The sequence below is a fragment of the Furipterus horrens genome, unplaced genomic scaffold (genome assembly GCF_987537825.1).
Source record: "Furipterus horrens unplaced genomic scaffold, mFurHor1.1.pri manual_scaffold_4, whole genome shotgun sequence".
In the NCBI taxonomy this organism is placed as follows: domain Eukaryota; kingdom Metazoa; phylum Chordata; class Mammalia; order Chiroptera; family Furipteridae; genus Furipterus; species Furipterus horrens.
Window position 1 is genome coordinate 106341359 of NW_028327174.1, and position 72089 is coordinate 106413447.

At 36.3% G+C, this 72089-nt stretch overlaps 2 protein-coding genes and 1 pseudogene across 2 annotated transcripts; 2 read left to right on the forward strand and 1 right to left on the reverse strand.

Moving 5' to 3' along the window:
- The first annotated feature begins 14973 nt into the window (after positions 1-14973).
- Positions 14974-58998, forward strand: EPYC (epiphycan). The gene is made up of 7 exons (XM_090275743.1): positions 14974-15031; positions 17302-17479; positions 36890-37058; positions 42301-42459; positions 43304-43506; positions 44771-44866; positions 58708-58998. Exons 2-7 carry the CDS (start codon positions 17315-17317, stop codon positions 58876-58878), a joined length of 963 nt encoding a protein of 320 aa, XP_090131869.1. The 5' UTR covers positions 14974-15031; positions 17302-17314; the 3' UTR covers positions 58879-58998.
- A 6097-nt stretch (positions 58999-65095) lies between these two features.
- LOC150012616 (heterogeneous nuclear ribonucleoprotein A1-like) lies at positions 65096-66267 on the reverse strand (annotated as a pseudogene).
- Positions 66268-69072: 2805 nt separating this feature from the next.
- On the forward strand, positions 69073-70231 carry CCER1 (coiled-coil glutamate rich protein 1). The gene is given in 2 exon segments (XM_090275177.1): positions 69073-70199; positions 70201-70231. Coding segments are annotated over 2 exon segments (1158 nt in total).
- The last annotated feature ends 1858 nt before the right edge of the window (positions 70232-72089 follow it).

Below are 72089 nucleotides of genomic sequence, written 5' to 3' on the forward strand. Positions count from 1 at the left end.
GAAGAGAGGGGGGATCTGCTGCATGGGCAACAGCAGACCCTCCATATCACCCTGCCCAGGCTCTGTAGATTCAACACGGGAGGAGACAGATACCGTGTCACTCCCGAGTCGGACTGCACAGCCATTCTCGGCGGTGCAGATAGACTCTTAAGAAGCTACACCATCGTCTCTCGAGACGGACGGCTGCCGACGACGAGAACGACGACGACGACGGCCGACGACTTAATTCAAAGTACAAGAAAGAGTCTCTGCTTTGTTGCAGATAACAAAGTTATCAGAGAATATTTTTAATAGCAACTATATAAAATGATTCACTGTAAATACTTTTAAAAATTCAGATTCAGTCCATTAAGTAGAAATATAAAACTCTGTAATCCTTTAAATGGAAAAGTTTCCTGGTTGTCATGAATAGCTCTTCTATGCTTTCTCATGCACAAGAGAAATCTGAGTCTCTGAGATATTTACTTGGTGTTTTAAATTGTAATAAAAAGACTAAATAGAGTTAAATCTCTAGGTTTGGTGTCCATAATACCCAATATATCATATAGTTGTTCTTACAAATAGTTCAGCAATTATTAATAAACTTACTAAAATTTCATTTTAACTCTCTTTCTTCAGCATATTTGTTTTCCTTTTTATTATCTATTTGTTAATAATTCTGGCAATTATATACTTAAAAACTGAAGTCTAAAAAACGAATACAAATGGTAAGGAGAGAAAAGCTTAGCAGCAACTTATAAAAGCCTTACTAAATGCTGTGTCAAGCAGCAAACTCCAGAATAAAATGAAGAGGTGAGGAATAGCAAGAGTGAAGGTTGGATGATATTTTGGGATCAGTATCAAGCTTAGAGCAAAAAGCTATTCACCTACACCAACTGTGAAAGCCAATATGAAAAACACACCATCTTGTAAACAAGTACATGAATTAACTTATTCAGCTCAGAACAAGTGATTTAACCAAGTTAGACAACATAAAGTAACTTCAGCCAAGAGAAGACTAGATATTAATTGTAGCAGAGCCAACAAACATCAGTTAGAAAACTTGTGAGCAACGTATTAAGACTGCTAGCATTTACGTGCATGTGTAGACTATAAAATTAGAAGTCAGAAAAGGTTCTGTACTGTAAACACTTAGATGCACTGTGTGATAGAGTTCCTGCTCTGATAAAAGCTTCTTTTGATTTCAGATGTTTTCCTTTAGCAAATATTTTTTAAAATTGCTCAAATGTGTATATTATATCCACAGTGTGTGGGTTACCCCTGAAGATGAGTGCAGAAGCTCCTCCATGCCTGGAGGTAGTAACTGCAGCACTAGTAACACCCATAATAATAGTTATAATTTTAAAATGGTCTATTCTTAATCTAGTATGATATTGTATGTTCTCTGGGTTTTCACTCAATCAGAACAATTCCACAAATGTTTATGCCCCAAGTACAGTGCTTGGGGTACATTAGGTCCATTTTAAAAATAGTTAAATTGGCAAGTCAATAAATACATAACCTTTCTATTAGTGTGAGTGAAAAGACTGAATATTATTTTTTAGAACAGTTTTAGATTTACAGAAAAATTGGGCAGGTAGTACAGAGATTCCCATATTACCCTCTTCCCTCCTTGGACATATTTTATTTCTTAATATCTTGTATTAGTGTGGAACATTTGTTCTAATTAATGCACTAATGTAAATGCATTATTGTTAATTAAAATCTACAATTCACGTTAAAATTTACTATCTGTGTTGTTCATTCTATGAGTTTTGACAAACACATAATGGCTTATATCTGTCATTACAGTGTCATGTGTAGTCTTCCTGTCCCAAATGTCCCTTATGCTCCACCTACGGACTCTTACCAACCCCTTCTAAACACCTGACAATCACTTATCTTTTTACTGTCCCCATAGTGTTGTCTTTTCCAGAATGTCATGTGGTTGGAATCATATAATGTATGGACTTTTAAGATTGTCTTCTTTTGTTTAGCAATATATATTCAGTTGTTCTTCAAGTCTTTTTATGGCTTAAAAGCTTAGTTTTTTAAATTTATGAATATACCATTGTATGAATATACCTCTGTATGCTTATCAGTTCACCTTGAAGAATATCTTGATTGCTTCCAGGTTTTGGTCATTATGAATAAAACTATTCATAATCAGAGAATATTCCCAAACCCTCCCTCTCATTCCTTATTGGATTGCTGTCATTCATTTTTCTTGTCCATGTGTTATATTAGGTAATGTGAATACCTAAAACATTATTGCTATTATCATTTTGAACAAGCTATTATCTATTAAATAAATTAAGAATAAGATAAATATATTTTATCTTCATTTATTCCTTTTTTTTTGCTTTCCCTTTCTTTATGTAGATTCAAGTTTCTGACCTATTTCAATAATTTTCCTTCTCTCTAAAGAATTTATTTTAACATATCTACAAGACATATCTACTGGTCACAAATTTTCCTAGTTTGTCTGAAAGCCTTTATTTCTTCTTCATTTTAACAGACGTCTTCAATGGATACATGATTCTAGGATTTGTTTTTCCCCCCCATACTTTAAGTATTTTACTCTACTTTTTTGTTGCTTGCATGGTTGTTTTCTTATTCCTTTAAAGGGAAGTTTCATCTATCCTGTAAGGGTTCTTTCAAGATTTTTGTCTTTGCCTTTGGTTTTCTGAAGTTTGCAAATGACATGTCTAAGGTAGATTTTTGGAGTCTAACTTGCCTGGTGTTCTCTAATTTTCCTGGATGTATAATTTGGTATCTATCAATGATTTTGGAAAATTCTGTTATTATTACTTCAAACATTATTCTGTTCCTTTCTGCCTTTATTTTCCATCTAGTGTCTCCATTACACTATAATGTACCTCACAATTCTTGAATATTCTATTTCTTTAAACATGTTTTTTATTCCACATTCCACATGTGGACGTTTATACTAATATATCTTCAGACTCACTGATTCTTTTCTTGGCTATGGCCAGTCTACTGATGAGCCCATCTAAAGTGCTCTTCATTTCTATTATGGTGTCTTTGATTTCTATAAAATTATTTTGATTCCTTTTTAGAGTTTCTATATCTTTGGCTATATTGCCTATCTCTTCTTGCAAGCTGTTTCCTTTTTCATTATCATCCTTACCATATTAATCATAATTGTTTTAAATTATCTATCTTATGATTCCAAAATGTGTCTTATCTGAGTCATGATCTGATGCTTGCTTTGTCTTTTTAGACTGTGTTTTTCTTGACTTTCAGCATACCTTCTAATTTTTAATTGAAATATGGGCATAATGGAGTTGGAAACAGAGACTAAGATAGTTAGTTTTTTAGTGTGAGGTTTTATGTTAATCTGCCTAGGAGTAGGGTGGGTGTAATATTTACCAAAGCTGTAGGTGCCATATACTTCAGTTTTCTCTAGTTTTCTTTTTTTTTTTTTTTCAGATTTAATGTGTTTTATTGATTAAATTATTACATTTGTGCCAATTTCCCTTCCCTCTGCTCCCCTCCACCCAGTGGCCCCCCCTCCCTCCAGTTGTCCCCCCCTTTTAGATTATGTCCATTAGTTGTGCATACAGTTCCTCCCAACCTCTCTTCGTCTATTCCATTCCCTCCTACCTTGATCCCCAATTCCTATATCATCTCCCTCCCTCTCCCCACTCCCCCTCCCTGTTGACCTCCCCCCAATATGCTTCCCGTACCCACAGTTCCTTTTCCACTCTCGTTGCCTGTTTAGTTTGCCTTTGTTTCATCTCCCTAGCTTCTGTTTTTTAAACCAGTCCCTTTAACATCTCATATAACAGTGGTTTGGATCTAATGAACTCTTTCAGTTTTATTTTGTCCTGGAAACACTTTCTCTGTCCTTCTATTCTGAATGACAGTTTCGCTGGATAGAGTATTCGTGGTTGTAGGTTTTGGATTTTCATTACTTTGAATATTTCTTGCCAGTCCCTTCTTGTCTGTAGGGTCTCCCTTGAGAAGTCAGCTGATAGTCTAATTGGGACCCCTTTGTACATAATTCTTTTCTTCTCTCTTGCTGCTTTTAAGATTCTCTCTTTATCTTTAATTTTTGACATTTTGATTATAATGTGTCTTGGAGTGGTTCTCCCTGGGTCCAGTCTCTTGGGAACTCTCCTTGCTTCCTGGACCTGCAAGTCTATTCCCTTCCTCAAGTCTGGGAAGTTCTCCTTTATTATATTTTCACTCAATTTTTCAAGTTCTAGTTCATCTTCCTCACTCTCTGGCAAACCAATGATTCTTATGTTGGGCCTTTTATAGCTGTCCCAGAGGTTTCTGATCCTCTCATTGTTGCTTCCCATTTCCTCTCGCTGCATTGGTTGACTGCTTGTTCCTTCTCCATATTCCAGTTTGTTGAAATGAACTCTGGATTTTATTTCCTTTCCTTCTGTCTCGTATGCGGTTTTGTTCCTTTCGTTATGAAAGTTTTTCGCTTCTTTCTTATCTTTTTCCTGCTCTTTTGTGAATTCTGTAAGCCACCTGATAACAATGGCCCAGAACTGAGCCTCTGACAGGTTTCTTATCTGTTCATCTGTCAGGTTCTCTATCTGCTGCCTGGTGAGCTGTGCCACCGGGATTTCTATAGTTGTCTGCCTCATTTTGACAGTTGCATTTTGTTTTCTTGGGCCGGCCGTAGGGGGCAGTGCCTGTGTACGTGTCACAAATCAGCGACCGGCGCCTGTCTGCGACCTATTTCGCAGCCCTGTGGTGCTTTCTTTCTTTGGGGGCGGGGGTCCAAGATGGATTCACACAGTTATTCAGCTAGGAGACCGGGATCCGTCCTCCCGCCCCCCTGGGCCTCACTGTTCAAGGCGATGCGGTGGCTGCTCCCCAGCGCCGGGGTCACGCACCGCCAGGGGCTTGACTGCAGCCGGAATTTTTCACCGCCCCGCCGCTGTCCAGGTGCGACTGCAAACAGCACTGCCCTCTTTAACTCTTACCTGCCCAAATGGCACCGCTGGTTTATAACTTCATATGTTGGGCTTCCGTGTAGCTTTATTTTCTGGAATTTCTAGTTATCCTTTGTTTTGAAGTAGTTGTATTCCTCTCTAGTTGTAGAGGGAGACCTAGCGTGTCCGTCTAAGCCTCCATCTTGGCCGGAAGTCTCTAGTTTTCTTGTTAGAACTCTTACTTCATGTTGTCTTTGGATTTCCCTCAGAAATTCTTTTTAAGTAGAGTCTGTGTCTTGAAGCTCTCTCAGTTGTAACCTGTTGTTTTTAAATTGAAGTCCTGTTGGTGTGGTGCTAAGGTGCTGAAGAGGGTAAGCATTCTATAGTCTTGTGATTAAATCTTAGATTTTTAGTAGACTCAAGTTCCTGGGAGGTGATCTTCAGAAGCATTTCTTAGCCTCCCCCCTCCCTTGTTTTAAATCTCCTTTTTGTGAGGCAGAAAGGCTAAAGGGGGCTGGAATTGTTTCATTGCCCTTCCTTTAGGTCAGATAAGGCTCTTGTACACTAGCTTCCCATGGACAGCAGAATTTTGTTAATTTTCCTTTGGACGTTTTTAAAAATTTTAATTAAAAACAGAAGAGCTGGAATTAAGAAAATAATAAAATAAATAAAATAAAATAGTAAAATTAACTACAAAAGATTTGTGCTGAAATTAAGAATAGCAATTAACCTGTAAGTAAAAATGTACCTTCTTCTCTAGGAAAGATTGATGCAGAACCATAAAGGCCAAGTTATCATTTTGTGATGTTACCAATATTCAAGGTCTAGAAAGGAAAAGCAGATGACCTAAATGGTGGAAAACAATCAGACATTTCCACTGTAACCTTCAGTGCCAAGAAAAAATGAAGCAATGTCTCAATGTTGTAAGAAAAATGTGACCTAAGAATATCCTACCAAACTCTTTGTCCTTAGAGGAAAAAGTTCACAGACATTTTTGAACATGCAAAGACTCAGGAATATAACACATATATGATTTGGGGGGCAGGAATGAGCAATCAGTATAGATAAAAAAGAGAGTTGGACCAAAACTGTATATTCAAAAAAATGAGGCAGATGTAGGAAAAGGAATAGATCATTAGTATTAAATACCATTGTGTGTTTATCTAAGGTCAAACATCAGTAGCAACATAAGTGTGTAATGGAACAAAGAGAATGGTCTGGATCCAAACTTTTATGTTATAATTTCAGTTCTGATACTTTTCAGTTGTATAATCTTAGTAAAATTAATAATAATTGTGTTGGCCAAAAGTTTTTTGTTATTTTTTTTTTCGTGTAAGATGGCTCTATTAGCAATTAATTGTCTTTAACTTAATTTGAAAAATTTTTTTTACATTGTATTGTGACGGCTGTCATATCGGCATGCATTTTAAAAAAACTTACCAAATTTGTGTATTTTTGTGTAGCCATTTTAATACTGAAGATGAAAGAAAATGTACAACATTTTTGGCATATTGTGCTTTATTATTTCACGAAAGGTAAAAACGCAACTGAAATGTTAAAAATAAATTTTTTTTTTTGTGCGGTGTATAGAGAGGTGCTGTACTGATCAAATGAGTCAAAAGTGGTTTGCAAAGTTCTGTGCTAGAGATTTCTTACTGTATGATGCACCTTGGTTGGGAAAACCAGTTGAGGTTGATAGCGATAAAATCAAAATATTAACTGAGAACAATCAACCTTATATCATGCAGGAGATAGCATACACAAAATATGCAAATCAATAGTTATTGGTAAAAATGAAAATTGTGTCTTTTATTTTATGGAAAAAAATCATACAGACTTTTTGGCCAACCCAATAGTGACTACTTCATAAGGTTATTGTGAACATTAAATGTATGATTATATGTAAATTAAACTGCACTGGACATTAGAACTCCTTAAATATGTTCCTAAAGTAAGCAAACTATACATTCAGATAAAAGAAAAAATTGTTAAACTCTACAAAGTAAAAAGATAATAAAAATTAAAAGTGTGGAGAAATGCAAATGTAAATAAGGACAGATAAATTTGAGATGTTTTAAGTTGATTTGACTTAATGTATCACAGTTATTAATCTTTAATTGGATATTTTGAACTAGTAGTTTTTGTGATGAAATATCTGACTTTCACCATTTCCTTCACCTAAAGTTCAGTAAATTTTTCTCATATTAAATATAAGTAGAGTTAAATATCATAAATAAAATATATCATATTTTATAATATTATTTACATTTATCTATTTCATCTCTTTTTTATGTCTAGATATGCAGGACCATTTTGGGTGGTAAGCATTTGGGTGATTATTTTTTTCTCAAAACAATTGTAGTCCTTGAATTTTTGCAAAGGTAAACAAGTATAATTTCTACCAATATAATAAGCTTTTTAAAAAAATGCAACATGCCTTGGCCAATGTGACTCAATTTGTTTGAGGGTCACCCTATTAACCAAAAGGTCACAGGATCAATTCCCAGACGGGGCACATACCTAGTTTGTGAGTTCTATCCCTGGTCACAGAAAATATGAGAGAAAATTGATCAATGTTCCTCTTTCAGATAAATGTTTCTCTCCTTCTCTTTTCCTCCCTTCCCCCATCTCTAAAATCAGTAAGCATGGCCTTTAATGAGAACAAAAAACGAGAATTAAAAAAATAAAAACTGCAACATAAGCCCTGGCCAGGTTGCTTACTTGCTTGGAGTATCATCCTATATACCAAAATGTTATGGGTTTGATCCCTGGTCAGGGCATAAACCTAGGTTGTGGGTTCAAGTCCCAGTTGGGCCACACGTGGGAGACAACCCATCCATGCTTCACTCTCACGTCAATGTTTCTCTATCTTTCTTTTTCTCTTCCTCCCTTTCTCTCTCTCTAAAATCAATAAATAAATCTTCTGGTAAAGATTTTTAAAATGCAACATAAAGAAGGTCATATAAAAATGTAACAATTCAGGGTACAAATTACACTGATAAAGTAAGCACCAATGGTGTCTATAATTGTTATTTTAATTATTATTGCTTGATCATGGATAATGTGAAAATGATATGGAAAACTAAGTATACCAATAAGCTATACCTGAAGCAGAAATTTAATGATTCTACCATGACATGTTGTTTATCAATTATTTGTTGATAGCTTACATTCAATTTATTTGGAAGATAGCTATGAATCTGAAACTCAACAAAAGAAACTTTAGCTTAGCAAAAATAGTTTTCAGAAAGTCCACATACTAAAGTCAAGGACTTTAGCTGCCCATGATCATTGTTACTTGACTAGCCTCTGCTACGAGCCACTCGCCGCTGCTTTTCAGTCAAAGGTGTAAGTCTGTTCATTAATTTATTCAACAAAGATTTGTCAGATGCTTACAATGTGCTAAGGACTAAAAAAATGCATTAGTAAACCAAACAGATAAACCATATTTTCATGGAGATAATGTTTTGGTAGAGGAGATAAATAGACTGAAAATGTACACAGTCTTGTCATATGTTATAAGTATTATGAAGAAGCTAGCCTGTTTTTAGATGGAGTTGTCAGAAAAAGAACAATTGAAGAGGTAGCATTTGAGCATCTTTGCATGAATGAGATGAGGATTCAGCCAAATAGACACTAAATTTTCCCAACTCCATTTTCTTTTTTGAGCGCTGAACATGTGCTTTGATCAGAATTAATGACATAAAGGGAAATATTTTCTTATATTCCCATAAGGCAGAATCACCCTCTAGATTTTAAAGTGAACATATGTTAGCTATGCAACAAAGGTCGCCACCCTGTCTTTGTGGAGGCCCACTGAGAATGGCATCCCCCAAAAGGAAGTTCTCTGGAAAGAAGGAAATGTGTACGTTTGGGTTACTTGGGCCAATTAATTCCTTTTTTTCTAAGTCAGTTTGACATTTGTTTTTCTATGCATCCATCTGGAATAGAGAAGTCATAAATGGTATGAAATTCTCAGATTCTCATCCAAGTCCATATCTATCATTCTAAATAACACAAGAAAGCCTTAGCAACAAATGAACGTAAAACCTTGCTGTGAGAGGCCCATGGGCAATGGCTTGAAAAATGTCACTGGATGGATTGGCAGTAGCTAAGACAGAAAAAAGTAATTGAAAAACAGAATTAACATAGCAGGTTAACCAAGAACCAAGTGCAAGTAATCCTATGTATCTTAGAATACCCCAAATAATAATTTATGAAGTAATTATAACTTTGAATTACTGTGCATTTAATTCATATAGTAAATCATTAACTGATTCATTCGTTCAAAAAATATTGCATGAATTGTGTGACAAGAACTATTTTATTTCATTCTTTTAAAATCCTCACCCAAAGATATTATCATTTATGTTAGACATAGAGGAAGGGAGAGAGACACTGATGTTGGGGGGAAACATCAATGGGTTGCTCCCTGGACACACACTGACCAGGGATCAAACCCCAGCCTAGGTATGTGCCCTGACCAGGAACTGATCCTGCCCTATTTTAGTGCATGAGACAATGCTCCAACCAACCGAGTCACCTGGCCAGGGCCCAAGGGCTCTTTTAGACACTGAAAATGCAACTGCAAATATGACCAGTAATGTTTATGCATCATGGAGTTTATATTCACCCAGGAGAGACATATATAAGAAGAAAAATATAACAACAGTTTATGGAAAGTTCTATGAAAAAAAAAATGTGGTGAGGCATTCAGTGCAATAAGAAGGAAGGGGGTTTAATTTGTTAGGGAGAGGGGAGGGAAAACCCTTTTGAGGTGATATGGATGCAAAAACTTAAACAGTTTAAAAAGTGAGCGAGCCATTCTAAATTGAGGGAGCAACAATATTAAGGGTAAGAGTTTGAAAACACAGTGATCTGGTGTGATTCAAAACCAGAAAGGTCATGCACATGATGGTAGCATAGTAACTGAGGGAGCGGAGCTTGATCCAAGATTGAATAAGTAGGCATGCTCTGGCTGATAGGCAGCTTTCTGGGACATGGCTTAGAAGTTTTAATTTTGTTCAAAGACAGATATGAAATTACTTGATGTTTTCAATGAAAAAATGTGGAGTTTTAGTATAAACATTTTAAATGACTTCTGGTGTTTGGAAAGTGACTAAAAGGGGCATTAAAGAGCCAGGAGATCCAGTAATATGCTATTTTTAGTAGTTCAAGTAGAGAGAATGGTGAGATAATATATATTTAAAGTAGAACTTGATTCTTTTGATAGATGGGATGGAAAAAAATTGGAGAAATGGAAAAAATTTCAATAATGTTAAGGCTTTGGGCTAGAGCCAACTAGAGAAATGAAAATGAAAAGAGTGGAAGAACAAAGTATAGGGTAGTCTCAAAGGCCATTATTTCAGGCATATTGTGATTTTCCCATTTAGATGTCCAAGTGAAGCTGTCAGGTTCTAAGTAGCTAATTGCATATAAGAATGAGCAGCTCAGAGTGAACCAAACCAACTGGAGAGGTAAAGCTGGAAGACAAACATGAGGTGGTAGTTTGGTGTTGGGGTTAAGAACTTGGGCTCTGCTACCAGATGGCTTCAACTCTGCTTTTGGCTCTGCCTCTAACTAGCTGAAGTCACTTAACCTCCCTAGACTTCAGTTTCCTTTCCCAAAATTGAGGGTAATAAACAATACTAGATACATAGCAAGCATTCAAAATATTAGTTATTATTAAAGTTATTCTTAATTTTATTGTAATTTTAGCCTTGAAAGAGATGAGATTACCAAAGCAGAAAGGATAGAGAAAAAATTAAAAATTAGACTAAAACCAAAGGCACTCCAGAATTTAGAGGCTGGGTGGAGGAAAAGGAGACTGACCAAAAACATTGAGAAGGCAGTAGCCAATGAGGTAGGAGAAAGAACACATTGAAACCAAGACAGGCTGCTAGGACAGCAATTAAGACAAAGCCAGAAGACTACCTATACATAGCCCAAACTTCAGAGAAATAAAGAGCAAATGGGAACAGAAGGAAAATGGCCAAGACATACCACTTGTTTGGAACTTTTTTCTGAAAAGGTGGATATAGAAATGAGATAGTAAAAGGATAAAAATGTGGAGTCCAAGGGTTATTAATTTTTAAAGATGAAACATAATATCAGAATCAAAATTGGAGGATTTAGGATGAAGCAAATCTTCAAATACGTTTTTGTACCTTCATAGATACTATGAAACTATCCTTTTTATTGACTTTCATTCAGTTCACTTATGTTATATAGAATGTCTATGTGACCTTTTTCCAGAACACATGTGTCTGTACATAGAATTGACCTAATTGAGAGATACTGAGAGGTAAAGAACTATAGGCCTTGAGAAGAGGAAAGGGAATATGATCCTACGCATCAGTTGGGAAATTTAAACTTCTTACATGGTCATAGAAGGAAAAACAAGAAGATGCATATAAGTGCAAGTGGATTTGATAGTGGACAGTTAATTGAATACTTTTCTGATGACTTCTACCATCACTCTGATGACTTTCAGTGGGGAGAAAAAGAATATAGGAGGTTTGAAAGCAGAGGAAATGTTTTACAATAGTCATCTTAGAGTGTTGGGGAGGGGGATTGACTTGAAAAATGTAGTATACCTGCTGGCTGGGGTTGAAACTCATCTTTAAGAATTTAAAGTGACACCGCTCATCATTGTGTATGATTTTACTAGTAATATACAGGCTGCTCAGGTGCAGGAGAAGAGAGGTAGAAGTTGAGTTAAATAAAAGCTGGGGTGTCTTCCAGGTATGATAGAAGGAAAAGAGAGCAGAAAGTGCTTGAAAAGAAATAACATGCTAAAGTTCTGTAAAATCCAAAGTTAAGGAAGGATTTGAAGATAGGAGATTTCATGAATAGTGAAAAAGTGATGGAGTCTATAAAATGAAGGTCTCATGAGATTTAAAAAATGATAACAATACCCCACTAGTGGGGTTGTTATACCTGCTAATGACAAACTAGTGGGTATGACAATAATGCTGAATGGGTATAAAGGTGGAACCTTTATATAAAAAATTAAGACAACTACCATGTCACCATGGCAGATGGATCATGTACATGGAGGATGGCACCATTGGAAATGGCGACTGGGGTATGAGCAGAGGGTATGAGTCGGCCAGAAGTAAAGGTCCCCAACAACAGGAACCAGGCTATTGATGAGAGGGAAGAAGTTGTAGATAATTAAGTCATATGTGGTGAGTTTAAAGATGGATGAAGTTTTTGAAAGAGTAAATAGAAAAAATCATTTGGAAGAGAAAATGTAGAGCAAGAAAAATCCCTCCATCTTTGACTCATGTGAGGGAAGAAGGAAGAACAGACACTCCATGAAAAGACTGCAGTAAAAAATAACCTTTGTCAGGAGACAGCTGGATTCTTATAAAGTAAAGAAAGCAAAGGCAAATTTTCCAAAAGAAATTAAGGACAAAGGACAGAGTAGGCTTCAAAGATTCTGGAGGAAGAGATTGGATAAGACCAGAGGTTGTAGACCAGACAATGTGTGTGGGTTTAGGGTGATGCTGGAAGACCCAAGTTTTGGACTTTTGACAAGTAGGTTTCTGAGGCAACATGGGAATTCTTCATAGGAAGCCAGCTAATTATTTCAGGCAATAGTTTTGTTTCTTCTAATCAGTGGGGTGGATATCTATACCCTCCTGCAGCTCTTAGAAATATGGCCTTTGGGGCTGGGGACAAGGACAGACAGCAGGGACTGCTCCTCTCTGCTCACCACTGCTGCAAAACAGAAAAGACAATCATTAAAGATAAGACCACTTTAATTTAATATTAATTCTGTGGAAGCAAGCAGGATGGTATTTAGTTAATTTTGTAGTGAGTTACCAAAAAGATTTGTAAAATGTTTGGGGGCTTAAAGGGAGAAAGCCACAAAGCCTCATTTACTAAATAATGCAGCTAGTCTTAATAACTGATCCCCTGAGGGTGTCCAATAACCAAGTTCACTATTACGAAAATTATCATGAAACAAGGAGATATTTACCAAGGATAAGAAAGACTGAAACTGGTAACTAATCCTCCCTTACTGTTTACCAGAGATTAGGTCCTCTTGAGATTGTTAAAAATTTGAGCTTCCACATATCAAAATAGATTTTGAAATGTTGGAGAAGGTCCAAATAAGAACAAGAGAAATGACTTTTAAAATTTTCCATTGTTATAAAGAAATGTGAATGACTTATTTATTTGGAAGAAAACTCAGGAATAATAATTTCTGCTTTCAATCATCTATTAAGATAAATAATTTGGCTATTGAGTTGTCACAAAACAACTGCAGTAGTAGAGAGAGTTCTGAAGCTTATGGAAGACATCACTTAAACACCAATAGTTCCAAGGATAGTGTGAGAGTGTAACTTCAAGAAATATAGTCTTACAGGGTCAGTCAGGGTGTGAAAATGTTATTTCTGGATATAGAGTCTTATAGGTTCAGCCAGAACCCTCCCAAAAGACTAGGTAGATCCACCTCTCTGACAATGTGCAGAGTACTAGATTACATAACGCAGGGAGGGGAAGAAATGTTAGTTATTTTCATGGATATTCTATCCATCTATTTGTATTATAAGGCATCTGAAAGAGCCTAAAACTTAGTAACAGGTAAACAGTCTTAGAATCTAAGAAACTGATGGGTAGTATTGCTTTTTTATCTTCACCAGTAACCCTTAGATGGGCTCAGCAACATCTAGAAACTTGACCTGATTGGGTTTTCTCTTTGTGTCACATGTTGACATTGGGTAATTTTACATCTGAGTGTCAGTTTACCCATTTATGAATAGTGATAATAACTCTGATTGAAAATGTGATGAGAGAATTAACAATTATAAAATCATCTAACACATCGTGGGGGACATTGCTGCTAAACAGAGCCAGCAAAGGAACTCAGATTCATGTCCTTTTTCAGAAATGTTTCTGAAAGTGGCACCCCTGTATGATGAGGTGAGGTGCCAGGAAGAAGTCCCCAATACGGCTTCCCTTCTGTCTGAGAAGTCTTGGTAGACTTCGTATGTACCTAGTATCAGTGCTACTGTTACAGATAAAACCAGTCCCGAGAAACCTAAGGCACACTGAGAACAAGGCGTTTGGAAGCAGATATGGATGGTGGGGACAATGACTGAGAGAGCCCTGAACAGAGGGGCAAAGAAGTTTTGGGGAAGAAAAGACAGGAAGGAAACAGAAAGGAGAGTGAGTGTCCTCACTGGATCAATTTGTCCAGAACCAAAACTGCTTTCAAGTTTAATACAGTATTCACTTTTGCTCATAGAGGGGTACCTGCTACACAGACACCCAGATTTATGTAAAGCCTATGAGAATACAAAACCTAAGCTTCAATCTTCTCTAGAACATTTACAGTGTGAATGCAAGTGAAGAATGGGAATTTAATACAAATATATTTTATCTTTACACCTTTAATAAAATTTAGTTTCACAAATCATATCATGTTCCAAGAACCTAAAATAAATCTCATATTATGGAAGAATGTTTTTTAAATGTGGTTTGAAGGAGCCTTTTTCCCCCCAAAACATTCAGATTGTATTTATTTCTGGACATATGTTTTTGGAAAATATTCAGGCAAAAGTTTATTGTTTCTTTGCCCTCAAAGCATTCCAAGTAATCAAAATAATTTGGATATATACTTAACCAACATTAAACAGGTAAGGCTTTGCAAATTTACTGAATTTCAGTTAATATTAATAAAAAGTGAAGAAAGCAATTTAAAACATGCAAAGTTTAGGAAAATTATTTCTTATTAGAATATTTATGAAATATCCATGTATATTATCACTGCATTCATTTTTACTTCTTAATTGGTGAATCTGTTATAGATATGTTAAAACCAACTTTTTCATTTAAAATGTTTAAGGTCACATATTGGCGATTATAACTCCTTTAACATAATTTCAGTAGCTTTATGTATGATGTAATTTGTATTCTACTGCTCAATTTGAGTGACTGTAAAGTAGTTTGGGGTTTTTAAAGACTGAGAAGCATTTCTCAAGGTTAGCTTTTCCAAACAGAAAATTGAGTGTTACAAATTCCACCTCCCACAGACCAGAATTCACAACTATTGGTCAGGGGCAGATACCACTGGCTCTGTGTCCTCAGTCACTTCGTGCCATTTCACCAAGTAGGAGCCAAAGGTAAGTTTTTACACTTGTTTTCTTCTTGGGTTAGAGACCTTTCTTCTACTATAACAACCTTTAGAAAAATAATTCAACTCGCTTTAATATGATTTAATTTTTCTATATTTATATTTATATTATTCTTGGATAATCCAAAATTCTGAATTAGCTTAGGAATTAGTAACATACAACAAAATAGTTCATCTTAATAGTCATGATAAATGCCAATAAAATTATAGTAGTTTCCAATAGATTTCTTAAATGAAGTACCTGACAGACCACATTCTTTCCAAGTACAGACAGGAACTATTGATTATTATTGACTGAAATTTTATGCAAAAGAAGAAAATGAGATGTCAGGTGTTTAAAAATATACTGATTATACTAGAATTATGCATTTAAAATGTCTTTCTGAGCTATATATTTTAAATTTTTATATAAGCATGCATTTTCAAGATATCATGAAATGGAGTCAAGTGGACAACAATTTCAAAATTTCAACAAAGACATTACATTAAATACTAATAAAATTACTTGGAGGAAGGAACATATTTTTTAACTAAACATGGATATATGTTCTTCAGATTTATATGATTCACACAGTCTGCCTTACTGCCAGTATCTTTAGGGGATAAGCCAAGTGCAGGTAAACTCCAATATGCAGACATTTATAATCAAATACAGGGTACAAAGAGAAAAAGAACCAGCAAGCACATTTTTTTTAACAGAGCAAGTTGCTAGAAATGTACATGAAAAATATATTTATTTAGGTCAGGGGTGGCTGTTTTAAATGCTTCCCACTGGAATATAGGAGAATGGCTCCTGGAAGATTTGCAAATCACACTGTTTTATTAAGTCAGACTTTGTTAGTAATTGAATTAAACAGTTCCAAATCTGCAATCCTGCAAAGATCTCTTCAAAGGCAGGTAAAACAGAGCCTTAGTTTATCCAGTGTGAATAAAAAATTTATTTGAAGAAAGCATAGAAAGGGATAAAAAAAGAGCTCCTTGTACTGCTTCTTATTCTCAGAGGAATTTCATATCCTTCTGCCTAAACCTGCTTCATAAAGACTTTCTTTCAAGTAACTGAAGGTCGGTTTGTCTGCCAGTGCATTCAAGTTTATAAGCAATGTTTACCATGAATTCTCTTTTATATGAGTGCATACACACATACACCATATGCACTGTTTTTAAAGTAAACCCAAGAAGTGTATCCAAAACACAAAACCTTTAAAATTGGACATCTTTGACAAAAAGGTTTTACAAATAATTTGCTTCCTCAATAAATAATCACTGGGTAACATTTTTTATAGGCCCAACTTAAATGTTTGAAATGAAATATAATAGTTTTTTTTAATTAACTAAAATGTATTCAAAGGAGTACTTATAGAACTACAATAATTAAAATGTTAAGATCTTAATTAAATCCCCAAATGCATGATGTTATCATGGAAAAAAAGAACTGTGTTTATTAAATAATTACAAAACAAAAGAATTCTTTAGTGCTGTATATGTACAAATCCTACTCTAAAGGGTCTTGCCAAATAATGCCTTTCACACATGTATTCCCGTTGATTCTGAGTTTGAACCTTAAATAGCCATTAAGAATTGAAATATAACACTAAGGATGAAAGAAAAATAGCTTTCTATTTGCTCCATTTAGTTAAGAACAATTTTTGAAAAATATTGCATGAAATATTAATGCATGCATATATTAAATAATCTATATTTAATAATACCCAGAGGCAACAAAGAAGTAAAAAGAAAACAATCATTATTTTGTCTGAAAAGACTCTAAGCTTAAATGCACAAGAAATAGTTATGAGACCTAGTTGTATAAGCAGCCAACTCCGTCTTGTCTTCTCATCTGTAAAACAGTGTGACAGTCACAGTGATCATCATCATCGTCTTCATCATCCCTACATTCCAAAGCTGATGAAACAATCTTAATGCTTAGTAATGTCAAAGCCTTTGTGAACAACTATATCAGTCTTTCTGCATCCCATTTTCCCCATATTTTTCTATAAAATAAAATCAATTTCACTGTAATTACCTTATCTACTATAAAAACGTGGACAAGTTTGTGCATTAATTTGAACATCTGGTATCAACAGTTATCAGAAGCCATACAGTTTCTTGTATTATGTTTATAAATTATTTATGTAAAGAAAGCTACCAGCTTGAGTCCCTCAGTGTTAACATCGATTTATCTATCATTCTTATTTAGTGCCAACTATTCATATGTTGTTATCAATTAAATATTTATGCATTTTAATATTTTATGACCAGGAGAGTTTGAAAAATGAAAGCATTAGCAAGACTTGTTCTGGGACTTGTCATCTTTGATGCTGCTGTGACTGCTCCAACTTTAGAGCCCATCAACTATGACTCAGAAAATTATGATGCCACCTTGGAAGACCTGGATAATTTATACAGCTATGAAAACATACCTATTGGTCAAGCTGAGGTACTTTAAAAAGCATGGCATGAGGAATTATTGGGGATTGTTCTCTTCAAAATAGTTTTGCTTATTTATAAATTAAGATGTTCTTTCTCAATAATTTCACATGAACCTGTTCTCCAGAACATGTTCAATCTATTAGAGATGAACATTGAAACACTCTTGTCCTTTCTTACAGCTTGCTTTATTTCCTTTATATCTTCTCACAAAATTGGGGGAGAAAAAGAATTTTTATCGAGTTAGAACAGAGAAAGTTAGAGGAAAAAGCAGAAGCCAGTAAGGAAAAGTAAATATAATACATAAGCAATGATAAAGAACTTTGGGAAGTTTGAGGTACAGGAAAAAATTGTGAGATTATAATAAATTAGGAAATAAAAATAATATAGAGAAAAAAGTAAGGCTTTGATACACTCTGCATTCCAAGAGCAAATGTGCTTTCCTGAAGGACTGATTCTCTCTCAGCAGTAATATAGGCATTAGCAAGGTTACAGCCCACATTTGATAAATCTGATAAGAAAGTTCCTAATTAAATGTTAGGCTTTTTACATAACTAAAGCATACAGATTAATTTTTCTGAGTCAGAAAACAAACAGACCTTGAGATGCTGGAGTGTAATTAATGTACAACACTGACAAAAACTAACTAAGGGCAATAAAACAAAAGGGAAATTGCATCTTCTTTACAGGATCATAACACATTTTGGGCAGTCATTCAAGTGTAAGTTTTCTTAGAATAAATACTTTTGATAACTACAAAAATGAAATATTTAGACAAAAGCATATAGTTAAATTGTATAGAACTTAGATATATCTTTATTAAAATATAAACAGTCTTAATCTTATGTTGACTTATGAAATATAAGAATCAGAATTTCGGAACAGTTTTCACAAGTCTCCTCCCCTTACCATATTTTTCTCTCCCTATCTTTTTCTCTTTTGTCTTCATTTTTTTTTAATACCACTCCCACCCTCTCTCTCTCTCTGTGCCACTTTTGAGTGAGGTTTTAAGCTTGGTAGCAGATTACTTTTCTTCTGCACATTCAATGTGAGTCTATTTTCTAAGTCTCAATTGATATTTACTGTTTGATTCATTTCCCTATATGACTTTGTTATGTTAAGGAAATTTCTGTTGAGAATTTATGGTCCATTAGTAACCAATCTTGCTGTCCGTGATCTTTATATCTCCAACTTAATTCATTAATATGGAGTATAAGAAAATTGTCTAGGCTTAACTTATTTATTCTACTTCTTTTTCCATCTTGCATAAATATTTTTTAAAATTAGTGCATATCTGCAACTATCTACCAAATCAATATTTTAATGTAACTTACTTATCATCTATCCAGAAAGTATTTTATAAGACCAAAGAGATTTGGTGAGTACCATTGGTGAATCCTGTCTTCTGAGCAGGACCGGGGAGTGGAGTCAAGGGACAGCTTATTCCCTTCGGAAGACCAAATGCACAATAGAGAAAATACTGCTGGAAATCAACGCTGCCTTGGGCAAAATTGTGACATCAATGGGCTTTACCTGAAGCCTTCTTTATAGCCATTTCTTGCTGTCAGGATGCCTTTTGCTGCTCAGGATGCCCTAGAGATATTCTCATGAGATTTTGAAATTTTTCCTGCCACAAAAAAATTTAAGCTAATAAATATATTTATATAAAGATGATTTAGTATACAACCTTACCTCAATGTTCTTATATTCTGGAATAACAACCTTCCTTAAAGGTGCCAAATATGTGACATCATACCCTTATATATGCCAGTCTTGACCCCAGGCAGACATCCCTGATTTTCACACGGGCCCAGTTAAACTCAGGATTCTAACCACTGAGGGCTCCATGTGGTTGAAATATATAATCATCCCTGACTGAAAAATTCTTTGTGGTAAAGTCACATATTATAAAATATGTGGAATCTAATGAACAAACTGAACTAACAAGCAAAAAAGAGCCAGACTCATAGATGGAGAGCAGATGACAGCTGGGGAGGGGCGAGGAGGGGGTGGAGGGAGTGAACTAAAAGGAAAGAGGACTCGTGGACAACAGTGCGGTGATTGCGAGGAGGGAGGGGGTATGAGAGGGCTAAATGGTGATAGAAAAACATAATAAAGAAAAGAAAAAGTGCTACATGAATTTAAGTTTAAAATAAGAAAACCAACTTATAGATAGATGATATATATAGTTATACATAAACACATATACATGTGCTATGATAATGTAACACATTTGAAGATATAAACTATATATAATTTAATAACAGAAATACAAGGTTCCATCCAGTAGCAAAAATCAATCAACCTGTTCAGCTACTGCCTATAAAAAAATAAAAATCCAGAAACAATACAATAAATTAGATGACATGAGGAACAAAGTTCCAAAGAACTTTAGCTTAAATATTGACAAATTATGAATATAAATTGCTTTACAGACAAGGAACTGATATATAATGCCTTATGGGGAGATATAAAATAAAGCCAATAGCCCCAGTCATGTGAATGGGTTCTAAAATATAGTTACTCATGACATTAATTTCTTGAATGCAGTTTTGAAAGTTTATACTCTGGTGATTCCTAGTAATATTATTTATCCAATTTTTAAAATTAAAGGCAGTTGTTCCACAAGTTCTTTATCCTATGTGACCCTTTTTGAATGAACATTGGTAATACACCCATTTTGGACACAGCGGATGAAAATTTGATGGTAAATAAAGCACATGGAATATGGTGGGATCAGATGCTTCATTTTTTTGTCTTCGATGTCAAGACTATGATTCTTCCTGTAGAAAAGACAATTTCTATTCTAAAATTGTAAACTTATGAGATAACAGAACAATGCCTCCCAATGCCAGTTTCTTTCTGATAAATTCTAAGACTTGGCATCTTAGGCCAATAGAGTAGACCTTTTGGTCTAGGCTTTGAATTATTAATCCTTAAGGCTTGTGACATATACAATAGGCAGAATTCTAAAATGCCCCCTAAGTGGCCCATCCCCTGGTGTGCCCATGCCCTCTATAATACTTATCATTGTGAATTTATTTGGATATCATTCTTGCAACCAGCTTATGTTATATAATCTCCTCAAAAAGATTATCTTAGTCTGACCTAAACTCATGGGCCCTTTAAATCAGTGTCTTGAAGATAAGAACAAAACTTGAACCATGAGAGAAATTCAGTGCAAGGGTAACTTGCTGGCTGTAATGATAGATGGGTGCACATAGCAAGGAATGCAGAAGTCTGAAGATGCTGAGGGAAGCTGACAGCCAGCAAGCTTACTGGGACTTCAGTCCTACAGATACAAGAAACCCCAAGCTCCACATGAAGTTACAGACCCAGCCATCACCTTAATTTTGACCTTGTGAGACCCTGAAGAGAGAATCCAGCAAGGCCAAACCCTGGATTTCTGACCCAAAGAAACTGTGAGTTAAAAATTGAGCTCCTTGGTTTCTGGAATTTATTATGCAGCAATAGAAAACTAATAAAATATGTAATAATTGAACATTTTTTATGAAAACCAAATTTGAACTTACTGCTACAAGGCTTGGATTTCTGAGTCCAATGGTTTATCTGGTCAATGAGCTAAACCACCGCTTGAACCGCACAACAGAGCTTTATGAATTTTCACTAGTGGTTGTATATTTACTTCCTACTTGGTAGATGGAAAAGGGTCATGAAAATATTTTTGTTTCTGAAAATTATATGCAGTAATAGTATTCCAAACTGATGACATGGGATTTCTGGTAATCTAGAATATCCAGGACCTGCTGAATTTTATGTTAGGAAGATTTTAGACCCAGCAATTCTATCATAATGCTCTACAATACCCAGTGGGTACATTTGTTTGTATAACATAAAAATTTTGCAAATTTTTACTGAACTTTTATTTTACTTTAATAGTTTGAATAGGATGTGATTATAAGCCATAAGACCAAATATACATTTTTTTTTTGCTTCTTGATGAATAATAGTTAACCCCGATAGAGCACTTTTATGTGCCAGGTACTGTTGTAGGCATTTCACATGTATTATCTCCTTTATTTCTCACAACAAAACTATGAAGTACTATTGTTATTCTCGATGAATAGATGAAGATATTGAGACAAAGGGAAGGTAAGTAACTTGACCAAGATTGCACAGGTATATAATCATTGTGATGTTATCTTCTCATATCAGAAAATAATTTTCAGCAGGTTAATAAAGGATTGTATTACCTCCCTCCATTTTCTTCCATTTCCAAATTGTCCTTTTGACTTGATATTGATTTAGCTCCAGCACTCCTAAAAGAGAAGGAAAACCATTCTTCTATGGGTGACTAATGTGAACTAGAAGTAACTTTTAAAGACAACTATCTGTTATCTAATTACTGTAAGAAAGAATGACTTAAAACACACTACTTCAAAAAATAATTGTGAACAGGCATTCTCCAACATATATCTAAGTTATGGGAAATAGCATAAATATATATTATTTTATTATACTTATATATATAATGGCATATATACAGAGTGGGGCAAAAGTAGGTTTATAGTGTGAGTATGTGAAATAATACAATAATAAATAATAATACAAGAATAAACTCTCTGTCTCACATATTCACCACTGTAAGCCTACTTTTGCCCCACCCTGTATGTATCACATATCTGGTGGTCTAGGATCCAGAGGAACATTTTGCTATTATCCTTAAAGAGTTCATCAGAAACCTACATATTCAACATTTAATGTTCTTTGAGTGGCTTATATATTGTGTTTTTGACCAAGGTAGGCATTTAGTGTTTCCATCCTCATGGTATAATTTGGTGGTTATTGATTGTTCATTTCTCTTAGGTCTAAGAAAAACATTATCCCTGCCCATTAATAATTTCTTTACCCAGGAAAGTTCTCAGTGACTCTGCTGAAGGAATTAAACTTCCTTTCCTCCAGTAAAATTTCCTTGGCTACATTAAGAAAATTAGGCTTCTTCTCTCCTATACTACATTACTTTAGTCTTTTCTAATTGCTTTTACTTAACTGCACATACAGTGTCTTTGAATATTTAAGAAACTTCAAGAATGTCCATGAAGTACATTTGATTGCATTTACTGTAGGATGGTGTGGAGGGCGTTTTCAATGACACTACACAACACTCTTCATGAGGATGTGGAGGACAAATTTCTCTCAGCCCTCAGTGTCTAAGTGGGCTGCACCTTCTAAGGAACTTTTCTTTTCATTTTCTGTGTTCTACATCTTGTAGCTCAGCGTGGTTGTCATTTTGCTCAGAACCCTGGAGCTTGATTTTTGCCTCATTCATCTCTGGCTTCACATTACTTCCCTTCCTTTCATCTCTTGGGAACCTTATCTCTCATATAAATGTTTGAAGTAGATATGGAATGAGATAGGGTAGGCATTCATAAAGAAACATAGCTAATAAAAAAATTAGTAATAATTGACCAATAGGAAATTTCCTGAATGAGGTTTGCTTTCTTTTCTATAACCCACTATTGATTTTAAAATTAAGGCCAATTTTTCTTTCATAGAAAGAACAAGTGGATAGCTTAAAATTATTCTTTAAATAAAAACTCCATTGAAATAAATAAATTCAGCTTTAAAAATAACATTTATAGATGAAGAAGCTATGGCTTCATCAAAGAAATCAAAATTAAATTTAGTGCACTTGTAGGAATGGGAGACAGTGAATGCAGCTGTCTCAATTAACGATCAAGCAATGATTTCTTTTCTCTTGTCATGATGATATGGTGCCATGCAAAATAATTTTGTGATATATGTTGATGCCTTGTAACATCAGAAATTACTTAAGTAGTATCAAACTAATTTTGGACTACTTATAGAAATCAATATCTAGTTTAGATGATGATATATAAAAAGGATCTTAAAATAAGGTTTTCTAAATATAATAAATTGGTATAGAACTTTGTTAATGTTAATGGACGGCTTGTTTAAAAAATTATCTACATATTTGCTGAAAAAAATAACTAAATCAGTAATATTTCTACTCTTTATTTTTATTTTTTACTTGAAATTATGTCTCCCTTTGGGCAATTTATACAATATGTTTCAAAGCTTTATACATATGATTTGCATATAAAACATCTCTTATTGGAAGAAGTAATTTCTTTAAGTTACTTGTTAAAGTTTCAGTCAACCTGAATTAAATATTATTTTAAAAATATGGTGGGGAAAAAAGAAATGTTTCTCTTCATTCTTCTTCACTGAAGATGCTCTGGAGGACAGGAAGGAAGAACTGTGCTGATGAGCTTTCAGCATGGTTGTCTGATTGACTTTCCATATGCTTCTTTTAAAAACAGTGGTAAACCATTTGATTCTTAGTTTAACTATTTGAAAACTTTAAAAAAAGTGCAGCAACAAAAACATACAGTTTTGTAAGATCATCAGGAAAAAAGGAAAAAATACTGATAGTATTTGTCAGTGACTTGTTTGTGCTTGAATATGTATTATAATTATTTATGAGACCACAAACCTAATTCTCATAACTATCCCTTGAAATAAGACATGATCATTATTATTACTATTATTATTTTATGAGCAACTGAGTATCAGAATATTGCCCAAGGTTATTCAGCTAGTAAGTTTCAGAGTAAAATTTAAACCAGGTTCTGTTAATGCCAAACCAGAGAGACTTTGGAACTAAAAGCCTCCATTATTTTTCTGCTTCTCCTCTTTAGTCTTTAATTTTTGTTTGCTGTGTCCAATATTAAGGTTTCTTTTGTTTGAAATTAAGTAATTTGATTATTAAGAATCAGAAAAACAAGAATTTTCAAGTGATTACAATGAACATAATATCTAAGCAACTCTCTTAGCTGTCAAAGAATTTAAGAGAGAGAGGTAAGACGATCCTTCTGAACTGAAGGCTGCTTTGTCAGAAATGTGGGGATTGAGCAATCTTTGCCAAACACATTTCTTCCTCATCCATTTTCAAGATAAAATAAAAAATAAGACACAGCTTTCATTGCCAGTGTTCATGTTCATGTTTTTATTAGATAATTAATATGATCACTTAAATCAATTTGAGCACTAGACTCAGGTTTAAAGCAGAATTCCATTGGGCTTAACATATTTGCATGCCAATGTATGAACCCATAAGGATATTTTTCAGTAACCCAGGATGAACAGCTCAGAGATTTTCAATATGTTTGGGAACCGATTGCTGACATAATGGTAACAACACAGAATACCGTAGCTTCAAAATTTATTATCAACTGGTGGGACAATTTGGGAGAAAGATGAATTTAAAATTCTATTTTTTAACAAAAACTTAGTCTATGATAGAGTAAAAATCCAGAGTAAAACACATTGTGGATTTCAAATGCTTTTTAAAAGATGAGAGACAGGCTTATACTTTAAATATTATCTGCTGAAGAACTGGACTTGCTGATTAGGAATTTACTGGCACGGTGGGGATCCTAAACTAAGGAAATCAATAGGGGAGAACATTTTCTCCGCAACCTGGCTTTGCCTGTGCACTTAACCCTTCCATGCGCCCACACTGCAAAGATGGCAGAAGAAACTGCTGGCTTTGAGTGTTGCTCATGTACACAATGGTTCTGCATGTGGAAGGGCCGTTTTCCGCACTAAGTGGCACAGGCACCCTTTGTGTGAGTCCTGGGTCCCACACAGAAACTGTGTGACCTCAGACAGTCATACAATCCCTCTGAGCTTCAGCTTCCTACTTATAAGATACCTAGCAAAAATTAAATAAGAAACTTGCTAACTGTTTAACTTACAGCCTGGCACATAGCAGATGTTTAATACATGTTAGCTTTACTATCAAATCACTTATCCAGTCAACAGCCACTGAAGCAGATCCACTGGTGACCAGGAAAGTCTGGGAGTTGAGCTTTCATGAAGGCTAACTCCGTCGGGCATGGGTTCCCTTTAATTCACTTGCCAATCTTTTGCTGAAAGCCAAGAATAGGGGCAGGTGAATTAGACCAAGTCCCTCCTTGTCCCTCAGTACCTCCCAGTCTAGTCATCTTCTAAACACACAACTTCAATACAACAGAGGAAATTAAAGAAAGATAACTATAAACTAGATCTGTAGTTATCTGTTGGGACACAAGTTTTCTATGTCTCAAAATGCATACATACATAAATATGCTGAGAAATTATGTCCCCAAATCTGTCATCAGTTACATTCCTGACAGCAAATCTGAGATATAAATTATTTTACTCATGTCTATCCACCACCTTTTCTGAATAATATTTAAGGCTAGTTACATGAATAAATGCTATAATGTGTATAAAAATAGACATATAAGCATATAAAATAAGTATAAATCAAAATATACATAGATAAAATATTAATGTACAATATATCATTGTATAAAATATATGATATAGAGTACATTGTATTATATTCTCCACAATATTACATCTTGTATTATTTCTTATTTGTTATACTACATTATACTATGAAAATATAAATTAAGAAAGTGGGGCAAGCAAAAAATAAGTATTGGAAACACACTATGAAACCAAGAGTCAAGTACATATATGAAAATGCATACTATTTTGTATTATGATACACCTATATAAAAATTATATTAAAGTATTTCTAGGCAATGTGTTAGGTTTTAAGGGACCCAATGCATACTTCTCCTATACCCTATTTAACTTCAGAATCATTTGAGAGACAGAAATGGAACTCAGACAAATGAGTTCAAAATACCCTCCTTCCTAGATTGAAATGTGTGACTTAGGTCCGAAGCAACAATGAGCTTTCTAATACAAAACTCCAGTTATAGACTAGGTTGTCATTCTCAGGCAAAGTCAATCAACCACAGGCCTCAGAACAGTGCCTGAGTCAGTACATAAATCTCAATCATGTGTGGAGGGCAAAACAGGGTGAATGCTCTCAACAGGCAGGCAATTCCCCCAAAGGGACGATGAACCACCTGAGCCTAGTTCCTTCTTCCACTCACCAATTATCCTAGTCATTCTCTCCCACCCCCTAAAAAAGGTGAGTAAAGGAGCCAACAGAGTATACAGGAGGGTGGTCTCTCAAGCCATTAGGCTTATCCATTATGTTCACTATAGCTCTCACTTTCAAGAGAGAAAATCATCCCATTTATTGGACAGTCTTGCCCATACTTTCCTGAGACCTACCCCCATGCCAATCACCACTTTTCGATATCCTCTGGGGTCTATAGATTTGACCCTGGAAAGCTCTGGAATGGATCTGAGAGCATCAGTGAATTTATCTCAAAGGCATCTCGCTACTTGAGATTGAACTTTCACTCTCAGTTGTATGTGCTAAGTCAAATTATATCAAGCCACATTATCTAATAGCAGTTTATGATATATTTTACAATGAAGATTACACCGATTTCTATACAGCTCCCTTACTTCCATGAAGTTTTTGAGGAAAAATAAGACTACAGATGAACATCTCTTGCAAATTAAAGTCTAAACTTGTTTAAATCTGAAGAGATTACAGTACAAATTCAGAATTGCTCACCTTGTGATTTAAAAGCTCAAACAAAGAACATGCAGTCCAAAATGCCCCTCGCCATTTCCTTTTGCTTCATCTCAGCTAGATGGATTCTTAGTGCCTGGCTCAAGCTGGACTTTTTCAATAACTGAAGCCTGAGTGGACTTTTCCAGATACAGATGCACTTCCTTCAGAGACACATAAATTATTGGTTCATTACCAAGTCTCCTGTGACCTTGATATTTAAAGAGAATGAAGCGTTAATTGCACACATATTATTATCACAACACTGACCCTAAACTCCATCAAATTTAAAGAACCAAGTTACTTCTGAATCCCTAAAATAGTTATTCTAGGCAAAAGTATAGTTCCAAAACCAGTACATAGTGCTACCAGACAGCCAAGAAGAGATTTGGTGGTAACTGAGAAGTCAGAAGATGGAAGAAATCTTGGTATAGCTTCATCCAGATGTTGGTCAGTTTATGTTTCTAGTCTGCAGACTTTGAGCTTGAACACAATTTGGAGGAATTTCCTACCAGGAGTGAAATGATGGCACTGCTTTACTGTTATTAGAGGAGTTGTTCTCGAAGTGTGGTACCTGAACGGGTAGCATCCGCATCACCTGGGAGTTAGTCAGGAAAATGCAAATTCTCAGATCCCAGTCCAGACCTAATGAATCAGAGATTCTAGAGGAGGGCCCAGCAGTTAGGAGCAACCCTCTTGCTCACTCTGACCCACTTAGCATATGAGCAACACTGAATTAAGGAACCACGTGGCTTTTATCTCAGGGCAGCATTTGAGATATTCCTGTTTTCTAGCGTAGCTTTTAAACCTACAGTGGTGGCAGCCCAGTCCCCAGGTCTACTTGAAGCTTCGATCTGTTTTTTTTTTTTTTTTTTAACCTGCATCCTCAAAACCTTTAAGTTCTAATTTTTCTGCAACCCTGGGTTTCTGGTACTTGATGCTGCACTGAGCGTGTGTATGTCAGGTGCCAGATTCTCTTGGGAGCAAGGATTTTCAACGGGGGCTGAGGATTCTCCAGCCTGGCAACTGTCTGCCTCACTGGCTTCTACCCTTGCTTCCTGCTATGAAATTTACAAAATTTACCTCCCAGGGAGTTTCCTCTCTTCCCTGTGTTTTTGTTTTGTTTTGTTTGTTTGTTTTTTTCAGCTGAAGGATCAACCTCAGAAGATTCCTGAACTGACACTGATGTTGATGTTTCTGAAGCCTGTGGCCCTTGGGAGCCTATTAAACAATTCTTCTACTACATTCCCAGGACTTAACATTTCAAAGTTCCAGGACTTAATTAGCATTTCTGTCTCCAACATCCTAGCCTGCAGGATAAGTTTTCCCTCTAGTGTGTTGGTTCTCCATCAACCACGACCATATATTTGAATCATTTCTAGAGTTTTTAAAAAATCCTAATGCCTGGGCCACACCCAGATTATTGAAATCAGATCTCTGGGGATGGGACCCAGATTTAGTGTTTGACACCCCTCAGCTGTTCTTTCAGTGTGAGTCATTTACTATTTTTGTTTAACCACTTTAATATGCTTTTCAATTTGTTCCCTTTACTTCTCTAGTGTTGTGTGCCAGAGGAGTGCCTTCTCTTTTCTTTCTGGCCTAGACTTTTGTTTTTCTAACATAGACCTTTACATTCTGTCTTGTGGCATCATCCATAGACACTTTTTTTTTTTAATCAGTAAATTATAAATTTGCTAAAAATAATATATTGTTCAAGAAGATTTTAGAAATTTTCATATTTCTGAGTTAGATAATCTCTCATCACACTAATTTCTAACCCAGGATTGGATTTAACCTGTCATTGTCCCACCTCATCCTCCTATAATATCTTTCTTAATTGCACAGAGTTCTTATTCTAAGGCTCTTAAGGCGAGTTATAGTAAACCCTGTCTAGAGTTTGCTTACACTGTGTTTGTTAAGGTCCACACACACAAGCATTGAAATCATTCAAGGATTATTGCTTGGTAATGTTGTCAACAATCATATTGTACAGTATAAGATGCAGATGGGAGGACCCTAAAGGGTAATCTCAGTGACATCATGCCAATCCTTCTGCTCACATTCAATGTGGTCTTTAAAGAGGTAAATGGTATGTAAGCAAATATATATTACTCACATACAACATATATGAGAACAAAGAAAATATATCTAAAAGATATTGCAGCTGGATTAAATAATTTTGTGTGTTCTCTTTAGCGTTATCAAAACTTTGATTAAAGAAACAATATGAAAAAATAAAATAAAATCCAGGACATTTAAGATTACAAATCCTCTACTATAACTGTATGGAATCTATAACATATATAAAATGGAGATTCAAGGGGATCATTACATTTTGGTATTGAGAGAAAAAAAGGAAGATCATTGACAACTCCCTACTTTTCAGCAGCCTTCGCCTATTGGCAGAGTGATTTCCATCATGCTAATGACTAAAAACATATGATGGGCAAAAAACTTCAAGATTTTGACCTTTAAAAATCAGCCCTTCCTTTACGCAATGCTATTACACAGCTGATTTATCTAGAGTCCTTTGCTTTGGTTCTATGGTCATGAGCAATCTTTGGATTATAATTTGGTTCCCAAGTGAGGCTGCCAAAACTACAGAGAATGCAGTGGTGGCAATAAGAGGGTTCAAGTTAGCATTCTGGTTTAGTACAGTCTTCTGGGTTTGTTTAAAGTAATTCTGCCTCTAAATGATAAAGTTAAGCTTCTAACTTTATAAAATTTTGCCAGGCTTTACCACTGATTCTAAGCAGTAAGAAAAACTTTAATCTAATAATTAGTTCTTTCAAAAGAAATTGGCTACAAGATGGTCTTCCCTGGGACATCCTCTATAAATGCACACATTTTATACTATCAAAATACTCTATGACAGTATATACACCATCATCATTGTGATCATCATCAGTGAATAACAGTTTGATATAGAGAAGTTCTACATACTAAAAGGCATGGTTTATTATGCTTTGTGCCTCAATAAAGGCTTTGTATTAGGATAGAAAAGATTGAAACTTAAAAAAAGTAATACTAAATTACTCCATCATAAAATAAAAAGCTAGAGCTTGGAAGGTTCAAGTTTCTTGTTTTTCAGTCCAACTGCTTTGTTTCAATTACTGTGATTGACTCGCTCCCCCTATCCCATTCTCATGAGATTACTGATTTCAGCCTACACTAAATTGTCCTTCTGGCACCCTTACTTGGGGGAACAAGGGCAGTAAGGGTGAAGGGAACATGAACTGACTTAGCTGTTAGATAATGCTGCTAAAGCCTTTTGCGAAGTTTCATACCAATATTATTTGGGGACATTCAATTAGAACTAGATGAGACATTTCTGAGAACTAGATATTAGAAACCTATTAAGTTTCTGGAGCCTAAGGGGATGATGATAAATGGAGCCCTCAATTAACAGGGATAAATGTTTCTGACAACTAAAAATAGAATATTATCATTTTCTGGCAAAAACGACAACCAAATAAACATGTGAACAGCCACCACAATAAAAGTGTTGAGGTTGCAAAGGACACAAACGAGAGGGTGTGAGTAAATGAAACCTTCCAATCATCAGCTCTTGTTATTTTTGCATTGAAATCTTCACATAAACATTGCATTAAATATAAAGAAGTATTATTTGAAGTTTTGAATTTATGAAGGATAAACATACACAAGGATATATTTTTTAAAAACTGATAAAGCATTTATATTTTGTATTGAATACATATCTAATATTCTTGCAAGTCAATATCAAATGTTATAATTTTAAACAATTTTGATTAAAACAAAAAGCCACTAATGTTGGTACATGGCCTGAAGACATTAATTAAGTATATAAATTTATTCATTTTGACAAGTTAAATACTGAGATTTTAAAAATAAAGAAGTCAAAACATAGAAAATTTCCTCAAATTTGGTGGTATAATATTTCAGGAACTACTACATTGAGGAACCAAGATCAAAGGATGATTATTTGTAAAAGAGAAATCAGAATAAGAAAGACAAAAAATGCACTTTGATTATTTTTTTTCTAGAGTTAATGACATGTACTAGGTAAATTAACACATAAAAAGTTAACCATTGTTACCTCAGTATAATTAGAAAATAGAAAATAAACATTGGAAAGGTCTATTTTAGGGCAAATTACATTAGCAGCTATAACAAACAAGTCCAAAATTTCAATGGCTTAACACAATAAAAATCAATATCTTGCTGACAATACTGTCCAGTTCAGGTCAACAGGTTTCCTATCCTCCAAGTAGTTATTCAGGGATTCAAATTTCTTTTATGCTAGAACTTCTCCATCTTCGCTTTAGAAAGTCAAGGTCACAGTGGTATCTTCTGTTGACAGACTGAAGGAAGGGAAAGAATGTGTAGAAAGTATACTTGCTTTTTACTGATTGGGACCATATGTGGCACATTACTTCTTCTCCCTTTCTATTGGCCAGAACTAGCAACATGACCCAATCTAGATTCAAAGAAAGTAGAAAGTATATGTTAGCTGAATACCCAGGAGGCAAATGAAACAGTTTGATGAATAAATGGAATTGTCTCAGCCATCATGTTTAAGCAGTCTAAAATTTCATTCTGACATAATACTTATTTCTCACAAAAGTGAGAGAAAATGATAATAAATGCTGTTTAAATTTTACTACCCACCAATATTAATGCTATGTGATATTTTCATACTTGTCAATTTCGGGGGAAGATTGATTGACTGTCAAGTGCTCCCACAGGGCTACATGTCCTTGATATGGTCTTCAGCCTTTGGATTTGGCAACTGAAGGTTCAGTCTTCAGGTTCATACATAATCAGCTATGATCAGATCAGACTGCAGGTTGATGAATGATCACATGAGGTTTCAAATGTAAACAAGAAAGCCCATTTATGAGTTTATAATGAGAATAGTCATTTCTCAGTAATGATAATGTTCGCTTTTCCTATCCAGAGCTCCTCTTTCTCAGAATAAAGGTGCCTAGAAAGCTAAATTATTCAGAAGAATTTTATTTGACTGATACAGAATCAAAATTAAGGAAGTGAAGCAGTCCAGTGGCAGGACTAATTAGATTCAAATCTTAGCCTTAACTATTTAGAAGCTGTGTGACCTCAGGCAAATTAGTCCTTCTACCTCTCATCTTTCACTTACAAATCTACCAAGTGTGCACGATTATTGCATCTCTACATAGAGTTTCTGAGAGTGGCTTTAGAATCAATAGAAAAAGCATAGCAGTTTCTCTTATATATTAGTATTCAATCCATGGCAATTATGTTTGGCTCACTCATGACAAGATCAAGTGAAATCTATTTTCCACGTCAGAGATCATCTCTTCAGTGATTGTATTGTTCGTGTTCAACAAAGGTAATAGTTCCCTCCAACAACCAATGTTAGCCACAACAACAAACTCCTTTTCTAAACTGAATTTTCATAGGCTGCCATCTTCAGTTGACTTGTTCTTTCTTTAGCTGCATTGTCGTTGCTAAGAGTCAGGAGTCAAGCTGCGTCCAAGTGCTTGGGAAAAGTGGTCTCTTCTCATTGTGCATTTTCAAGGTCAGTTCTGCATTCTGAGAGCAACCTAAATTTACTCTAATTTCTTGAGGTGAGAACCTCACTGTGACTCTGTCTTTGACCCTGTTTTATACACTAAAATCTGCATTTTTTTCCCTCTATTCTAATAAGAATGACTATATCTTTATTTTTCAACAAATATCAATAAATCGGCTAGGATCTTGGTGTATATATGCTTTCGCTTTCTTTTTCCTTAGGGATTTACTGTGCTGTCTTTATTCCCAAATTTTACATACCAGCAAGGAAAATATTAATAAAAATGTCCCATCTCTTCCTAAGTTGATGTGTTAAGTCAAAAGTGTGGGAATTGTAGCTAAGGTAAAGAGGATAGGAAAAAGATAATGGGAACCTTAGTGTTGGGACTAGTTGATCTCTTAGAGTGGCTCTGACTCTAGGCATGTAATTCTACCTTTCCCTAAAATATAGACCAAAGCTAACCAGAATCCTTAGATCACTAGTAGACTCAAAACCGGTTTTATCTATTGAGGTCAAAGCACACCTCCTTTAGTTTCCCTCACTATAGTGAAGATCCATTGGCAGACATGAAGATGTCAGAGCCATAACTAATCTCTTTTCACTCCTTCTCTCTCAAGCACTTACGTTAAAATATTTTATTACTCTGGTATCCAAAGCACCCCTTAAAGTATCAAAAATTGTCATTGTTTACCTGTACTGATTCAACAATCCTTAGCCTGATATTTGCTAGACACATTGGGATAGAAGTTGGGAATAAAAAGGTTAAAAAAAAAATCCCGACTATTCACATATACAACATAAAAATCTATATCCATTATCTTGTTGTGTAACAAATAATCCCAAATTCTGGTGGCTTAAAATGTCATTTACTTTGCTTACCCTTCTGTTCAGCAATTCGTGCTGAACAAGTTAAAAAGCCAATTCAATAGAAAGCAAGTCAGAATAAAATAGGAGGTATAAAAAAGAATAAAGATAAACTAAGAAAAAATGTATATTTGTATCAGAGGCCCAGTTATATATTTGCATTTGAGTGTTACTGATCATAGCTTGAGAAGAAGCAAAACTGTTTTCTGGCCATTTTTGTGTGTGTTCCCAATTTAAGTTTCTGCAGCACAGGCACGAAAGTCTGCCACACGGAGAGCCAGACCCTTGTGCTCTCCTGGCCTCATTTCTTTGCATGCATTGCCTCATAACTTCATATCACTTTATGAAAATTGGTAAGAGAAGGGAAAAAGACAAAAGCTGAAATCACGTCTATTCAGTAGTGACAATAAATGTGTCTGCAATGCAAAAGGCTCTCCCGGCAGAGTACTTTGAGGTTACAGTTGTACTATTTTGCTAAACCAAAAAGCATTCCTTTTCTTTGGTCTGAAAAGTTGTTCTACATTCCCATTTTAATAGCAAATAAGCATGAACAAAACAGTTTCTGATAAACACAAAAGCTGTTTCGCCTCTTTATAGTAAATGACAAGTGAGATCTTACAGCTTCACATCAGATCAGTGGAAAAACAATTATGTGTAAAAAATATGTGCAAACATTTTTTTCTATAAAGCCAAAGATTCAAGGCAACATGTCTGGAATGTGTTTCTCCCTTTAGGCTGCCTCCATTCCATGAAACATCTGTCTCAATTTCCGCTCTTCCTGGAGCCTCCTTTTGGTCTCTCTACAAATCCATTCCTTCTGAAGTTGCCTTATTCTGACCCTGCAGATGGAGCCCATATGTCTCTGTTTAAGGAGTGTGCCCTGTCTTCTCAAGTGGAGATTTATGGCAATGGGATCTCCATGTATGGCTTCCCAGTGCACCAAACATAATAGGATTTGCTTTTGGTTTGATTTCACACATTCAATGGGTTAACGTAAGCATTAACACATTCATTGATTCTTCTCAGCACAATCTCTAAAATTAAGCATAGAGCTGTGCATTAGATATATTTTGGACAAGCATGCCTTTTGTATTATATTCAATAAGTACTTGTTGATCATATATTATGCTATAGCCTTTAGGTATAAAGACATATGACATAACTGAGAGTGTACTGTCTAGTAGACTTGGAGAGGCAGAAAAGTGATGGAACCCCTATAACAGAATGGACGAAGGGATGAGAGGAAGAGGCTCCATAGCATAGAAGGGAGCGCAATTCAGACATGTGCACTGACAAAAGAAAGTTTAGGGTTTTTAAAGGATGATTTTCATTTGTGAAGCAATGTATTCAAATTTATCCAAAGTGACATTAAATAAGTGTATCTTTAAAATGTTTTTGTTATCTAAGACATCCAGAAAATATCTGTCTTAATTATGTAGTTACTTTACACATGATAGTAATAGCTTGCATATCATTTTCACATTAAATAAGTTAGAAAGTCATTTGTGGAGGTTTTTTGTTTGTTTGTTTGTTTTGTTTTTTGTTTTTTTGTTTGCTTTTTTAATGAAAGCAAATAAAGAAGGGTGGAAAGGATCAAGGGGCCATAACAGTCAGGTAAAGGAAAAATCTGGGATTTCTGTGGATGCCCTGAGGAAAAGAGGCCCCAGTGGGTGGGTCTGGCATGTTGCCAATTGTCTTGAACAGATTTTTTTTTTTTTTTTTTTGCCCAAGGTCACATACAAAGGAATAGACATTGAAGCAGCAGGAGAGAGTTGAGGATTAAGGGGTTATTCTAAAGCAAACACTGGTTTTAGAGGCAATAATTTATTACTTAAAATATGCATGTAAAAAGAGAAAAGCAAGTGTAATCTAAAACACAGTTCTTGACTATTATAAATAACTCTGCTGTGAACATAGGGGTGCATATATTCTTTCTGATGGGCATTTGGAGATTCTTAGGATATATTCCCAAAAGTGGGATCACTGGGCCAAATAGAAGATCCATTTTTAATTTTTTGAGGAAACTCCATACTGTTTTCCATGGTGGCTGCACCAGTCTGCATTCCCACCAACAGTGCACCAGGGTTCCCGTTTCTCCATCCTCACCAGCACTTGTTTTTTTTTTTTTTTTTTTTTTTTTTTTTTGATTTTTTGATGGTAGTCATCCTGGCAAGTGTGAGGTGATACTTCAATGTAGTTTTGATTTGCATTTCTCTAATCATTAGTGGTGTTGAACTTTTTTTCATACATCTATTGGCTTTTCATATAATCTCTTGGAGAAGTGTCTATTTGGGTCCATTGCCCGTATTTTTACTTGGATTATTTGTCTTCCTGGTGTTGTCAAGATCTGGAAATAGCCCAAGTGCCCATCAGTAGGTGAGTGGATAAAAAAGCTATTGTATATTTACACAATAGAATACTACCTGGCTGTAAAAAAGAAGGAAATATCCTTTGTGACAGCATGGATGGACCTGGAGAATATTACACTAAGATCATATAGTATTTGTCAGAGAAAGACAATACTGTATGATCTCACTTATAAGTGGAATCTAGTGAACAAAGTAAACTGAGGAACAAAATAGGACCAGAGGCATGGATACATGGAACAGACTGACAGATCTCAGAAGGGAGGCAGGTGGGTAGACTAGAAAAGATTACCTAAAGAACATATATGCATATACACATACACAAAGCCAATGGACACAGAACAAAAATGTGATGAAGGCGAGGATGGGGGCGGGGGCTGGGTAGAGGAGGACAAGGGGGGAGGAAATGGGAGACATTTGTAATAGTGTCAACAATAAAAAAATACAATCCTTGAAAAATTATTTGAGTCTTAAAAAAAATTTTTTAATGCCTCCTATTGTGAAAACTATCAAAAACATTGATTTTAACATTGTCAAATATTCTTGAAAATACTTGCTATTTAAAATAATATTGAAAATATATGAGAATTGGCATATCATCATCAAATCATAGTTTTCATGTCTGCATTATTATATTTTAGTAGAAAGGATACTTTTCAGTAACATACAATTAGAGGAAGCCTAAGTTGTTGTAAAAGAACAGAATGCTTGAATCCAGGGAGCCAAGGATTAAAATGATTGAAATGTACACGCCAATTTTTTGTTGGTTTTTATCTTCAAGGGGAGTAGAATTAGGGTGGCAGGATGAAGGGGTCTCTGCAAACTTCTGGGTTAATTTGAATCTTTCACAATTATGCATTTCTGCAATGCCATGAATTTAGAAAACAATAATTTTTTTTTTATATTTATAGAACAAACATATAAAGATGTTTAAAAGTACAGGACCCCCTACGCCACCGAAAGGCATTAGAAACTATTACTAAGATTCGAGAATCAAAACTAATCAGAAACAACAATTAGCAGTAAGAAACTACATACATGTGTTCTCTGCCAGGCAAGCATCCCAGCCATTGTTGAACTTCAGAACACGAGTGCCCTCTTGTGGCAAAGGTGGATACATTTGAAATTTGTTTCACTACCAAAGGGTGATTGAGTTTGCCTGATCACATTCTGCTTCTTTTTCAGATTGAAATAGCTACAATGATGCCTTCAGGGAACAGAGAGCTCCTCACCCCACCCCCACAGCCAGAGGAGGCTGAAGAGGAGGAAGAGGAATCCACTCCCAGGCTGATTGATGGCTCTTCCCCACAGGAGCCTGAATTCCCCAGGGTTCTGGGTCCACAGACCAATGAAGGTTAGGTCCATCGATGCTGAATTGTAATGAAGTCTACCTGGTCAACCCTCAGAACTTCCAAGCTCCAAGTCCACAAGGCACCCACATGACCCAAAGAGAAAGTTTTGCAATAGGCTAGGTTTGAAGCAAGAGATATACTTGTATTTTGTATTCAAATATAAAGTAGTTTTAATAATTCAGCTTGGACATGATGTAACTTTTTCAAATAACTGAAGATTTAGAATGAAAATATTTGTCTGACATCATTACTCAAAACCTATGTGGTTGATGGAATGTATCTGTAAAACAGAGAGTGTACTATTAGCAAGATCAGAATTTATGTCTGAGATACCAGGCCATAGCAGTTCAAGGTGATAACGTTATTGAGGTTGAATGATAATGATGATGGTAATAGTAATAATATTTTACTTTGATTGAGCACATAATATCTGTGGGGCATAATGCTCAGCACTTCACATAATCTCATGTAGGTATTACAAAATCCCTGTGAAGGTGCTAGTATTAATCTTTTCATTATTACCTCAGTAATAAAAGGGTAGGGACTTACCAGAGAGCACACAGCCATTAGTTTCACACCCTGGCTTTGAAGCGAGCCTGTTCTGATACTTGTCTTGTAGTTGCTGGAGGCTGCTTCTCCCTTTGTCCTAGGAAGAAGCAGAGAGGAAAAGAGAGGAAAGTGCTCCATTACACTGAATTCCATCTTATATGGCCAAAGGTGATCTAAACCAGAGCATTTTCATTAACAAGAGGAATTCCTGGGGTTAAATGTAATTTTATAATTTGTCTATATTTCTTGTTAGAATTGATCAGTGTTATTCTTGGGGTTACTCAAGTGGACTCACATCAAAATGCATGCTCTCTCTCTCTCTCTCTCTCTCTCTCTCTCGTTCTCTGTCTCTCTTACATACACACACACACTCACACACTCATACGCACACACGCACACACGGAGAATGACATGGGGAGTGAGGAGGACAGTGTAGAAAAACGAGTAGAATTTCCACTACAAAGGTTCAGTTACTATTGAGTATCTCTGTGCTCTAAGCTCTAGACATAACTTAAAGTGACTAATGTTCTCACATTATTTCTGTCTAGAACATACCAAGCAAGCAAAAGAGAAAAGAGAGCATGCAAATTGGCTTTGCAACCTGCTAGATGTACTACAGCCTTAGACAAGGCATTCAGTTTTTGTTTTTTGTTTTTGCCTCGGTTTTTTCATCTGAAAAGTAGGATAATAAAAAATAGATCTTACCTCAGAGTTTTTGTAAGGGTTAAATGAATGAATTTAGTGACTGGCCAATAGTAAACATTTTTTGTCATTGTTGTATTTTTGATAAAAGAGGTTATCTTTTGTTCACTCTCTACGATTTTTTCAGGCTACAATAAAGTATCATTAACTACAGGCGCTATGTTACACGGTAGATCTAGAACTTCTCCATTTTGCATAACTGAAACCTTATATCCGCTGAACAACAAATGTCCATGCCCCTCTCTCCAGCCCTGGTAAGCACCGATATACTCTCTGATTCTGTGAGTTTTTAACTGTTCTCCAGCAAGTCATTAAAAAGTTGTCTTTCATGACACGCTGCCTAGATGCCAGCCACTGATGTGTTTTATTTACATTAGCTCTTTGAAGAGTCATAACACCATGCACTAGGTGTTGTTATTTACGCTTTATAAATAAGAAAACTAACGTCGCGACACACTGTAAAAGTTGTCCAAGGTCATGGAGTCGGTACAGACTGGTGCTGAGCTGCAAACAGGTACCACTAAACCCTCAGTCTTTAATGACTATGTCATATTCTTTCCACATGTTAACTCTCTATGGAACAATAGAAAACTCTACAAACAGAACCAGGGAAATGCCCACACACTGACAGGGACATGTGAGTACCCAGCAGAAAGCCCTCAAAATAGGGGAATGAAATATCCCTAGAATATTACTCTTAAGTAATTTCAGATTCTTTAAAAGTTGACTGATGTAGCATCCTCACCTATACTTAGGGATTTCACCTGAACCAGGAACAACAGAAAAGCATACTGTCCAATTTTTAGTCAAAATTATGGTCCTGTAATGTCATTTTTGAGGCAATACTTAAAAAATCTATGACTTTTCCTAAAACATGTGTTGCTAAAGTATTGAGTGTGACTAATAAAGTTAAATTTTAATTCACATTTTAATTTCCAGAGAAAAGGCATCAGCAGAAATTCTGATATTAAAAGTAAATTAAAATCTTATAAAATTCATTAAAGTTAAATAGTCTGGAAACATTTATAATATTAAAAATGAAAATATCATATTTTAACTATTAATACAAGTTTCTAAAAATAATATTCTGAAGCCATACAGAATAGTCTTGAATTATGAGTGGAAAAACTATAATTAAATTATAACTGGTTTGAATATATATAATTACTCTAAAAAATTATTGCTAAATTAGCACAGCCATAAATATATAGAATAAAATGTCTTACTTCAATAAATTATGATATATGGCAAATATTAATTTATATCGATTGGAGAAATCAGTAAGTATTCATTATTTTACAGCTCCCTCTTACATTTTTTCATTCCTAAAATTGTTTTTATTCCTGAAGTTGTTATTTTAAATGATTTTTCTACTTAACAATAGCAATAAGACCTTAGTAAGTACATCACTAGTTCTTCTTTGTGGGGGCAGATTGAATGATTAGAATGTTTTATTAAAGTACAAAATTGTTAGAATTAAGCTAAATGCAAAAAACATAGTAAATATTTACAAAAACATTGATAACACCACTAAAGTCACACACACATAAAATGTAGAAAGGTCTTTAAAAATTTACAAGTTGAAAATTACGGAGATTTCCCAAAATGAATATAACACCTCACTGCTGAGTATGGCATCAATGCAACATCTAAGATCTCTGAGTGAATGTTGTCCCCACTCTTGTGCAATGCAGTGATCCTTAGGAATCTGTTCTTTGGGAAATGCAGACTCAGAGGCAGCCAGAAGGTGAAGGACTATATGGTATAATTTTCTTCATACTATTGGCTGTGCAGAGATCAAACAGCCAGGGTGTTATTCTTTAGCCTTTTCCTGATATTTTACAAGATATGAAGAATATGAGGAACTTACCATTGCTTGAATAAAAACTCAAAAAACGCTGAGTGGGAGTATATTTGTATTAGAACTTTAGAGCATGATTAATTATCTGTTGTATCTTAGCTGTATTACTAGTTCTTGATATTTGAACTAAGGCAACTGGGTGTTCCTATTTACTTGTGAGTGAGGGGTCCGAGACGGGGCACTTTCGATGCTAAATCCAGGAAAGCTTCAGCTAAGTGAGGATAAACTGATCACTGAGCAATCCCAAGAAAGCTCTTCCATCATATTCTTCTATAACCCTCATGGTTTACTGCAATTCCTCCATTCATTTCACTTCCCGCAACACTTCCTCTCCTTTTCCCTTTACTCCTCAAGCTCTTCAGAAAGCTAACCCATCTACTTCACAAAGGAAAGGCAATCTCCCAGCCAGAAGCTCTTTGGTCTTACTGTCTTCAGACATGAAATTTACCTACAACTACATCTCACCTATTGCAACAGAGGAACTGTGTCCTCCCACACATGAGATGTGCATTCTTCCCAGTGGGCTTTGAATTTCATTTCCTAATGCCCTCTCAGGATCCTTTTTATCCTTCGGATGCTTAAAAACCTCCTACTTTAGTCAATGCCCCTCATTATACACAACACAAAAAAATGTTCTTCTAGTTACCACCATCTCTCTTACATACTTTATTACAGTCAAATACCGCAATAGCATCCTCTATATTTGCTGTAACTATTTTCCCACCTCTAACTTTGTCCTTCAATGGCTGTAATCTGGCTTCTAGCCTCATCACTCCATAGCTCTTACTGAAATATCCTACAACCACTGCAATAACTAACCCAAGAGACATTTTTAAGTCCTTAATTTACCTAACAGCTCAGCAACCTTGATTGTTTTCTATTTCCTTTTCTTTCAAACTCTTTCTCCGCTTGGCACCCATAGTATTGACCTATCCTCCTTTCCTCCTTTCCTTCTGCTCATTGCTCCTCTGTATCCTTTAGAAGCTACTGTCTTCAACAAGACCCAACTAAAGATGGAGTGAAGAAGAGATAGGTGTGTATGTATGTATAAGAGATGGAGAAAAATAGATTAATATGTTGAGATATAATCCAGCCTAATAAATATCCTTTGGATCTGTTGCCTTTCTATCAGAATTACCCTAGCAACCATCATCTTGTATCCAGATAGCAAGTCACCTCCACTCTGCCCGCTGGCCTTCCCTGACTTCCGTAATACCCTCAAGGGAGTGATATCTAAGATGCAAATCTGATCATGTAATACCCCTGCCCACATGTACTATAAGGAACAACACCTGTAAGACAGCCTTTAAGGCCATACATGCTTTGTCCTACATATTCCAATGCTCTGTGCACGGTGGTGACATGGACTGTCTTTTAGTCCCTCCAAAGTGAAGGAACTGGGCATGTGTGCTTAGTCTGCATATGCTTCCCTCACCAGCATAGTCAACTCCTTTTCTTCTTGTAGATTTCAATTCAATTATCATCTTCTCAGACATCCACGACTCCCAAATGGGATCACATTTTTCTATTGTATGCTCAGATGACATTTCATAATATTTAACATAGTCATCATTTCATTTATTTATGTGATTAACATCCACCTTGCATAACAAGCATAAAATAGAATTCTGTCTCCTTGTGCTCATGACTATTTCACAAGCTAGCATAGTGCTGTTTACACAGAAAGGAGTAAAAAAATATATACCAAGTGAATTAATATTAATGATGATTATCCTGTATTTTTCTTGAAGCAGATTTTGTTTCAGTGTAGTGTTTAAAGGTGGAATCAAGGAGCTAATAAAAACACTACATATGATGCTATAAATTTATAAAACCATAATATTAATGTTCACATTTGAAGATATAATTTCTAAGTATAAAACAATAACTGTGCAGTATCCACTCAGTAATTTAAAATAAAATTTTAAAACATTACAAAAAATATACTAATTATTGGGTCAGCTTTAATCGGTATATTTGACTAGTATTCCATTTCCAGAAAATTGTGTAAGAAAATATGAAATATACCAGGATTGTCTGTATGAGACGCTAATCTTGTTAAACAAACATTGCTAATCACATTGTTGGAAATTTGCTTTTGTTAATTATAATTATTTGTCTCTGTCTTTCAGATTTCCCTACATGCCTTCTGTGTACTTGTATAAGTACCACTGTTTACTGTGATGACCATGAACTTGATGCTATTCCTCCACTGCCCAAGAACACTGCTTATTTCTATTGCCGCTTTAACAGAATTAAAAAGATCAACAGAAATGATTTTGCAGGCCTAAGTATGAATGACAGTACTAATGCGCTTCTCTTCTTTACAGACTTTCCTAAATTTCTTGCACTATAAAATGTTGGTACTGAGCATGATAGTTGAATAAATAATATGACTCATAAATCAAGTATGTTTTCTTCTTTAACTATGTGAAGATTTGTTTTAATTATAAGAAAAAATAATGAATAATTAAAGGTCATCATGAAACTATGTAGTTGTTGATATTTTCAAATAAACTTTTCAACTAAAAATCATAAATAACTATTTTATAGACTAGAATTTATTATCATCTTATGACATTAAGAGTGAAATATCATGGTCATATATTACTATGATTTTTTGTTTGAAGAGACTCTCATTAAAGCACAATTACTTTATGTTGAAGAATGCAAGCCTAAATTTTGATTTTATAATTGTTGCCAACAGAGAATTTTTGTACTTGTTTTCATAAAGTATTTTAATCACTAACAATTTCTTTTTAATGACTTTGTATTTTAATATTAATGTATCACTGACTACTAGAAATTACAACAGTCTGTCATCCCTGAGGAAAAGGTTTTAAATAGTTAAATCCAGATAGGGTTTATTTTGAATATAGAGAAAAAACTAGTTACTTATAATATGCCAGTTTCTTTGCTAAAGTTATACTTTCTTATAAATGCATAAATATAAATAGTATTTACAGAAAACAATTAATTTTTCTAAAGTAGTTAGAAGTAATTATTTAATTAACTGATTGTTGCTAATTAAATTCATATTTATGTTAGCTTGGATGTAGGAAATTTACATTCATATTTTCATGTGAATGAAACATTTCAAGAATATTTAACTACTTCCTTCATTTTTTCTTCTAGGTGATTTAAGGAGGATTGATCTGACATCAAATTTAATATCTGAGATTGATGAAGATGCATTCAAAAAGTTGCCTCAACTCCGAGAGCTTGTTTTGCGTGACAACAAAATAAGACAACTCCCAGAGTTGCCAACCACTTTGACATTCATTGATATTAGCAACAATAGACTTGGAAGGAAAGGAATAAAGCAAGAAGCATTTAAAGTGAGTTTTAAGTTTGCATATAAAAGACTTTCATCTTCCCATTTCATTTGCAGTCAATGACTAGCTGTTTTTATTTCTATAAAGGAATTCACTTTGATGAGATTTTTAACTTCTAAAGTAAACTTTACAACACAATTTATCATGCTCTCAAGAAATACTGTGCTCTGGTACATTTTGAAGCTGGTCAAGCACCAAGAACAAAAAGCAGAAATGGAATAAGAAGTGGGTGGCTATCTGGAAATGGTGTTTGGTAGATAGTCTATATTTACCAAAAACTCTACTCAAGGAGAGCACTTAATGTGGTTAAAGGGATAACTACTTCTACAGGGTGTGGTTGGTGCCTTGGGGATAGAAGGCTCCTAAATTACTTTAGAAGGACAGATTCAGTTAATCTTATGAATTTTGCTTTCTAAGTGAAGGAAGTAAGCTCAGGGCCAGAGTGCCTTGCCTGGAATAATAGCATAGAGTCTGAGAACAGTAACCAACTGGTTTTCCTATTCATTTTTACTTTGTTTAAGCTGATCCTCTAAATATACGTTGGACAAATAAATTTAAAGTAATCTTTGAAGGGATGTCACATTACTTCCTTGGTGGCTAGAGGTTGTTGTGTGGACCCATTAGCACTGGGCAATGGTGAAAGTTCTGTCTACTAGCCATCTTGTGACACCCCTTCTTTGGCAAGAGAGTTAGGGCACCTCATTAGAACCTGGTAAGGATAGAAGTCTAGTCTCTCCACTCATCTTTTGTTGGCACAGGTGGTTGTGAGCTACAATTTGTCCTGTAGTATTTGACTAGAATGGATCTGTTATTGTCTAAACTTTTTCTATCTTGTTAGGCTGCCCTTTCCCTTAAACTCAGGCTAGAAAGAGAAGGCTTTTGTTGGGGAGAGATTCTCATTTCTCCATCCCTATCACATGAAATAAATTCTTACTATACCTCCCCCCAATCATCAAAATTATATTGCAGAATAGAGAATGAGAAGTCAGTGCCTTACTTAAACTTAGTTAAATTGGGTAAAGCAAGTTTCTTCCTAGAGATTGAGAAACATGTTTCATTTTCATCAAGAGATAGCTGCTTGTCCTCAATTCTTCCAAAATTCATTCAAATTGTCTAGCAACTTAGAAAACCAATCTGCCTCAGCTTTACTAAATGAGACCTGAACAGACATTTGATATTTTACAAATAACTGTATGGACAGAGAATAAAAAATACAAATGTGGCACCACTTATTCTTATTAAGTCCCTACATTTGGAATGTTTCTAGGATATGTATGATCTCCATCACCTCTACCTCACCGATAACAACTTGGACCACATCCCTCTGCCACTCCCAGAAAACCTACGGGCCCTTCATCTCCAGGTAAGCTGCTACTAGCAAGGTATGCCCATAGATCCATGGAAAACACAGGCAAACAGGAGAAAATTGAAACATAAGCTCTTCATAATGTCATACCGACACACTGTGACAGTATTATTTTTTCTCCTTTCTATCATTCTCTCTCTCAGCCTGACAACAAGATATTTGTACATTCATGACCCTGTTTCTAATAACCTTAGTTTTTATGTTCATTACTTGCCAAATCATGATATACTTTTTGGCACACAAAGCTTCTTTTGAAAAAAGAAATCAGAGTGTACAAGGATTAGAAATAAAAGAGAAAAATTTAAAAAAAAATCTAATTTGATTTTTGGCTTTTAGGGGAAAAAATATCAATTTTAACCTTTTGATTTTAGCTTTAGGTTTTATATATTGAATTAAGGTCAATCCAAGGGCATTTTATCTGTTGAAGGATGACAGACTTCCATGTTTCTGGATTAAGAAAATGCAGTTTTTCCTCAACCAACATATTTGGAGATCTGCTTTATTTTAAATCCCATTAAGCTAAATTTTATTTTTAAAGTTATGAGTGAAAACACATTTTCAAAAATGTTATGATCTAATATTTCAAAATATATGTAAGTATACTTAAATATGCTCCATTAAAACAAATATTTTTGTTTTTAAAACAAAAAAGATGAATTATTCTCATTTTGAATGTAACTTTTGGTCATCAGCTGTAATCAACTTTCTGCAATAGTTTCATCTGTTTTGTAAAATATATCTGTAGATAATACATCTATTGTGTGCTCTGAGGAATAATATCATAGTGCAACAATACAGTCTTTTGACAAGGTAATTTTGCTATGTGAGAGCAGGTCTCTGATTTCTATTTTTTTCTCCATGGATTCCGTAAATATTTACCCCTGTGTATTTTTTAATTCTATTAACATATATTTTCCATACTTTTCTATTAACATATATTTTCCATTATTTTATATACACAAAAGGATTTTCCATCCTTTTATGTATATCTCTTTCTGAGTCTTGGAAACCTGTCTCTTATGAGAATTTTTCTGGTACTGGTTGCTCCCTTACTTCCTTTCTAGTCCTCATCCTGTTTTTGAATGGCATTCTCTTGGTATCGCTTTCCGGGGAGTGATTTTTAACATATGTGAGGGGTTCTTGCCTTATATATGACTAAAAGAAGAATTTTCAAGGACATCCTCAGGGAAACATTGTAATGTGTTTTCTAATTATGAATTAACTTTTATTATTACTTCTGTCTGTGATGATATTGACTCTACAAAATAACCAGGTCTCTGATGTTATAGTTAAACACAATATGCTTGTGTATACAATATGAGATTTCTTTAAAAGTACTGCCTTTCAGGCTTTCAATAAAGAGGACAGAGTAGGTAAATAAGGTACTTGCATCTTCCCATAACCACATCAAAATTACAACTAAACTACAGAACAGTCATTATTAAGAACAGCCTGAAATCTATCTGAACAGAAGTCTTACAACTAAGGATACACAAAAGAATCCACAACAAAACTGGTAAGGGACTTTTGGCCAACATGCAGGTGTAGACAGACAGGCTGCATCTCCCTAAGAAGGAATACAACTACCTTAAAACTAGAGAGAGCCAGTAGTTCCAGAAAACTGAGCTGCATGGAAGTCCAACAAACAAAGATATAAAGAAGAAATACTCATCCAGACAGGTAGGATGGGTGGAGCCGGAGAGGAGAGAATGCAGTGTGGTGGCGGCAGCAGTAGTGGCAGTGGCAGGCTGCTAGAAAGTGCAGTCACACATTTTAAAAACTCAGGAGGGACACCTGGGGAAAACTCCCAGTACCAGACCAGACCACACAACAAATGGTTCCAGCGCTGAGGAAATATAAAGCCTCACTGCTTCTGACTGTGCATACCAGTGGGGGTTGGGGTGGAGAAAGAAACTGCCAGTCTCTCAACAGGTACACTTATTTAAAGGGCCCCCATGGTCCTAGAATGTCAGCAGACCCACCCAATCTGGAAGCAATGACCAGGTCAACAGCTAGAGAGGCACCAGTTCCATACAAAGTGGGAGAAGTTCCTGGAAAAGGGGCAAATGCTGAGCAAGCGACATTGTTCCCTCTCAGACCCCTCCCCTACATACAGTGCCACAATGTGGTGAAATTGGTCACCCTATACTGAGGAGAAAACCTAAGGCTCCGCCTCATATAATGTAACTGGAGTGACAACACTAACTAAGACACAGAGGCAAACAAACACAGGAGCCTGTCAAGTTGAGGAGACAGAGAAGTGTGGCCTAAAAGGGGGAATGGATCAAGGTTCCAGTGGGAAAACTAAAGGACAAGGAGATAACCAACCTAACAGATGCAGAGTTCAAAATATTGGTGATAAAGTTGCTCACAGGCTTGACAGATATGATTAAGTATGGCAAAAACATAGGGAAGAAATGAAGGCTATGCTAAATGATACGAAGGAAAATTTACACAAAACCAATGGTGAAGGGAAGAAAATGGGTTCAAATCAATAATTTGGAACATAAGGAGAAAAACAACAGTCAACCAGTACAGAATGAGGAAACAAGAATTGCAAAAAGTGATAAGAGGCTTAGGAACCCCAGGGACAACTTTAAACATGCCAGCATCTAAACCATAGGGGTGCCAGAAGGAGAAGAGGAAGAGAAAGAAATTGAAAACTTATGCGAGAAAATAATGAAGGAAAACTTCCTATATTTGGCAAAGGAAATAGACATACAAGTCCAGGTAGCACAAAGTCCCAAACAAGCTAGACCTAAAAAGGACCACACCAAGACACATCATAATTAAAATGCCAAAGTTTCAAGATAAAGAGAGACTCAAAAAGTAGCAAGAGAAAAGCAGAGCATTACCTAAAAAGGGGTGCCTATAAAACTATCAGCTGATTTCTCAAAAGAAACTTTGCAGGCAAGAAGGGACTCACACGAAGTATTCAAGGTGATGAAAAGCAAGGACTTACAACCAAGATTACTCTATCTAGCAAAGCTATCATTTAAAATGCAAAGGCAGATGAAGTGCTCCCCAGACAAGGCAAAGCTAAAGGTGTTCATCATCACCAAGCCATTATTATATGAAATGTTAAAGGAACTTATTTAGGAAAAAGAAAATCAAAATCATGAACATCAAAATGACAACAAACTCACCACAACTATCAACAACTGAATCTAAAAAATAAAAACAAAATCCAACTAAGCAAACCAGAATAGGAACAGAATCAAAGGTATAGGGATCATTCAGAGGGTTGTCAGCTGGGGAGAGGGGAAGGCGGAGAAATGGGGAAATAGTGTAGGGATTAAGAAGCATAATTGGGGAGTTATACTTCTGGCCAAGTTGGAAGCCTAGACTGACATGCTCCATCTCCCTCCACAACTAAGAAGGAATACAACTACCGCAAAACCAAAAATAACCAGAAGTTCCAGAAAATTAAGCTACATGAAAGTTCAACGTATGAAATTAGAAATAAGTGGTGCTTGTCTGGATGGGTAGGAGGAGCGAAGCCAGGGTAGACAGGTCAAGCTGTGCTCGCGGTGGCAGCTGTGTTGATGGCAGTGGGACAGCAGTAAGCACAGACACTTATATTTAAGGAGAGGCGAGAAGCACCTGGGGAGCACCCCTAGCTGTAGGCCAGACCCATCAGCTTGTGATTCCAACGCCAGGGAAGGCAGACCCCTTTGCCTCAGACTGTGAGGGCCAGTGGGCATGGGAATGGAGAAAGAAGCTCCCGGTCTCTCAGTGGAGAGTGAATAGCAGGCATCCATCTTGGACCCTCGCCCCCACACAAAAATGCCACAGTGTGGTGAGAAGGGTCACCCAGTAGTTACGAGTGCACAGGGCTCTGTCCCCTATAGCGTAGGAGGTGTGACAGCCCCACCCAGGAAGCAATGGTAAACACAAAACTGTCAGGATGGCACAGATCATGATAGAGATCCCAGTGATGCAGCTGATCAGACAACAAATATCTAATCTAATAGCTCAGCAGATAGGAAATATTTCTGAGGCACAGTTCAGAGTTTTGGTTATAAAAATGCTTACAGACCTAACAGCAGATCTTAAACAAGGTGGGGAAGGAATGAAGGCTAGTCCTGCTGAAATGAATGAAAACACATACGAAACTAGTGGTGAGGGAAAGAAAACCAGGGGTCAAATCAACCAATCAGAACATAGCAAAGGAACAAAGTCAACCAGTGCAGAAAGAGGAAACAAAAAGTGAGGAAAATGAGGAAAGGCTCAGAAACCTATGGGACAGCTATAAGCGGGCCAACATCCAAATCATAGGGGTGCCAGAAGGTGAAGAAGAAGAACAAGAAATTGAAAAATTATGTGAAAAAATAATGAAGCAGAACTTCCCTAACTTGGGGAAGGAAATAGACTTACAGGCTCAGGAAGCACAGAGAGTTCCAAATAAACTGGACCCAGGGAGAACGACACCAAGACACATTATAATCAAAATGTTAAAAATTAAGGCGGGTCTCAAAGAGAGAATATTAAAAGCAGCAAGAGAGAAGGGAATTGCTTACAAAGGGGTCCCATAAGACTATCAGCTGATTTCTCAAAAGAAACTCTGCAGGCAAGAAGGGACTGGCAAGAAATATTCAAAGGAATGTAAAGCAAAAACCAACAACCATGATTACTCTATCCAGCGAAGTTGTCATTCAGAATAGAAGGGCAGAGAAAGTGCTTCCAGGACAAAGTAAAGCTGAAAGAGTTTATCAGATCCAAACCACTGTTATATGAAATATTAAAGGGACTTGTTTAGGAGAAAGAGGATCAAAACTATGAATATTGAAATGAAAACTGTATCCTAACAACCAATAACAGAAGCTAGGGAATCGAAACAAAGACAAACTAAGTAGGCAATGAGAGTGGGAAAAGAATTATAGGTATGGGGAACATTATGGGGGGAGGTCAGCAGGGAGGGGGAAGGGGTGAAAGGGAGAGAGATGGTACAGGAACTAAGAAGCATAGTAGGAGGGAGTGGAGTAGATAGGAAGATGTTGAGAAGAACTATATGCACAACCAACAGGCATGGACTAAGGCGGGGGAACAAAGGGAAAAGAAATTGGGAACACTGTAACAGCATAATCAATAAAGCATATTTTTTTAAAAAAGAAGTATAATTGGTTGGTAAATACAAAATAGACAGGGGGGAGTTAAGAATAATATAGGAAAGGGTGAAGCTAAAGAACGTATATGCACGACCGATGGACATGAACTAAGGGGGGTGGGATTGCTGGAGGGAAGGAGAGTACTGGGCAGAGGGGAGCAAAGGGGAGAAAGTTGAAAGCACTGTAACAACATAATCAGTAAAATAGACTAAAAAAAAACCTGATAGGAGGGGTATATTTGCAGAACAGACTGGTCCTACACTCACATTTGGTTGTTAAAAATCAGGAGGGATAGCTTGGCTGTGGTGGTCCCCCCACTGAGGAATGAGGGATTCCATCCCTGAGAAGTTCCTAAAACTTCTAGCTGTGAAAACCAAAGGGGGTTGTGGATGAGTGAGGCAGAGGGTTTCTGGAGTCCCACATGTTCCTTTTAAAGGACCTATACATGGACTTGCTCACTGACCAACTCACTCACTTTCAGCTCCAACACTGGGGTACCAACTTGAAAAGTGTCAGGGCCATACATGGAGGAACTGAATTATATGGCACCAGGGTGAGGGCTGGAGGGACAAGTTTGTTCCAGACAGAAGTGCTAGCAGAGGCGATTGTGCCTTTGTTGAGCCCTTCTCCTACAGAGTCAGCACATAGACATCATATCTGGCTAACACTGTTTGCCCCACATTGTTGATTCCTCAAGATCTTACCACACCTTACTTTCAGACCCACCCAAGCTATTTCCAGTGGCTTTTCAATACAAATAGCCTTTCTTGGCTCATGCTAAGGACTTTCTTGAAGTCTTTTAAATAAGCAGCATCTGGCTCAGCATGCCCTATATGTCTTGCTATGTGGTCCCAGGCCTGGCACTAGTGGCAGCCAGCATTGATTCACAGCTTGGCCTCTCCTGGGCACCATGAAGCCCAGCACAATAACAGCCACCTGCAGATTGCTTCTTAGCTCATGTTGGGTGACTACAGGCAGGGAATAGGAGGCAGCTGACCTTGGTCTGCATCTCTTAGGAGGCTCTAGAGTCAGCATGCCTGATGCACAGCTTCAGGCCATGTTGAAGCACCACTCAACTACCTCCACAACAACACACTCAAGGGGAAGACTCAAATGGGCACCAGAGATCCCCCTGAATGAATCCTACCCATGGGGTAGTCCCTCGTATAGAAAATCCTTCAGTATGATCTCAGCCAGTCCTTGCAGCTGACTGACCAGGAGGTAAATTCCTCCCATTGATCTGCCAAGAGCAATCAAGGAGGGTGTGCAAAGCTCCCATGGTGGGGCATAGCTGGAGCTCCCAGCTTGGGTGACCAGGCATACTGTGCCACTGGGCCCTACAGAACACCTACTACATAATGCCACTCTACCAAGATCAGGCATAGCAGCTATACCTAATACATAGAAATAAATACAGGGAGGCAGCCAAAATGAGGAGACAGAGAAACATGTTCCAAATAAAAAATCAGAACAAAACTACAGAAAAAGAACTAAAAAAAAAAAAAATGGAGACAAGCAATCTACCAGATGCAGATTTCAAAATGCTGGTTATAAAGATGATTAATGATCTCAGAGAGAACTTCAGTAAAGAGATAGGAAACATAAAAATGGAAATAGAAGCCATAAAAAAGGACCAATCAGAAATGAAAACTACAGTAACTGAAATGAAGACTACATTAGAAGGAATCAACAGTAAATAAGATCAAATTAGTGATTTGGAAAATAAGGTAGCAGAAAACTTACAATCATAACAGCAAAAGAGAAAAAGAGTTCAGAAAAATGAGAGTAGCTTAAGGGGACTCTGTAACAACAGAAGCATACCAACTTTTGCATCATAGTGTTACTGGAAGGAGAAGAGAGACAGCAAGGAATCAAAAACCTATTTGAAGAAACAATAACAGAAAACTTCCCTACCCTGGCAAAGGAAATAGACATCCTAGCCCAGGAAGAGACTTCAAAACAAAATAAACCCAAAGAGGTCCACACCAAGATACATTTACCAAAGGTTAAAGACAAAGAGAGAGTTTTAAAAGGAGCAAGAGAAAAGCAGTTAGTTACCTAAAAGGGAGCTCCCATAAAACTGTCAGCTTATTTCTCAACAGAAACTTTGCAGGCCAGAAAGGGATTGGCACAAAATATTCAGAGTGATGAATAGCAAGGACCTACAGCCAAGATTACTCTACTCAGCAAAGATATCGTTTAGGAATGAAAGGCTGATAAAGACCTTCCCAGAAAAGGAAAAAAGAAAAACAACTAAAGGCATTAATCACCACCAAACTAGTATTACAAGAAATGTTAAAGGATCTTCTTCAACAAGAAGCAAAAAAGATTTTTAAAAAATGTGAATAATAAATGGCAATAAATGCATATCTATCAACAATGACCTTAACTGAAAATGGTTACAGGTTCTCGCACGGGAGTGCAGCTACTTGTATACCCCTGACTGAAGAATGGTCCTCTCCGCTAGCTGGGGAGGTCATCTTCTTCAACAGAGCATGCAGCATCAGGAGGGGTGCACATGGATCAGTGAAGGAGAAAAGGGACACATGCCTAGCCAGCCAGATCAGCCAAATCAACCCTGACAATTGATGAGGTGACAGATGTCACAGCCAAATGTCCTCACACAGCAGAAAAAAGAAAAAAAGAACAAAATGCAAATGGAATTAAATGTATGGGAGAACATATTCACCAATGATACATCTGATAAGGGTTGATTTCCAAACTATGTAAAGAATTCATATTACTCAACACCTGAAAGACAAATAATCCAATAAAAAATGGGCAAAGGATCTGAAAAGACACTCCTCCAAAGAGGACATACAAATGGTCAATAAACATATGAAAAAATTCTCAATGTTACTAATCATTAAAGAGATGCATATTAAAACCACAATGAGATGTCACCTCACACCTGTCAGAATGGCAAACAGCAAGTGCTGGCGAGGATGCGGAGAAAAGGGAACCCTAGTGCATTGTCGGTGGGAATGCGGGTTGGTGTAGCCACTGTGGAAAGCAGAATGGAATTCTAAAAAGAATAAAAAATGGAACTGCTGTTTGACCCATAATTCCACTTCTGGGAATATATCCTAAGAATCCGGAAACACCCATCAGAAAGAATATATGCACCCATATGTTTACAGCAGCATTATTTACAGTAGCCAAGATTGAGAAATAGCTCAAGTGCCCATTAGTAGATGAGTAGATAAAAAAGATAAGGCACATTTACACAATGGAATACTATGTTGCTATAAAAGAGAAGGAACTCTTACCCTTTGTGACAACATGGATGAACCTGGAGAATATTATGCTAGGCAGAATAAGCCAGTCAGAGAAAGACAAGTACCATATGATCTCACTTATATGTGAAATCTAATGAACTCAATAAACTGATGAACAAAACAGGACCAGAGGCATAGATACATGGAACAGACTGTCAGATCTCCTAGTGGAGGGTGGTGGAGGGGACTAGAAAAGATTAGTCATAAAACATACATGCATAGCCCATGGACACAGACAACAATGTGGTGAAGGCTGGTGGGAGGCTAGGTGGAGGGGAACAAATGGGGAAATGGAGTATATCTGTAATAGTGTCAACAAAGAGACATAGGGAGGCTGAATAGATAGCAAAACAAAACTCTTACATATGCTGTCTACAAAAGACTCACCAGATTGAAAGACACACTGATAAAGTAAAGGGACGGAAAAAAATGTTTCATGAAAATGGAAACAAAAATAAAATCTGGGGTACAATACTTATATCAGACAAAATAGACTTTAAAACAAAGGCTATAACAAAAGACAAAGAAGGACCCAGTGATTCTACTTTTGGATATTTAGCTGAAGAAACCCAAACACTAAATCAAAAAAACATAGGCATCCATATGTTTATTGCAGCATTATTTACAATAGCCAAGATATAGAAGCAACCTAAGTACATCAATACATGAATGTATAAAGAAGAAGTGGTGCATATATACAACAAAATACAACTGAGCTATTAAAAAGAATAAAATCTTGCCCTCTGCAACAAGATGGATAGAGCTAGAAGGTGTTGTGTTGAGTGAAATAAGTCCAGCAGAGAAAGACAAATGCCATATGATTTCATTTATGCTGTACGCGAAATCTACAAAACAACTAAGTTAACGAGCAGGACAGAAACAGATTCATAGATACAGAGACGTTTTGATTTTTTTCTGGATGGGAGAGAAATAGGGGATGGTCAAAAAGGCAAAGGGATTAAGAAGTACAGAATAATAATGAGGATATAAAATATAGTACAGGACATATAGTCAATAATATCGTAATAGCTATGTATGGTGTCACATTGGTATCAGATTTATTAAGGTGATCACTTCATAAATTATATTAATGTCTAATCACTAGGTTATACACCTGGAACTACTATAATATTGTATGCCAACTGTAATTGAAAATTTTAAAGAAATTGAACAGTAACTGGCTTTACCTTTCTTATTTTAAGGTATAAGAAGGCATTAAGTACACCATTTAAAATATTTCTTTCACAACTATCTCATCAATATCAAACATAAAGCTATTTCTCATTTCTATGGTCTTCAATTTATATTTATTTTAATGCTTATATAAAAATCACATTATTTGGTTCATTTGAAAAATATTTGCCAATATATAGCATACTGATCAAGAATGATGCCTCTGTAAATAACAGATACCCTGATCTAAAATTCTACTGCCAAAACAATTTAATAATTGCACAAACATATAAATGCCCTTGCATCTTAATTTTAGTTTATAAAGTGGGAAATACAGTTACTGCAACATGATAAGTACTTAAATGTGAGGCACAATTATTAGAAACAACATATATCTAGTATCTATCAAAGGAAACAGTACAGTACGTAGGCACTAAATATGTATTATTCCTAATGGATACTCTGTAATGATAAGAGAGCCAATCCATAAGGTGATATAATGCTCATATATGCACATAACAACAAAGCTTCACAATGTGTGAAGAATAAATGGTTAGAATTAAAGGGAGAAGTAAAAAATTTAGCAATAATAGTTGGATATACCAATACTCCACTTTTATAATGGATAGAGCAACTAGGCACAATATAAACTAGGAAAAAAAAAAGACTTGAGTAACACTATTAACCAACTAAACTTAACAGTTATCTGGAATATTCCACCCAACAACAGCAAAATATGACTTTTTTTCAAGTGTACAAGGAACATCTCCTAGGTTAGACCATATACTAAACAATAAAACATGCCCCAGCAAATTGAATATAATTAAAAGTATACAAATTATTTTTCTGATTACAATGAAATGAAATAGAGATCAACAACAAAGAACAATTGGGAAATTTGCAAGTCGGATAGTCGGCAGCCGTCCATCTCGAGAGACGATGGTGTAGCTTCTTAAGAGTCTATCTGCACCGCCGAGAATGGCTGTGCAGTCCGACTCGGGAGTGACACGGTATCTGTCTCCTCCCGTGTTGAATCGACATCTTGCGATGACGCTGGAGTGTCCTCTCCAGTGAAGCTGAAGCTACAGAGCCTGGGCAGGGTGATATGGAGGGTCTGCTGTTGCCCATGCAGCAGACCCCCCCTCTCTTCGCAGCTGAAGGGTCCAAGGGAAAGACGGAGTCAATACAGCTTGGCTTCAGGTGCGCCGCAGGAGTTGCCGGTGTTGACTACAACGTCAAACCGCCTTAAGGACTCCGGCTCCGGATTTTCTGTCGGGGTTTACTCCCTTAGCCTTTCCCCTGAAGAGGTATGCCGCAAGGCAGCGGAGGTTTTTTGGAGTCAGAGTTTTCCTTCTCTGATGTGCCCTGACTGGAAGATCGAACCAGCGACACTTTTGTCGGAAATTTGCAAGTATATTGATATTAAACAATGTTTCCTTAATAAGCAATAAGTCAAAAGAGAAATCTAATAAATGACTAGCAGTGCAGCAAGTTACAAATTTAATACACAAATATTAATTGTATATGTATGCACTAGAAGTGAATGATTGGAAAATAAAATTAAGAAATTAAATTAAAAAGAAATAACTTGTAGATAAATATTTGCAAACCATTCATTTAATAAGGGGTTAATATCTAAAATATATACAGAACTCACTAATTAGGGGGAAAAAAGCAAATAACCCAATTAAAATATTGGCAAAGAGCGTGAAGAGACATTTCTCTAAAGAAGAGAAATGGCCAACTGGTATATGTAAAGATACTCACAGCAGTAATCGTCAGGGAAATGCAAACCAAAACCACAGGATATATCACCTCACACTTTCTAGAATGGCTAATATAAAAAAGACCAAAAAGATAAGCGCTGGTGAGGATATGGAGAAAAGGGAACCCTTGTACACTGTTGGTAAGAATGTAAAGTGATGCAGTCATTATGAAAACAGCAAAGAAGTTCTTTGGAAAATTAAAAACAGAGCTATCACGTGATCCACCAATCCCATTCTGGGTATATATTGAAGGAAAATGAAGTCAGTATCTTGAAGAGGTATCTGTACTTCCATGTTCACCACAGCGTTATTCACATTATCCAAGAGACAGAAACAGCTCAAGTGTCTATCAGTGGATGAATGAATAAACAAATTGTGGTGTGTGTATACAATGGAATATAATAAAAATATAATTTAAAAGCCTTAATAATAAGGAAATTCTGCCTTTGACAATGATATGGATGAATGTGGAGGACATTATGCTAAGTAAAATTATCCAGACACCAAAGGACAAATATTGTATGATCTCACTTATCTGTGGAATCTGAAGAAGTCAGACTCATAGAAGCTGAGAGTAGACGGGTGGCTACTAGGGACTAGAGGGTGGGAGATGTTGAGAAAGGTATAAAATTTCAATTATTCAGGAGAATAACTTCTGGACATGTACAGCATAATGACTATAGTTAATAATACTGTATTATACACTTGAAATTTTTTGAGAGATCTTGTGTTCTCACCACCCACCCACATAAAAGGTAATTATGTGAGTTGATGAAAATGTTAATTATCTCAATTGTGGTACCTTTTATGCAATGTACACATATATAAAAACACTATGCTGCACATCTTAAATATGTATAATTTTGTCAATTATACCTCAGTATAGCCAGGGAGAAAGAGATATAAGTAAAGATATTCCCATATTCATGGGTTGAAAGACTTCATATTAAGATGAAAATACTCCCCAAATTTATCTATCAATACAAATATTTTATATAGAAAGTCATGAAGAACCCATTAAACTACCTGAACTATTAAATGAGTTTAGCAATGTGGCAGGTTACAAAGTCAATTGTATTTCTATACAGGGGTGCGCAAAAGTAGGTTCACAATTGTAATAAAAAAAAAAAGAAAAGAAAAGAATAAACTGTGTTTCTATGCTCTCAACTGTAAACCTACTTTTGCTTACCCTTGTGCATGAGAAACGAACTAACCCACAACGGGATACCACAGCACATCCACTTGGTTGTCTAAAATAAAAGAGACAGACAATCACAAGTGTTGCTTAGGGCACAGAGAATACTGGAACTCTAGTACATTAGTGTAAAATGGTGCAACTACTTTAGAAAACAGCTTAACAGTTCCTCAGAATGTTAAACATAGATATATAAATATATAAAAATATATATTACTATAATATATAAATATATTAAAATATATGTAAATATACATATTACTATAATATATAAGCCAATAATTCAACTCCTAGGTGTATAGGCAAGGAAACTGAAACCATATGTCCACACAAAATTTGTATACAAATGTTTACTGAAGCATTATTTAGGAAAGCCAAATAGTGGAAATAGTCCAAATTCCCATTAACTGATGAATAGATAAACAGAGATAGTATATCTTAAATCAGGGAAAATTACTGAGCAAGTTTTTTAAAAGTACTGATTCGTGCTACAATATGTATGAACCTTGAAAATACAATTCATAGTGAAAGAAACCAGTCACAAAAGGTGATGAATTTTATGATTTCATTTAGAAGTTACAGGGACTAGAGGTAATAGAAAGGGGAATTTATTGCTAATAGCTATGAGGTTTCTTAAGGGGATGTTTAAAATGTTCTGAAATTAAACTTTGGAGATACTTATATACAAGTCTGTAAATATCTTGAAAACCACTAGACTGTATACTTAAAATGCATGAATTTTATGGTTTGTGAAATATATTCAATAAAGCTATTTTTTAAAAATCTAGTTTGGGGCCTACTAGCTTCCTGATATTTGCTCACTCTCTCCCTCACTTCACTTCAGCCATATTAAGATTTTCCCATTCTTAAACGTTCTAGACTTGTTATTCAGAATTTGAACTTGGTGTTCTCTCTGCCTGGGTTATTTTCACGTTGGCTCTTTCAGTGTCCATGCCTTCTTGTCATCCCTTCTGAGCTCCATTGCTGTCCCTTAGGATGACTTTTTACAATCACCATCCTTTCTTCATAGTTTTAATCTTTTTGGAAATAACATTTGTTTCTGTAAATTTGTCTTTTCACTTCCTTATTTTATATCTTCATTACTGAAAGATAAACTCTACAAGGGGAAGCACATGTCTATTTTGTTATTTGATTTATCCTCATTGCCTAAAAAGTGCTTGATGAATAATAGTCACATAATGGGCATTTTTTGATGAGGGAAGAGAAAAAAAGTAAAAACAGGGTGAAACAAAATGCACTATTAATCAGTATTAAGCATATGTTACATCTTCTCATAACTTATTTTCATCTTTTTTAGAATAACAACATTCTAGAGATGCATGAAGATACCTTCTGCAATGTTAAAAATTTGACTTACATTCGCAAGGCACTAGAAGATATCCGATTGGACGGAAACCCTATCAATCTCAGCAAAACTCCGCAAGCATATATTTGCCTACCTCGTTTGCCTATTGGGAGTCTTGTCTAAAACAGACAATGATTAGCATTATGATGTCTGCTATAACAAAACAATTCTCACTGCTCTCTTCAAAAACAAAATTCAGCATCATAATACTTTCACATTGTTTTCTGTAAGGTGATATCATTACATAAAATACAATTAAAAGTTTTAAGATATAATGGCAGTTAAGTAATCTTAGAAAACACCAGGAGTCAGGAATAATCCAAAAGATGTATAGAAAGTGCAAAACTAAATGACAGAAAATGTTTCCAGATATTCCTGCAAATCACATGTAATTTGCAAGTTTTAGGGATTTGTATCCTTTGTAATTTCGAATTAAGCATATAAGAATTAAAAATTAATAATGAACATTTTAGGTTTATTAACAAGATTTAGATGTTTTTAATTAAACTTTTCTATTTCTTTTTTTCACTAAAGCATGTTTCTCTTTCCAAATCATTAAAGAAAATAATAAAAGTATTTAAAATTTATAATGGTCTTGTGTGAACATATTCATTATAATATAACATGCACATGATCATAAGAATAATACACAGAGCTTCAGTTTTTAATAACAATATGTTATCATCTTACAGACCTGTCAACATATTTTAGACCTTTGCTAAACTGACTACTACTTGGTATATTTCTGTGCCTGTGAAAAAAATGAAATATAAAAATGGAAAATATAGATGATGATAAAATAACCACACTAAGGAAGAAGTTAAGAATGCCTTCTAAGGAAAGTTCTGAAATGTAGAATCAGAATGCAGGCATAGGATTTAAAACTGAAAAAGAACAAACAGACAGAGAATACACAGTGAGAGACGAGTTTCTTTCCAGCTTCAAACCACAAGTTCTACTTCCTAGAAATAACTAGTCAATTTTTTTCCTGCAAATCTTTATGAAGTTTTACAAGAACAAAATTTTTCACATAGATAATTTCCACCTTTTTACACAAATATATATATTCATGTACTACATGTATATACATATCACCACTATGTATGTATATTTTCACAGAAACATGGATTTTTAAGTATGAAAGAAAATCACTACTCTGGACCATGCCTGTTTCACTTAAAAATATTTCTTAAAGAGATTTTTTTCCTTATCAACACATACAGCTCTAGTGATTCAGAAAATCACATATCAGCCTGTTACATGGATATACATTTCATTTTTTAGTATTTGCACTAAAATTGCAAAGAATTCCATTGTGTAAATATAAATATCTTTGCATTATGTAAAAGTACATTTATGAATAAATTCATAGAAGTGAAATCTGGATGAAAAAGTATATTATTTTAAATTTTAACAAATGTTACTTAATTAACATTTATGGTATAACATAATGGTATAACATTAACAATGTTATACCAACTTATATTTTCACCAACAGTGTGGGAGAGCGATTCTGTACAACCTCTCTAAGATGGTTTAATATAAAACATAATCTATTTCTGAATTAATAAAGTAAAAAGTGATACAATTAATTGGCAATAGATTTCTAAATTTAAAATGCACTTTTTAAAAATTTCAACTGTTTCTTTTAGGCAAATATATTTCTGCATCTAAATTATCTAATTTTTTTTCATTGCTCCATATTATTCATCATGTTACTTTATTTGTAGACAATATAACTAAATCTAGAATTGCTGTAGTGTAACAAATAGAATTGTTCTAATGCATTTCCACTTTAGATGCATAAGTATTTCCTTGCTTCAATTTAAAAGTACGAATACCAATATTATTGAATAACAAAAAGTATATGTTAATTTGCTTGAGACCTGTGGAGAAAAACTAATCGCATATTTAATTATAATTTGTATACCCTGAAAGTTTAAAAATTTAGAATAAAATTTTCTACAATAAAATGGTGTATAGATTGGACAGAGAAGCTGTAATGGACTGAATGCTTGGGTCCCCAAAGTTCATATATTGAAGCCCTACCCCCCAATGTGATGGTATTTGGAGATGGAGCCTTTGGGAGTTCAGTTGGGGTTAGATGAGGTGATAAGGAGGGGTTCTTGTGATGGGATTAGTGATTTCTTAATAAAAAGAAGAAAAATAGGTCTTGTGTGTGTGTATGCACACACATGCACACATGTGTACACTAAAGAAAGGCTATATGAAGACAATGAGAAGTTTAGCATCTGTAAGCCAGGAAGAGAGCTCCTACCAGGAACCAAATCAACTAAGACCACGATCTTGAACTTCTCAGCCTTAGGAATTATGAGAAATAAATTCTATTGTTTAAGCTACCTATTTATGGTATTTTGTAATGGCAGCTTAAACAGACTAATATATATGCCAAACTCAGTATTATCTTTTTATATGTCATAATACCTTCCAAATGGCCAACGACCTTTAAGTCACATTTGAGGAAATGTTTCTGGGGTTGAGAGTAGTCCTCCAGATACCCAGCCTCTGGAAGATTAGAAGGATGAAATCAGGTGCTGAGGACCATGAGGGTAAAGGAGAATGCCAGCAGATAGGGTTGACTTACTCATTAGGTACAGTTAGCACAGTGCCTGGGGCCCATGATAATTTTAGGGACCTATGCAATTATCTTCAATTTTTTCAATAAAAAGGAAACATGTGCATTACTTGTAATAAAGAATCTAGGCTGGAATATATTAGTTTTTATAGCAACAAGACATAAACTCAAATTTTTATTATGTTTTTGGAGGAAAGGGCTCATGAAAGTCATAATGCCCTAACCTCAAGAACATTACTGATAATCTCAGATTCTCCCAGCAAATAGCAAAGAATACCTTTCTGCACAGCCTTCTCCGTACATCATATTATAAAATAATGGTGGGGGCAGGGAATTGTTGCAAAAAGATGAAATGATAAAAATACTGGGAGGAAAAGGACATTATCATGCAAATATATAGAGCCAATTGACATTCTCACAGATGTTATGACTGCCTACTAACAAGGCTACTCTGCAACTCTAATTCACCATGACCTCTAGAAGGACAAACTGCTTATTGTCACCCTGAAAATGTGATCATACCAATTTAGTTTTCCTTCTAAATGTATCTTATTTAAAGGACCATTTTGAATGCCTCACATTCGTAAATGAAATCTGTAATTCTAAAGCTGACCCCTCATTAAATGCAGTTTTTTTCTTAAATAACATAACTTTATTTCACTATTTATTTGCTACTCACATTTATTTTCTCTAAATATTATGGGTTACTTTCCACGGGGGAGGGCACTTCATTCTATTGCCCCATCATATAGTTTACTTTAAAACTATTTGTAAGCAAACATTCCCATGCTAAAAATCCTAAGTAATTATTACTGAGTAAACATGTTTTTCAGATGACGTGACTACCATATATTGTATTAGTCCTCTGAAAATCCTGAGTTGTTATAGAATTAATTATATCTTCAAAGCATAATACTGAATAATATTTATAAATAATTATATTATGAGCATAAAATGTACATCCCTCCTTTTAAATCTGTAGAAATATTGTCTTTGTAGTTATTGCATAGTTAACTTTCATAATTTGCTTAAATGAGGGTTTATAAATAAAAATAAACACCACAATGGCACTTCCAGATGCACAACACACTTCACTAATTTTGAAACTAACCCCACAACTTCCTAAATTATCAAGAGAAAAGAATGAGTAGTTTTAAATCCCTTTACCTCATTTTTGAAAAACCTGTAAGGTTAATACCTTGTGCTTAGCTCCGTGACCACTAGATGGCGCCTACACTTTTGGTTTCAATTACTATAGGTCAGAGATTTTCAGCCAATATGATGAAACCAAGAGGTACAGTGGTATGCTCCAAGATTTTTAAAACATGCAATACCTGACTATTTAGTCAGGAGGCACTGACTTCTTTTCCCTTATATTGTCAAATAAAACAATGACAACAGCCAACAGAACGATAGCTGTCTGGTGTGAATGAATCAAAATTATACCCATTTTTTGTTGTTGAATGGGCCAAAAATATACTTTAGTAATTAGTTTACATGTACCATGAAATGAAAAAGGTTGAAAATCGCTGCTATAGGTGAGTATCTTCAGGGTGGAAAAAGATAAGTCTTTGAAAGTGTCTAAAATGCATTCTATTTATATTACTTTTTGGTATCCTATAGCAGTTCATTGTTTACAAAGATGAATCAGAAAACATTTGTTGTACTTCATTTCTCTGACTAAATATATCAGGTATGTCTAACTTCTCTATAAAGCATTTTATTTACAAGTTTAATTAGTTGAGATTTGCTTTCCAAAAGCCAACTGAAAAAATGTTAAAATCTAATAAATATCCCCAATTCCACTTAACCGGAATAAATAGCAATTAACACTGGCAACCTGGAATAGTTTAAATATGGTATGAGTAATAAAATATAAAAAACAAAGTGTCTAACTTCTCATAGTTTGTTTTGTATAGGGACTCCTGCTGACTGAATTTTGAATGAGTTACTACTGCCATCAAGTGTTAGAACTCACTCAAGTCACCCAAATGCACAAAAACCAACACCAAGATTACAGGGTGTTTTCAACTTAATAACAATGCTCTGCGTAACACAGCATAGGAAAACCATGTCATCACATAACACTTATCATAACTTCAAAATACAACACCATAAAATCTGCCAAATAAAGTTAATATAGAGGACATATTTTGCTAAATTTACCTGATATATGTGGCAAACAGACTCTAAGTTGACTCCCAATTATTTCCAGCTTCTTGGTGTTCCTCCCCTTGTTTAATCCTCTCTCCTTGAGTGCTGGTAGGACCTGGGCCTTGCTTCTAACCGATAGGATATGACAAGGATGATGGATGTCACAAATGTCAAGTCCATGGTTATGATAAATGTGTGTGTGTGTGTGTGTGTGTGTGTGTACTTATTGTGCTAAAAGTTCTAGGAAGATCCTCTTTGCTGGCTTGATGGAGTGAGCAACCGTGCTGAGGAAGCTAGTCGCAAGGATCAGTGGCAGCCTCCAGGGACTGCTGTTGTTCCCTAGGACCTGTGGTGGCCTTAAACCTGAAGATATTGTCCGGCCAATAGACAGCCACAAGGAAACAAATTCTGCCACACACAACCCTCTGCCACAAATAATCTTGGGATCAGATTTTCCCAAATTGAGTCTCAGGATGAGAACCCAAATTGCCAGATGCCTTGATCACAGCTGGTGAGACCCTGAGTAATGGACACAACTAAGCTATTCCTAGATCCATGACACTTGGGAAGTCCAAGATAACAAATGCATGTTGTTTCAAGTAACTAAGATTGTGGGAATTTTTAAATGAAGCAATAGAAAACTAGTACAATATATAAAAACATGATAAATATGTTGTATTTTAATGTTGAATCAGACCAGTTTTCACTTTGCAGTATTTAAAGAATATGGTTCAATTAAAATATGTCTTAAAAATCCCTTACTTGTATTTCTGAAGGGAGTGTGTGACCTGTGCTGGTGCGAATTTTCTTGGGGGATTAATCAGTATATGATCACTTTGCATTATAATACCAATATGTTCAAAAACTAAAAACCAAAAATTATAATTTGCTGCTTCTCTTACAAAGAGGAAGAGTGGGGCAAGATGATACCACATTAATGTTTTTTAATAGGGAAATGAAAATTAAAGATACTCATATATATGTCATCATGTAAAAGTGTATAAAACTGATGAAAAAATGATGTCCTTAATTACCTGTTAGTTTTCCATCTACTTTATTTTTTTTTTGAGGATATTAAATCGTTTATTGATTACACATGATAATGGATGATACACAAACTTCATTCCCATCTATAATTTTATCTGGTACGATAATTCAATTTAGATATATTGCATAGGATGTGCCAACAATCATTAATAACCAAATAAACTCCATGACTCTGCTTGGGTGACCCTTTTAATGGTGAACTCCAGGTCACAACACAGTAACTTATCAATTCAACTACACCAAGGTTTCTGAAGACTATGGCTTGTGTGCCCAAGCAGGTTGTAAATAAATTTAAAATGGAACCTGGCATCACCCTGAAGGAATTCTAACTTCACACTGTTGGGGTAATTTACCAAGATGGCTTCAGAGTAGACTAACTTTTACACAGCACATTTTTAAAAAGACACATTTATTCAGCATCATGATCAGACTATTACATTTAGCAATCAACAGCATGGGTGCAAAAAAAAGAAAAAAGGAAAAAGAAAAACTACATTAAAAACCCTTTGTTGGAATGCTTTACACTTTCCACAGAACAGAAACTAAAATAACCTGTTATACAATTAGTCACAAATACAGTCCTCAAGTTTTTTGCCCATTCACATGAGTATTGTCTAAAACATGTCTTCTTTGTAGCAGCTAGGCCCTGCCACCACTGTGCTTGGCTGAGTTCACAAATCTGTTGTAACCTGTAGCTTCCCTGTCACTTCTCTGGCTCTCCTCTCCTGCTAAGCTTTGTTTCCTGGTAGTAATTAAAACCTTCTGCCACTGCCATAGCTACTGCTGCTGCTGGAACTGCCATAGCCACCTTGGTTTCGTGGTCTGGCAAAGTATTGGCCTCCACCGCCACAAGGGCCAGAGCTTCTGCCTCCAAAGTTTCCTCCTTTCATGGGTCCAAAATTTGAAGATTGATTGTGGTAATTGCCAAAATCATTGTAGCTTCCGCCACCTCCAAAATTACTTCCATCATTACCAAATCCATTATAGCCATCCCCACTGCCACCATATCCACCACCACCATGGCTACCACCAAAGCCACCTCGACCACTGAAGTTTCCTCCACGACCAAAGTTATCATTCCCACCAAAACCACCTCCACGACCACCTCCGAAGTTTCCAGAACCACTTCAACCTCTTTGGCTGGATGAAGCACTAGTCATCTCTTGCTTAGATAGGGCTTTTCTCACTTCACAGTTGTGGCCATTTACAGTATGGTATTTCTGAATGACAATCTTGTCTACAGAGTCATGGTCATCAAAGGTAACAAAAGCAAAGCCTCTCTTTTTGCCACTGCCTCAGTCAGTCATGATTTCAATCACTTCAGTTTTCCCATATTGTTCAAAATAATCTCTTAGGTGATGTTCCTCAGTGTCTTCTTTAATACCACTGACAAAAATCTTTTTCACAGTTAAGTGTGCACCAGGTCTTTGAGAATCTTCTCTTGAGACAGCCCTCTCTGGTTCCACAACTCTTCCGTCTACCTTGTGTGACCTAGCATTCATGGCTGCATCCACCTCCTCCACAGTGGCGTATGTGACAAACCCAAAGCCTCCGGAGCGCTTGGTATTTGGATCTCTCATCACCACACAGTCTGTGAGCGTTCCCCATTGCTCAAAATGGCTCCTCAGACTCTCATCTGTTGTTTCAAAGCTCAAACCTCCAATAAAGAGCTTTCGTAGCTGTTCCAGCTTTTTGGGAGACTCTGACTTAGACATGACGACTTCAGGGCAGGAGACTTCAACAGTGCTTACTCAGCGGCGTCCACAGGCAGAAAGCAGTTTTCCATCTACTTTAAAACAAAGAATAAACTGATGGAAATTTCACTATAGTAATATGGTCAATTTCTAAAGCCCTCAATTAAAACCCATTATTGTATACTGTACATGTCCTTAGAAAAATAAATCTGAAATATCACCAGTCCATTTTGAGTTAGGCAGAGCAGGGGGAGAGTACATCCAGAAAGGGACACTGGAGGCTAAGAGTGTCAGCACACTGCACTTTGAATCAAGCAGTCTTGTCTTCAGCAAACCACAGAGCAAATAAAATTGAATGAACCCTGTGACATCTACAGGCCCCATGGCAAAGTTTAGAGTCCTGATCTAGGAACCTCCCCATACTGTTCTCAATTTTCAACCAGAAATAACCTTTGCAAGCTTCAGGGCTTCCCCACGGTTTGCTTCTTTGTCATTTAATGGAGGCATGTATAGACTCAGGTTCCCAGTGGGACATGTTCCATTTTGCACAATTCCACTTGCTAATAAAAGGGGGATATACTCTGGGAAAATTTTCTCTAGGATCAAGCCTGGGTAGCACTTGTTCGATGTTTCTAAAAAGTGGGACAAGAAGAAGATACAAAGGTGGGATGCCTATTTTTGCTTCATACACAGGGTTAGTTATCTTTCCATATACTATATCAGCTTCTTCAAAAGTCCTTAACGTATTTAAATATGATCATGATATTTAACAGTTACTGAGTGTTTACTGAGCACCTGCACTAAGTGATTTAATGCAGTATCTTATGTAATCCTTACCATAGTCCTATGAAATAGGTACTATAACTATATTCCCGGCATGGGTAAGGACCTGGAGCCTTACAGAGATTAATACTTGGTGAGTTGAAGTTGAAGCACTTCTATTTTCTTAATAGCCCTTATTATTATTATTATTTTAAAGCAGTTTTAGGTTCACAGCAAAATTGAGTACAGGGCACAGAGATTTCCTGTGTACTCCCTGCCCCACACTCATAGGTATCTCCCCCATTATAAACAACCTCATCAGAGTGATACATTTGTTACAATCAGTGACCTACACTGACACATCATTGTGGCTCAAAGCTTGTAATTTACATCACTGTTCATTTTATGTTGTACATTCTATGGATTTGGATAAATGTATGACATATATCAGCCAAATTGTATCATTCAGAGTAGGTTTATGTCTACGTAATCAAAGCCCATATTCTCTTTTTTTAAACAAGGTTACTTTATTTTATTTATCTGATTTTAGAAAGAGAGGAAAGGAGAAAGAGAGGGAGAGAAACATCAATGTGCGGTTGCCTCTCATGCGCCCCCAACTGGGGACGTGGCATACAACCTAGTCATGTGCTCTGACTGGGAATCGAACCAGCAACACTTGGTTCGCAGGGCGATGCTCAATCCACTGAGCCACAGCAGCCAGGAGTCAAAGCCCATATTCGTAACCATAATACTTTAAAGGCTCCCAATGTGTGTGCTGTCTGACCAATAATGGAACAAAAGGAAAGACATACTGGAATATTTGTATTTTGAAGAACCCGTGGAATATATCAACACATATTTGTGTGCTATATTTCAATTAGTAAAGTGCTTTCTCATACTGATTTTTATTTGCTCATCACGGGAGTCCTATTTAAGGTCAGAGTACAGTATAGTGTAACGATGTTAAGAATTTAGGATCTGGGGTCAGACTCGTCTGGGCTTAAAGTTAGCCCTAAAAGTTCATCAGCCCCATGACCTTGAGCAAATTAACCTCTCAGTTCCCAAATATGTGACATCTGGTAACAATGCATACTTCACAAAACAGGCACGAGGATGATGTGCCATGAGCCAACAAGCATGCAATAAGCAGCACAATAAATGTTTGTGGTCTTGTTTTGTGTATCATGACCTGCAGCTCCCAGTTGTTAGAAGATAGGCACTGACCATAAGGTAAGCAATGGGGCCAGATTTCTGACTCAGCTTTCTGATTACCCCTTTTGCCCCGCGAGGGGTAGGACATGCATTTATAAGTACACAGGTCTCCGAGCACCCCTCCCCATCCAGTTGCCCCCACCTTGCGCTCTGCCAAAGGGCCATCTCCTACATCCCCACACTTGGAGGTTGTACAGAAGGTTCAAATAAACTGCCTCGAGTGTTTCCTAAATGCAGAATCCCAAACTTAGTCACCGCCTCTACTCGCTTCCTTCAAAACTGCATCACCAGGCTCCTGCGAACTTTCACGCGGCAGCTAGTTCTGGCCAGTACCCTGCCTCCGCGTGCAGCCAGAACGGCCTTGATGCCAGTTGGTTGTCGCCCGGGGCAACCAAGGACGCAGTGGGCACGCGGAGGCTCCCGCCCGTATTTAAAGGCTGTCGTTTCCTGCGCCACCTCAGTTCCCGCAGGACTCCGATGGAGAAGCGCCTGGGCTGAGAGGGAGCAAAGAGGTAACGCGCACCCCCGGCCTCCCCGCTCCCCGGCCAGGGCCTCTGCTGAGCTGGGTGTTTGTGTTACCCAGAAGCGGCTGTCGATACCTTCCTCCCCACCATCCTCACTCAGAACCAGTCTCACCCAACCCATCTGGGCAAGACAGTCCCCGGTGCCAAGGGCAAGAGAAGCAGGGAAGCCAGGTGCCCCGCGAGGGGAAAAGTGGGATCTCAGTGGCAGGCTCGTGGTGCTGTGTCAAGAGACACGGAGGGACAAGTCTCTTCAGGCCGTCAGACCTGGCCAAATTTGAGGACAGTTTTTGGGACGCTTGCACCGAGGCCTCTCGAAGATCCCTAAACCATGACCCAGACCCCCGGTAGCCTGCGCAGCGACTGGGCACCCTTTGCTCCATTTCGCACTTGGTCTTCCCGCCACCAAAGACGCAAGGGCGCTCCCATTTACAAGCCACAGCGCCGCTACGGCCCCGCGGCGAAGAAGCAGCCCCGAAGTAGACAGTTGAAGCCGCAGCGCCGCCGGGGCCGTTGGTTCCAACCACCGCGAAGTCCGTACTCGGCCATGTGCTCTCCCTGGGGGTTCTGGGGCGGGCCCTGGCACACACCTCCGCTGGGGTACCAGAAGCCCCCAGGGCCAGTGCAGGTGGCCGGGATGTATGCTCTGCAGCCGCTCTGCCTCTGCTGCTGCTCCTGCTGGCACGGGCCCTGGAACCCGGGCTGGTTGCGGCCATCTTACAAGAAGAAGCGCTGGAGCCGCAGAGGCGGCGGCCTGCGCCGCCACCCTCGTCGCCCCTTCAAGATGAGCCCACCCACGGATGGGAGCACGCTGCTGCAGCCGGCCAACCTGCACAGTTGGCAGGCGCCTGGCATGCAGGCACCTCGCAACACCACCCAGTTCATCATGAGCCAAATCTACGAGGACATGCAGCAGCAGGAGGAGCTGGAGCGCCAGCAGGGGGCACTGCGTGCTCAGCAGGCCCAGGCCGAAGGAAAGGACGCGCCCCCTAGTGGTGGTGAGGGAGACGTGAAGCTACAGGACGCCGCATACGGCTTTGTGCAGAATCCCTTTCTGGCCTTTAGTCCTGACCCTGAAGAGAAAAACGAGTCTCCTGCCCCGCAGCTGGTGGTGAAAGAGGAGCAAAATGATGATGAGCGTGATGAGCAGGAGTGTGGTGAGGAGGAGGAGGAAGAGGCAGAGGCCCAGGATGAAGAGGAGATGGAAGAGGCTGACTATGTGGGGGAAGAGGAGGAAGCGGAGGAAACAGAAGAAGAGGAGGAAGAGGAGGAGGAGGAGGAGGAACTGGAGGAAACAGAAGAGGAGGGGCTAGAAGAGGATGAGCCGAGAGAGGAAGAAAATCATTTGCCTCTGGATATGCCTTTATCATTCCTGCTGGCCGGTGAGGAAGAGGGAGAGAACTTTTTAAACTATTCATGTTTAAGCGCCAAACAGATAATTCCCAAAGTGCCACAGGAAACTCCTCATGTTATAGGACACTAACTGTTAGAAAGGGGTCTAAGAAATGGAATGCAACTAATCTAAGGCTGAAATGGATTGGCAACATATTAAAAACTTATTAAAAAGTGAGTTCCATTAATAAAAATATCCATGTAAACCTCTTCTTCGGCCATGATAAAAATTTTAAAAACTGGTGTTTGTGTATGACTATAAATTGGAGAAGGGGAGCTGTCAAACCTAGTTTAATTTGAAATAAAGGCCAAATATTTTATTACTACACTTTTAATGTTTTCTTTTGGTGTTTTCTCCTCTAGACATCTAAGTTTTCTTTTTAATTCTGGTAGCCCTGGAAACTTTTTAAAATAACAAATTTATATGATTATCTACTTAATGAGTTTGAAATCAGCAGCTCTTTTGATGGTTAGAGCCATAAGAAGCACATGCCATGTCTACTGAATATCTGTCAGTTCTCCTAACATGGTAACCCTAATAATTTAAATAAAACTATTACCTTTTTGTACACCTTTAGAGTTCATTTTTGAGGGTTGTATTTTGTTACCCTCATTTGCAGTCTCAGTGGCATCATTCAAGTATAGTCCTTGCTCCACAGTGTTATGGATCTTTCTCAGAAGAACATGAAGTTGCTTCTGTGGGACTGGTATCTGCCATGGCTTAACAATCCATACCATGCATGGAGAGGACTCCCCATGGTCAGAAGTCAACTTGCACATCAAGTTAAACCAAAAGGTAACTGCAATCATTGGAACATAGCTTAGATTTTGAAGCCTTGTTCCTATATATATTCCTTGTCATAAGTTCACAGGAATCATACAAATAGTTTTTGCAAAATGGATTTTTTTCATATCATTGCCCTTTTGGGGGTAGACTATTATTTCTTGCCCAGTTTTTCTTCCTTATAGAGTAAATCAAATATGTGTAAGTATAGGCTTGCATTCACTAATTTTTAATGTCTAAATATTACCTATGGAGAATACATGATTCAAAAAATAGCTTTTATTTACACATTTGTGGGGGAATAATACATTTCTTCCTGAGCACTTCATTCTCATAACTTAAAAAAGTTTCCATCTATAGCATATTTCCAGAATAGCTGGACTCTTTAGATGAAGAATTTGAGCCTGCCATCTCACAAATTATATCTCTTGACAAACTGCACTTTATAGTTTAAATCAAAATTTAGTATTTAGTTGATGAAGAGAAGACTGGTGATATCTTACCTGGATGTTGAGTTTTACTCATATATCTTATTGCAGCTTTCAGGGTGATAAGCTTAAGCTGTTAAAAATTTGTTTTAAAAATAATTAAAGTATTAAATGAAATTATTTTACTTCTTACTTCTTATTATTTAAATATCAGAAAATTATTCAGCAATACTTCAGTAGCCAAAAGGGCAAACTGGAGAAGAAAAACTAATGCAAACATTGTAGGAATTTTTAAATGATATCAAACACTTCAAACTATGGCAATGAATAACCAAACATTTCATTATACTCTAAGAAATAATTTCCTGCAAGATGTAATTTCTGAGTTACCTATAAAAGTAGTTTAAAATTGGCCACTGTTTGCATCTTTAATGTATACAGGCAGAGGGAAACCAAGAATTCTGCTTCTGGTCAATCCTGATACTGGTCAATAATCTTTACAAGGCATAGTTTCAAAACACTTTATTCATGATAAATAATCGCCAAGTGTTAAGTATGTACAATTAAAGAAATCTTTTCATTTATGACTGAATTTCTTCACAATTACATCTGGACAATTCTCAATTCTTATAAAAGTTTCTACTTTTACATTAAAAATTCAACACATTGTCTCTACACACACAAGGCATTATCCACTAGGCATTGTAAAGGATGTAAACATGAACAATGATGCAAGAATTCACC

Bases quoted from the DNA above. Each gene is read 5' to 3' on its own strand.
- EPYC (XM_090275743.1), top strand. From the start codon at position 17,315: ATGAAAGCATTAGCAAGACTTGTTCTGGGACTTGTCATCTTTGATGCT. The intron at 37,059-42,300 runs GTTAGGTCCATC...TCTGTCTTTCAG, and splicing joins GGGTCCACAGACCAATGAAG to ATTTCCCTACATGCCTTCTG. The intron at 42,460-43,303 runs GTATGAATGACA...TTTTTCTTCTAG, and splicing joins AAATGATTTTGCAGGCCTAA to GTGATTTAAGGAGGATTGAT.